The sequence below is a fragment of the Saimiri boliviensis genome, chromosome 11 (assembly GCF_048565385.1).
Source record: "Saimiri boliviensis isolate mSaiBol1 chromosome 11, mSaiBol1.pri, whole genome shotgun sequence".
Taxonomy (NCBI): Eukaryota; Metazoa; Chordata; class Mammalia; order Primates; family Cebidae; genus Saimiri; species Saimiri boliviensis.
This window is the reverse complement of record NC_133459.1, coordinates 51,102,811-51,174,430: the sequence shown is the minus strand read 5'-3', so window position 1 is coordinate 51,174,430 and position 71,620 is coordinate 51,102,811. Positions and strand designations below refer to the sequence as shown.

The window sequence follows — 71,620 nt, the reverse complement described above, 5'->3', positions numbered from 1 at the left end:
AGTGGCACGATCTCGGCTTACCGCAACCTCTGCCTCCTGGGTTCAAGCAATTCTTCTGCCTCAGCCTCCTGAGTAGCTGGGATTACAGGCACGTGCCACCATGCCCAGCTAATTTTTTTGTATTTTTAGTAGAGATGGGGTTTCACCATGTTGACCAGGATGGTCTCGATCTCTTGACCTCGTGATCCACCCGCCTCAGCCTCCCAAAGTGCTAGGATTACAGGCTTGAGCCACCGCGCCTGGCTTATTTATTTATTTTTAATAGAGACAGGGTTTCACCATGTTGGCCAGGTTGGTCTCGATCTCTTGACCTTGTGACTCACCTGCCTTGGCCTCCGAAAGTGCTGGGATTACAGGTGTGAGCCACCGCACCGGGCAACATTTATTTATTTCTTTGATACAGGTTCTCACTCTGTTGCCCAGGCTGGAGTACAATGGCAGTCTTGGCTCGCTGCAGCCTCAATGTTCTGGGCTGATCTTTCTCAGCTCCCCTAGTAGCTGGAACTATACATGTGTGCCACCACATTTAGCTAATTTTTGTGTTTTGGTAGGTATGGGATTTTGCCATGTTGCCCAGGCTGGTCTCAAACTCCTGGGCTCAAGTGATGCTCCTGCCTCAGCTTTTCAAAGTGCTGAGAATACAGGCATAAGCCACTATGCTCACATGCAAACAAATCTTTATCTCTGGTCAAGACCATTCATGAAATTCTTAATTGTTTTCTTATCCCCCTATTTTATTACGCACCCACCCCCCTCCCCCATGTTTTCCATCTTAGCAAATGATATCTCTTTCTACCTAATAGCTCATGGCCAGCTTATTTCCAAAATGCATCTTGAATTTATCCCATCTCTCCCTCTTTACTGCCACCATTCTATCTAAGCTATTCTCCCTTCCTGTTTGGATTACAGTTACAAGATTAATATAGGTCTCCAATCTTCTTTCCATAAGGTACCTAAAATGAACTTTCATGAATATAAACCACAGATTGGATAAAATACATGAAGCAAATGTTTTCAGACATTGGACACAAAGAGGTGGAAGTGAAGGAGAGCATGTTAGTCTTGCTGAACTGAGGAGGCAGAGATGAGAGTGTCTGGTTACTGAGGGAGCTGGAGTTCGTGTGACAGAATACTGGAGAAGAAGGAGCTATACAGAAATCCACACAGGAGTGCTCTTTAGTCCAGTGTTAAGCTTCACATACATAGAGTGAGGCTCTGAGAGTCCTTGCAGTGAAAAGCTACTGGGAGCTATGAACTGAAAATTCCAGAGGTTTTATAGTACTGGGAATGACTTGAATTCCAGCCAGCCAGAGTGGAGCAATCTGCTTTAATTCAGCAATCTGAATTACTGAATTAATTTCTGTAATTCAGAAATTATAGACATTTTTGAAATGCCAGAAAGGCCTGCCTTAATAGCAAAACAATTCTAGATCTGCTGTAACAAAACTACACGTCTCCAAAGGATCAGGCTGATGCACCAGTACATTAGCTACCTTCCAAAGCAAACTCAACAGTCTTGAAAGGAATACAACAAAATCCTGGCTAAGCAAAGTATCATCTACAATGTCCAGCATAATTACTAACTGGAAAAGCACTCAATAAAAACATACTTAAATATGACAGAGATGTTGGAATTAACAGATAAGTATTTTAAAATGGGTATAATAAATATGTTTAAGGGTTTAAATGAAAGATGGACATAATGAGTGAACAGATGGGGGAAATCTCAGTAGAGAAATTGAAGCTATTAAAAAGAAACAAATGAAATTCTAAATTTGAAAGCATAGTATTTGGAAAGAAAGAAAGAGAGAAAAAGGAAGGAAGGAAGGGAAGGAAGGAAAGAAAAAAGAAAAAAGAAAGAGGAGAAAGAAAGAAAACAGTATTTGAAATAAGAAGTTCACTGGACAGACTTACAGCAAATGAGACACTTGACAAGAAAATAAATCAGTGAACTTGAAGGTTCAATTAACTTGAAGACAGGACTATAGGTATTATCTAAACCAAAGCACTGCGAGAGTCTGCTGTGTCACCCAGACTGGAGTACAGTGGTATGATCTCGGCTCACTGCAGCCTTTGCCTCCCAGGTTCAAGTGATTCTTCTGCCTCGGCCTCCCAAGTAACTGGGATTACAGGTACATGCCACCATGCCTGGCTAATTTTTGTACTTTTAGTAGAGATAGGATTTCACCATGTTGGCCAAGTTGGTCTCAAACTCTTGACTTTAAGTGATCTGCCTGTCTTGGCCTCCCAAAGTACTGGGATTACAGGCGAGAGCCTGGCCAAGCAGAATCCATTGAAAATGAATATTGGGCTAATTAGGATTACTGAGCAGAAAATGTGATATTTTATGGCATAAAAACATAACTAATATTTACAGCACTTATTACTTACCAGGCTCTTTTAAAGAATATATATAAGCTTCTAACATATGCAGTAGATACTATTGTTCTTCTTTTACAGATGAGAAAACTGAGGCTCAGAGAATTTAAGATAGCTTCCCTGAGGTCACCCAGCTAATAAGAAATGAGACCAGGACCATAACCCAGATTTTCTGGCTGCAGAGCCCAGACTTCATTAACCACTGTGCTGTGCTGTCTCCCTATGTTGAAGTAGTGTGACTGAGAAAGCAGGAGGTAGCAGAGGAGAGATGGAAGGACGAGGTGTCAATCCCCACAGAATACCTTGGTTGCGAAACGGTATTCTGTTTAAAATTGAGTTTATGGTTTTTGTTTTTGTTTTTTTGAGACAGTCTCACTCTGTTGCCCAGGCTGAAGTATAGTGGCTCAGTCTTGGCTTACTGCAGCCTCTGCCTTCTGGGTTTAAGCGATTCTCCCACTTCAGCCTCCTAGTAGGTGGGATTCCTGATGTGTGCCACCATGCCTGGCTAATTTTTATATTTTTAGTAGAGACAGGGTCTCTCCATGTTGGCCAGACTGATCTTGAACTCCTGGCTTCATGTGTTCTGGCCTCCTTGACCTCCCAAAGTGCTGTGTGATGATAGGCATGAGCCACTGTGCCTGGGCCATTTTAATTTTTTAAACTAAATTTTAGGCCAGTTGCAGTGGCTCACTTGAGCCCAGGAGGCAGAGGTTGCAGTGAGCCAAGATTGCACCACTACACTCCAGCCTGAACAGAGCGACACTCTGTCAAATGAATAAATAAATGAATGAATGACTGAATGATTCGGCCCAGAGCCGTGGCTCACGCCTGTAATCCCAACACTTAGGGAAGCTGAGGTGGGCAGATCACAAGTTCAGGAGTTCCAGACCAGACTGACCAACATGATGAAACCCCATTTCTACTAAAAATACAAAAATTAGCCTGGTGTGGTGGTGGGTGCCTGTAATCCCAGCTACTCAGGAGGCTGAGGCAGGAGAATCGCTTGAACCTGGGAGGTAGAGGTTGCAGTGAGCCGAGATCATGCCGTTGCACTCCAGCCTGGGTAACAAAGTGAGACTCCATCTCAAAAAAATAAATAAATAAAAAGAAAATAAAAATGAATCTAACCTTTTAATATTTTTTCTAAACTCTTCACAACCCTATTGGCTCATTTAGGAAATTTCTCTGTGGGGAAGAAATACTAATTTGTAGGTTAGCAGTTTCCTTAGTTTTGCTTCTGTTTGTTTTTCTTGTGATAAATTCAAGTAAAGTCAAAGTTAAATTTTTTACTTACAAGTAGCATCTGTGATCCAATTTTTCACAAAATACTTCTATCTAGTGTCCATTCAGCCAGCCAGCATTTAATCTGAACACATGCTACAGAGATGACTGGAATGGTGTTCACTTAATGATAATGATGGTTGTTTCTAGGTGGTGGATTTGGAATGGTTACTTAAAAGAATGTTAAAATGTTTATATTTTCAAGATTGAGTAATGGTACATGGGAATTTGAAGTTTTATACACATACACACATATATACACACAAACAACTAAAAAAGTGAGCCTTGCCAACCACCTCTAGTTACAATTATTTGATAGTCATTTCCCATTGTTTTTAAGATTAAATTCAGGGGTCCTTAACATGACTCTGCATTATCTGGTCCCTGCCTGCCTGCCTTTTCCTGTACTTTTCTTCCATGTTCTTTTCACAGTTAAAATCATCCTCTTTTTTCTTTTTTGAGACAGGGTCTCACTCTGTTGCCAAGGCTGAGTGCAGTGGCTCTGTCATAGCTCACAGCAGCCTTGACCTTCTGGGCTCAAGCGATCTTCCCACCTCAGCCTCCCGAGTAGCTGAGCTATTTTTGATTTCTTTGATGGGGTCTGGCTACGTTACCCAGGCTAGTCTCAAACTCCTGGATGCAAGTGATCCTCCTGCCTTGGCCTCCCAAAATGCTGGGATTACATGCCTGAGCCACCGTGCCCAGTGAAAATCATACATTTATTTGTATTGTATTTATTTATTTAGAGGTAGGGTCTTGCACTGTTGCCCAGACTAGAGTGCAGTGGCACAAAACTTCCAGGCTTAAGCAGTCCTCCTGCCTCAGCCTCTCCAGTAGCTGGGACTATAGACCAGTGCCCCTATGCCTGGCTAATTTTAATTTTTTTATAGAGACAGTCTCACTATGTTGCCCAGGCTGATCTTAAACTCCTGGCCTCCTGAGATCCTCCTGCCTGGGCCTCTCAAAGTGCTGGGACTGCTGGCCACCATGCCTAGCCTGTATAGTTATTTAAAGTCTGTCTCATTAGCCCATAAGACAGGTCTCATTAGGCCACAAGAACAGGACAGTGTCGTTTGTTCTCCAGGATCCAGCACAGCAATTGGCAACTATTCGGTATACAGTTGTCCCTCATTATCTGTGGGAAATTGGTTCCAGGACCCTCACTTCATTCTGCCACAGATTAGGAAGTCTGATGATGCTCAAGCCCCTTATATAAAATGGCATGGTATTTGCATATAACCCTACCCATATCCTCCTGTGTATTTTATTTTATTTTTTGTTTGTTTATTTTTTTGTTTTGAGGCAGGGTCTTGCTCAGTCACCCAGGCGAGTGCAATGGTGCAATCTTGGCTCACTACAACCTCCGCCTCTTGGGTTCAAGCGATTCTCCTGCCTCAACTTCCCAAGTAGCTGGGATGACAGGTACCTACCATCATGCCCAGATTAGTTTTGTATTTTTGTAGAGATGGTGTTTCACCATGTTGGCCAGGCTGGTCTTGAACTCCTGATCTCAGGTGATCCGCCACCTTGGCCTCCCAAAGTGCTGGGATTACAGGTGTGAGCCACCAACACCCAGCCTCCTATGTATTTTAAAATTAATTGCTTAGAACAAGGGTGTTCAATCTTTTTGCTTCCCTGGGCCACACTGGAAGAAGAACTGTGTTGGGCTTTACATAAGATACACTAATGATAGCTGATGAGCTAAAAAAGAATCACAAAACAAATTTCATACAGATTTGTTTTGTGTGATGGCTCACGCCTGTAATCCCAGCACTTTGGGAGGCTGAGGCAGGTAGATCACTTGAGGTCGGGAGTTCGAGACCAGCTTGACCAACATGGAGAAACCCCGTCTCTACTAAAAATACAAAAAATTAGCCAAGTGTGGTGGTACACGCCTATAATCCCAGCTACTCTGGAGGCTGAGGCAAGAGAATTGCTTGAACCCAGGAGGCAGAGGTTGCAATGAGCTGAGATCGCACCATTGCATTCCAGCCTGGGTGACAAGAGTGCAACTCCATCTCAAAAAAAAAATAAAAATAAAAATCCGTAATGTGTGTGTTTTTTTTTTTTTTTTTTTTTTTTTTGAGACAGAGTTTCACTCTTGTTACCCAGGCTGGAGTGCAATGGCGCGATCTCGGCTCACCGCAACCTCCGCCTCCTGGGTTCAGGCAATTCTCCTGCCTCAGCCTCCTGAGTAGCTGGGATTACAGGCACGTGCCACCATGCCCAGCTAATTTTTGTATTTTTAGTAGAGACAGGGTTTCACCATGTTGACCAGGATGGTCTTGATCTCTTGACCTTGTGATCCACCCGCCTCGGCCTCCCAAAGTACTGGGATTACAGGCTTGAGCCACCGCGTCCGGCAAAAATCCGTAATGTTTTAAGAAAGTTTACAGCCGGGCGCGGTGGCTCAAGCCTGTAATCCCAGCACTTTGGGAGGCCGAGGCGGGTGGATCACGAGGTCGAGAGATCGAGACCATCCCGGTCAACATAGTGAAACCCCGTCTCTACTAAAAATACAAAAAATTAGCTGGGCATGGTGGCACGTGCCTGTAATCCCAGCTACTCGGGAGGCTGAGGCAGGAGAATTGCCTGAACCCAGGAGGCGGAGGTTGCGGTGAGCCGAGATCGCGCCATTGCACTCCAGCCTGGGTAACAAGAGCGAAACTCTGTCTCAAAAAAAAAAAAAAGAAAAAGAAAGTTTACAAATTTGTGTAAAGCTGCATTCAAAGCCATCCCACATTCAAAGCCATCCCTTGGCTTAGACTATCTAATAACAATGTAAATACTGAGTAAATAATTGTTATATTTTAAATATTTTGTATTTTTAAATTGTATCGTTATTTTTTCCCTAATACTTTTGATGTGTGGTTGGTTGAACCTGTGGATATGGAGGGCCCACTGTATGTTTAAATTAATGAACAATTAAGTGCTTGTAATATGCCATGTTCTCACTGTAACCCCGTGAGGTTGATATTATCATTCCCAGTTTTCACCTCCTTTACCTGTTAGAGTTTCCTGATAAGATATAGTAAGATATCATTTGAACAAACAATTCCGTGACTGAGAAAGCTGGAAGGTCTGTGCACTATGTCAGGCTACCTTGCATGCTGCCTGAGCTCATAGTATGTACATTTTTTTTTTCATTTTGAGATAAGGTCTTGATCTGTCGCCCGGGCTGGTCTTGAATTCCTGGCCTCAAGCAATCATCCTACTCAAAGTGCTAGAATTCCAGATGCGAGCCACTGTGCCCAGCCTTAAACTTTATTGAGGAATTGTTGCTGGCCGGGTGTGTTGGCTCATGCCTGTAATTCCAGCACTTTGGAAGGCCAAGGTAGGAGGGTCACTTGAGTCCCAGCGTTTAAGACCAGCCTAGACAACATAATGAGATCCTGTCTCTACAAAGAAATTTAAAAATTAGCTGGGCATGGTGGTGTGTACCTATAGTCCCAGCTACTTGGGGAGGCTGAGATGGGAGGATCGCTTTAGCCTGAGAGGTTGAGGCTGCAGTGAGCTGTGATCATGCCACTGCACTCCAGCCTGGACAACAGAGCAAGACTCTTCCTCCAAAAAAAAAAAAAAAGATTGTTCGTTGACTTTGAGCTGAGATATTTAGGTTCTGCCCTCGCTTGGGTTTATTTTTTCCTGCTTTCCTTCCTCTCAGGTGGTCTGACCCAGGACCTGAAAGCTGCTGCCAGTTGCTTTTTGATAGCATGTGAAAAGCCTGGAAAGAAGTCTTTAGCAGCGTGTCACAACGTTGCTCGCCTGGCACATGATGGACGGGTTAATGAGGATGGCCAGCCTGACCTGGGGAAGGCCAGGGACTACTACACAAGGGCCTGTGATGCTGGTTATGCTTCCAGCTGCTTCAACCTCAGTGCCATGTTCCTGCAGGGTGCCCCTGGCATTCCCAAGGACATGGACCTGGCATGTAAATACTCCATGAAAGCCTGTGACCTGGGTCATTTCTGGGCCTGTGCCAATGCCAGTCGCATGTACAAGCTGGGGGATGGCGTCGAAAAGGATGAGGCCAAGGCTGAGGTGCTAAAAAATCGAGCCGAGCAGCTACACAAAGAACAGCAGAGAAGTGTCCAATCCTTAACATTTGGGTAAAGTGGCCCACCCTCCCTCCCAGCCAACAAACATCTTGAGGCTGGCAGCTCCTATTTCTGAAGACTGATGCAGCCCTTGAAGGTCAACCTGCTGGAGCAGCAAAACTTGGGACTTGGATTTGTAGCTCCACTCACATATATCCATTGCCCCAGCTGCTGGGGTGTAGCCTATAATATTTATTTCAGTCAGTACTCCTTTATCTGGGTGTTCTGTGAAGACAGCCATGTTTATGGGGGTCTTAGTTTTCAAACTCTGGAAACTCTGAAAAATAGGAGCAAAGTAGATAGCCCTAGAGATTGGTGCTAGGGAGGGGAGGATAGCAGGAATTTGGAAAAATTAGCAGCCCCAGGGCCTAAAGGAATCAGCCATCTTCATTATTATTATTTTGGTTAGGAGGGCTTGAAAATCAGAATGTATCTTGGTTTACATAATTGAGGTCTTAAAGAACTAAGAACAGTTAAATAGTCACGACTGCCACCCTCTGAGTTACATAATCATTGGTGTGGGCTTCATTTTGCCTTGAGAGTCACATCTTTCAGTAAATTCACAGAGATCAGGAAGGACATGCAACATACAGCTTAAAGGCTGTTATGATTCAGGGTTGCTGAGGAAGGTGAAACATCAGCCTGCCATTGGCTACAAGAGACATTGGAGTTAAAAATTAGCACCTCCAGTGTAGTCACATGGCACTGCCCATCATGCTGAGGGAGTAGATTTTTCCCAAGGCAGCTTCAGTTAGGAGTTTGTAAGCAAGGACTTTGTGACACAGTTGTCCCCTGGAACTGAACCTTTTTAACTGTCCCTGTGAATAAACAATTTTGAGTGACCTACAATTTGCGTTAATTAGTGTTCTTTCCAGATTCCAGGTACCGTAGAGTATGCTGTAGTGGTTGTGCCTTTTAGTGAACGTTTGCTTTTTCTGTTATCGCCCCAGCTTGTCACCAGGGGGCGAGCTTGTCATTTCTCTGCTGATAACAATACCATTCCATCTGTCATGTTTTAGGCTTCCGTTTTGCAGCCGTCCTGGAAGGCTTGCTGTGTGAATGAAGGTTTGTGAGCACAGCAGCCAGCTTCCCAAGTTGATAAAGGAGAGGGACTTTCCCAAGTGCAGAGAGGAGGTTTCAAAAGACATCAAGTTCATTTTTTAAAAATGTAAAGTAGCTGTTGGTGTTCTTAAACTAGGTCAGGCCAGGCGTGGTGGCTCATGTCTGTAATTCCTGCATTTTGGGAGGCTGAAGCAGGCGGATCACTTGAGATCAGGAGTTCAAGATCAGCCTGGCCAACATGGCAAAACCCCTGTCTCTACTAAAAATACAAAAATTAGGCATGGTGGCAGGTACCTGTAATCCCAGCTACTTGGGAGGCTGAGGCAGGAGAATCGCTTGAACCTGGGAGGCAGAGGTTGCAGTAAGCTGAGATTATACCACTATACTTCAGCCTGGGTGACAGATCAAGAGTCTGTCTCAAAAACAAAACAACAAACAAAAAAATTGTAGCTTAACAAACATGAAGAAATGTTCAACATCACTAATCAGGGAAATGCAAAGCAAAACCACAATGAACTCTTAAAATTCAACAGTAAAAAAAATAACCTGATTGAAAAAAAAAAAAACAAAAACAGGCCAAAACCCTTAACATATCTCAGCAAAAAAGATATACAGGTGGCAAATAAGCATATGAAAAGCCGTTCCGTATAACGTCATCAGGAAAATGCAAGTTAGAACAACAGCAAGACCAAAATACAACTATTAGAATGGCCAGAATCCAAAACACTAACAGCATGAAATTCTGGGAAAGATGGAGCACCCAGAACTCTCATTCCTTGCTTGTGGGAATGCAAGATGGCATGGCCACTTTGGAAAACAGTTAAGCAGTTTCTTGCAAAAACTAAGCAAACTCTTACCATGCAATCCAGCAGTCTTGCTCCTTGGTATTTACTTGAAGGAATTGAAAACATGTCCTCAGAAAAACCAGCACACAGATGTTTACAGCATCTTTATTTATAATTGCCAAAACTCAAACCAAAATGTCTTACATAGGTAAATGGGTAAATTGTCGTGCATCTAGACATTATTCAATGCTTAAATCAAGCTATGAAAAGTCACAAGTTACCAAGCTATGAAAAGTAACAGAGGAATCTTAAATGAACGCTACTAAGTGAAGCCAGTCTGAAAAGGCTTCATATTAAATGATTCCAACTGTATGACACTGAGATGTATTCTGGAAAAGGCAAAATTATGGAGACAGTAAAAACCAGTGGGTGGGGAGAGGAGAGAGGAATAATTGGAGCACAGAAGATTTTTAGGGCAGTGAAACTACTCTGTATGATATTGTAATGATAGATACCTGTCATTGTATGTATGTCTGATCCTCTAAGATGTATAACACCAAGAGTGAACCCTAATGTAAACCGTGGACTTTGGGTGATAATGATGTGTCTGTGTAGGTTCATCAGTTACTACAAATGTACCGCTTTGGTGGGAGGTGTTGATAATGGGGGGGACTATGCGTATGTGCAGTCAGCAGCTCTATGGGAAATCTCTGTGCCTTCTCAATTTTGCCATAAACCTAAAATTGCTCTAAAATATAAAGTCAACTAAACAAAACCACAGTGACATCGCCTCATATCCCATTAGGATGGCTACTGTTACTATTATTTTTTTGAGACAGGGTCTCATTCTGTCTCCCAGGCTGGAGTGCAGTGGTGCAATCTTGGCTCACTGCAACCTGCGCCTCCTGGGTTAAAGTGATTCTTCTGCCTCAGCCTCCCCAGTAGCTGGGATTACAGGTGCGTGCCACCAGGTTGGTCTCAAACTCTTTTTTTTTTTTTTTTTTGAGACAGAGTTTCGCTCTTGTTGCCCAGGCGAGAGTGCAATGGTGCGGTCTTGGCTTGATACAACCTCCACCTCCCAGGCTCAAGCAATTCTCCTGCCTCAGCCTCCCTAATAGCTGGGATTACAGGCATGCACCACCATGCTCAGCTAAGTTTATATTTTTAATAGAGACAGGGTTTCTCCATGTTGGTCAGGCTGGTCTCGAACTCCCGACTTTAGGTCTTCTGCCTGCCTCTGCCTCCCAAAGTTCTGGGATTACAGATGTGAGCCACTGCCTCTGGCAGGATGGCTACTATTTTTTTTTTTTTGAGATGGAGTTTTGCTCTTGTTACCCAGGCTGGAGTGCAATGGCGCGATCTCGGCTCACCGCAACCTCCACCTCCTGGGTTCAGGCAATTCTCCTGCCTCAGCCTCCTGAGTAGCTGGGATTACAGGCACGCGCCACCATGCCCAGCTAATTTTTTGTATTTTTAGTAGAGACGGGGTTTCACCATGTTGACCAGGATGGTCTCGATCTCTTGACCTCGTGATCCACCCGCCTCGGCCTCCCAAAGTGCTGGGATTACAGGCTTGAGCCACCGCGCCCAGCCAGGATGGCTACTATTAAACACAAAAACAAAATAAGTGTTGTCAAGGATGCAGAGAAATTAGAACCCTGGGCACTGTTGGTGGGAATGTAAAATGATGTAACTGCTATGGAAATCAGTACAGCAGCTCCCCAAAAAATGTAAAACAGAATTGCCATTTGATACAACCATTTCACTTCTGGGTACATATCTGTGTTACACCATTCTTGTATTGCTATGAAGAAATACCTGAGACGGGGTATTTTATAAAGAAAAGTTTCATTGGCTCTCGGCTCTGCTGGCTGTACAGGAAGCATGGTGCTGTGCTTCCTATTGGCTTTTGGTGAGGTCTCGGGAAGGTGACAATCATGGTGGAAGGCACGGGGGGAGCTGGTGTATCTCATGGTGAGAAGGCAAGAGCAGGAGCAAGAGAGGGAGCAAGGGGAGATGCCACACAGATCTCGCGAGGACAGCACCAAGGGGAGGGTCCTAAACCATTCATGAGAAATCCCCCACCATGATCCAATCATCTCCCACCAGGCCCCACCTCCGACATTGGGGATTACATTTCAACATGAGATTTTGGGGGGGGACAAATATACAATATATCAGTATCCAAAAGATTTGAAAGCAGAGTCTCCAAGAGGTATCTATACCCATATTCTTAGCAGCACTATTCACAGCCAAAGGTTAGAAGGAACCCAAATGCCCATCAGCAGGTGAATGAATACACAAAAGGTGGTATGTACATGCAATGGAATATCATTCAGCCTTAAAAAGGAAGGAAATTCTGACACATGCTATACAACATGGCTGAACACCATGCTAAGAGAAATAAGCCGGTGGACTGGGCATGGTGGCTCACGCCTGTAATCCCAGCACTTTGGAAGGCCAAGGCGGGTGGATCATAAAGTCAGGAAATTGAGACCAACCTGGCTAACCCCATCTCTACTAAAAAAAAAAAAAAAATTAGCGGGGCATGATGGCTCGTGCCTGTAGTCCCAGCTACTCAGGAGGCTGGGGCAGAATTGCTTGAACCTGGGAGGCAGAGGCTGCAGTGAGTCAAGATGGCACCACTGCACTCCAGCCTGGGTGACAGAGCAAGACTCCATCTCAAAAAAAAAAAAAAAGGGCCAGGCAAGGTGGCTCACACCTATAATCCCAGCACTTTGGGAGGCCGAGGTGGGTGGATTGTTTGAGGTCAGGAGTTCAAGACCAGCCTGGCCAACATGGTGAAACCCCATCTCTAAAAAAAAAAAAGAGAAATAAGCCAGTCATAAAAAGACACACTGCATATGTGGTATCTAAATTTGTGTATGAGTTGTATATAAACTCAGAAACAGAAAGTAGAATGGTGGTTGCTAGGGGCTAGGGTGAGGGGAAATGAGCTTTTTTGTTTTTGTTTTGAGATAGGCTCTTGCTCTGTTGCCCAGGCTAGAGTGCAGTGGCATTATCATAGCTCACTGTAGCCTCTAACTCCTGGGCTCAGGTGATCCTCTAACTCCTGGGCTCAGGTGATCCTCTCACCGCAGCTTCCTGAGTAGCTGGGACTACAGGTACACACCACCATGCCCAGCTAGTTTTCTTATTTTTTGTAGAGATGAGGTTTTGCTATATTGCCCAGTCTGGTCTTAAACTCCTGAGCTCAAGTAATCCTCCTGCCTCAGCCTCCTAAAGTTTTGGGATTATAAGCGTGAGCCACTGTGCCTGGCCAAATTGACTTGTTTAATATGTAAGGAGTTTGTAAGATGAAAAAATGTGTAAGATGAAAAAATAATGGAGATTGTTACACAACAAATGTGAGAATACTTAACAGTACTGAAATATATGTTTTAAAATGGTTAACCCAGCCTGGCTAACACGGCAAAACCCCGTCTCTACTAGAGATACAAATATTAGCTGGGCATTTTGTCATGCACCTGTGGTCCCAATGACTCGGGGGGCTGAGGCATGAGAATCCCTTGAACCCGGGAGGCAGGGGTTGCAGTGAGCTGAGATTGCACCACTGCACTCCAGCCTGGGTGATGGAGTGATACGCCATCTCAAGAAAAAGAGGTTAAGATGGTAAATTTTATGTTTTATCACAATTTTTTAAAAAAACAATATTGACTTTGAAAATGCAAGGTTTGAAGTTTTTTTATTGTCCCTCACTATCCTTTACCACCTATGGGCATCTTTGTCATAGTAGTGTTCTTGTTGTTTAACCATTATTTGAAGAATCATATCTTTTTTTTTTTTTTTTTTAAGATGGAATCTGACTCTCCTTAGCCAGGCTGGAGTCCAGTGGTGTGATCTCAGCTCACTGCAACCTCCACCTCCCAGGTTCAAGTGATTCTCCTGCCTTCGCCTCCTGAGTATGTGGGACTACAAGCAAGCACCACGATGCCCAGCTAATTTTTATATTTTTAGTAGAGGTGGGATTTCACCATGTTGGTAAGGCTGGTCTTAAACCCCTTACCTGGTCTTAAACCCCTGACCTCAGGTGATCCACCCACCTTAGCCTCCCAAAGTGCTAGAGTTACAGGTACGAGCCACTGCTCCACGATAAGAATGGTATCTTTTCAATAGGCTTTGTAATTTTTTTTTTTTTTTTTTGAGATAGAGTCATTGTCTTTCACCTAAGATGGAGTGCAGTGATGCAATCATGGCTGACTGCAGCCTCCCCCTCCTGGGCTCAGGTGATCCTCCTACCTCAGTCTCCTGAGTAGCTGGGACTACATGTGCGCAACACCACACCCAGTTAGTTTTTGTATTTTTTGTAGATACGGGGTCTCACTGTGTTGCCCAGGCTGGTCTTGAACACCTGGGCTCAAATGATCCTCCTGCCTCAGCCTTCCAAAGTGCTAGGATTACAGACATGAGCCACTGTGCCTAGTCAGGTTTTGTAATTTTGAAGAAACAAATTTATTTTATTTTGGGGTAGAAGATGTACTGGACTTTTTTTTTTTTGGAACAGTTCCTACCTGGGACGTCTGGTACCTGCCTTCCTGAGTCACATACTCAGGGGGGCAGGGAACAATAGAGTGAGCATTAATCATGTCAAAATGTTATATTTCCCAAAAGTTATTAAAATGCAAAGAATAGTAATTTACAGTTCAGAATGGTCCAAGGCCATTTCATAGCCAGGCTGCTGTGGGAAGCAGTAGGTTGGTAAGAACCAGCATGGGTAAGTTTCTTACTCTTATGCACCCTTTGAGGCAAGATTTGAAAATGGCTTTTCAGACTCCGGTCACAGCAAGCAGTATTATTACTGTGTCTTCTAGCCAGTAGGTATGAGATCATCATTAACAACTAGTTCCTACATTTTTCCTCCATGCTAGGCTTGAGCTGGATACAGGACATTTAGAGCTGGCCTGATGGCCTAATGGGGAAGACAGTAGTTGATTAGTGGTTTGTGTTCTCACTAAATTTTTTTTTTTTTTTTTTTTTTTGAGACACAGTCTCACTCTGTCACTCAGGCTTGAGTGCAATGGCTCGATCTTGACTCACTGCAACCTCTACCTCCAGGTTCGAGGGATTCTTCTGCTTCAGGCTCCTGAGTAGCTGGGATTACAGGCGCCCACCACCACACCCAGCTAATTTTTGTATTTTTAGTAGAGGCAGGGTTTCACCATTTCACCATGTTGGCCAGGCTGGTCTCGAACTTCCAACCTCAGATGATCCGCCCTCCTTGGCCTCCCAAAGTGCTGGGATTACAGGCATGAACCGCTCCATCCAGTGAATGCTCTCACTAATATCTGACAGTACAGTGCTCAGCACTATGAGGAAGGAAAGGAAGAGTCCTAGAAGGGAAGACCTGAAGGTACAGAGATTTGGCTTTTATCTTGTGGATAATGCAGAGTCACGAAAGGGTTTTGATCAGATTCGGAAATTAGAAAGATCATTTGCAGAAAATGATCCAGAAGGGGAAAGACTGGAGGCAGGGAGTCCAATGAGGAGATGGCTGCAGAGGTTAAGGTTTGACATGGTGGGGCCTGAACTAAGGCCTGTCAGGCAAAGAAGGGGGCACAGGTAAGAGGTGATACAGCTGAATAAGCAAAATTTAGCCATGTCGGGGTGGGAGGAAGGTGGGGTTGAGCATGAGGTTGAAAAACATAAAACAGGTTTAGCTTGGGTTCTAGGTGGACAGTGGAGCTATTTATATTGACTTGGAGCCTGTGGGGTGGGAATGGGGACAAGAACTCTGAGCTGTTAAGTGATTTTTTAAATTTTGGAAATAAATAGCGGCTGGGCGAGATGGCTCATGCCTGTAATCCCAGCATTTTGGGACCCTGAGTTAGGCGGATCACCTGAGGTGAGGAGTTCGAGATGAGGCTGGCCAAGATGGTGAAACTCTGTCTCTACTAAAAATACAAAAATTGGTTGGGCATGGTGGTGGGCGCCTGTAATCCCGGCTACTCAGGAGGCTGAGGCAGGAGAATCTCTTGAACCTGAGAGGCGGAGGTTGCAGTAGGCTGAGATCTTGCCATTGCACTCCAGCCTGGGCGACAGAGTGAGGCTCCGTCTCAAAAAAAGAAGAAAAAGAAAGAAAGAAGGAAAGAAGGAAGGAAGAAGGAAGGAAGGAAAGAAAGGAAGAAAGGAAGGAAGGAAAAGAAAGGAAAGAAAGAAATAGCATTTTTATTTGTTTTACGAAGTTGCTTGAAAATTTTTATGAAGGGCAGCGTGGCAGAGGGAAAATACCTAGACTTCAGATCCTATAGACGTGGACAATTCTGGATTAGTCAAAGGCATACTAAGCATGTGTGTTTAGGGCACCTAACAAAGAATGAGAAACATATAAATTTAAAAATAGTAATGTTACATTTTTTTTTTTTTTTTTTTTTGAGACGGAGTTTTGCTCTTGTTACCCAGGCTGGAGTGCAATGGCGCGATCTCGGCTCACCGCAACCTCCGCCTCCTGGGTTCAGGCAATTCTCCTGCCTCAGCCTCCTGAGTAGCTGGGATTACAGGCACACGCCACCATGCCCAGCTAATTTTTTGTATTTTTAGTAGAGACGGAGTTTCACCATGTTGACCAGGATGGTCTCGATCTCTCGATCTCGTGATCCACCCGCCTCGGCCTCCCAAAGTGCTGGGATTACAGGCTTGAGCCACTGTGCCCGGCCAATGTTACATTTTTTAAAGCATCAAGTAATCCCTTTGTTGGGGGAATGGAAACCTTTTTGGCTTCTTTATATTCATTTTGCAGTTTAGATCTCTTTTATTGTGAATTCTACATTAGGGTTGGTGGGGGCGGGGTGTACCGACTGTTTTCAGTTCTTAGGTCTAAAGGTCTTAGCCTGGGTTCTGACCTGAGTTTTGCTTTTTATTGGCTATGTGACCTTAGACAAGCTACTCTATCCTTTTTTTGGATTTTGTCAACTCTCAGATGGGGATAACAATGCCTTCTAATAGGATTGTTAGGAGGAGTAAATAGTAATTCTTATGCTTATTTATTTATTTATTTATTTATTTTTCTATCTTTCTTTTTTTTTTTTTTTTTTTTTTTTTTTAAGATGGGATTTCACCGTGATGGCCAGGCTGGTTTTGAACTCCTGGCCTCAGGTGATCCACCCACCTCAGCCTCCCAAAGTGCTAGGATTACAGGTGTGAGCCACCACGCCCAGCCTCTTATGCTTATTTAAAAAGACTTTTGTGGAATGATATCTTACAGTTAGATAATCATCTTCTTTCTGAGTGGTATCGTTACCTTCTGAGGGTGTCTAGCTTTTAAAACAGGCTGCCTTTGCTGCCATTATTTGAATATCCAGGGAGCTGATGGTGAGGCTCTCTAGGGGTATTGATGGCACAAAACAGCTGCAGAGGGCCTGGGACAGAGGAGTGAGGGCTGCCCCTACTTTTTCGATTCTCCACTGCCTGAGCACAGGGAGAGTCACTGAGAAGACTTGCACCTGCTGGGGGCCCAGAGTGGAAACTATTCCCAGCTGGTCCCCCTCACCAGGCTTGAGGAATGGTGATTGTATTACAGTTTATTAATCACGCCTCCCCACTGCCTAAAGGGGAAAGGCCAAATATATTTGCTGAATATGTCTCCCCACTCCCATGATATGATCCCTGCCTCCATATTTAGCCCCATGTTATTCCTAACTCGGCCATCTGTATCAGGGACCCCCTTGTAGTCTGCACCACCCCGCCCCACCCCCAAAATATCCTTATCTCTTCTCACACACAGAGAAACTAAATGGCGACGGATGTGTTCATTAATTTGACTATAGTAATCAGTACATAATATATATCACATCATCACATTGTATACCTTGAATGTATACACTTTTTATTTGTCAATTAAATATTTCAAAAGAAAAAGTAACAACAGTATACCCAGGCTGTTTGTTCCAGCCAAGCTTTTGCTGATGCCTGGGTCCACCTAGACCTACTGAATGAAAATCTGGATTTTAAATAAGAAAACTACAGGAAATTATTATGCACACTAAAATGGGCAGCCCACTCAAGTGTTATAAAGCCCCAGCTCCTTTGCTGGGCACTGCAATCTCTCTGAAGTCTGGTTTCCACACCTTCAGCATTTTACAATTCCTAATAATCCTTTAAAACTTGGCTGGGGGCGGTGGCTCACGCCTGTAATCCCAACACTTTGGGAGGCTAAGGCGGGCGGATCACGAGGTCAGGAGATCGAGACCATCCTGGCTAACATGGTGAAACCCCCGTCTCTACTAAAAATACAAAAAAATTAGCTGAGCATGGTGTCACACACCTGTAGTCCCACCTACTTGGGAGGCTGAAGCAGGAGAATTGCTTGAACCCAGGAGGCAGAGGTTGCAGTGAGCCAAGATCACATCACTGCACTACAGCCTGGACGACAGCAAGACTCCGTCTCAAAGAAAAAAAAAAACAAAAACCTAGTCCACATGTCACCTCCTCCTGAAGTCCTCCTGGACCCTCAAGGTCCACGGTCTTCCGATAGTCCTTGTGCTCCTCTCAGTTTTTTCTTTCCTTTTTTAAAAAATTTAAATTAATTTTTTTTTTGAGACAGAGTCTCACTTTGTTGCCCAGGCTGGAGTGCAATGGCAAGATCTCCGCTCATCCTCTGCCTTTCGGGTTCAAATGATTCTCCTGCCTCAGCCTCCCAAGTAGGTGGGATTACAGGCACCCACCACCATGCCTGGCTAAGTTTTGTATTTTTAGTAGAGATGGGGTTTTGCCATGTTGGCCAATTGGCCAGGCTGATTTTGAACTCCTGGCCTCAAGTGATCAAACTGCCTTGGCCTCCCAAAGTGCTGGGATTACAGGTGTGAGCCACAGTGCCCAGCCTTAATTTGATTTTTTAAAAATAGAGACAAGGTCTCCCTATGCTGCCCAGATTGGTCTCAAATTTCTGAACTCAAGCAATCCATCTGCCTCAGCCTCCCAAAGTCCTGGCATTACTGCGTCCAGCCTGTCTCCATTCTTTTCACATGGTTTGGGATAGGCTGTTAAGTGCTTCGAGAGCATAGATTATGTCTCATTTCTGTTCCCTGTGCCTAGCTCAGGATCTGGTATAGATGAGATACATAAATCTTTTTTTTTTTTTTTTTTTTTGAGATGGAGTTTCGCTCTTGTTACCCAGGCTGGAGTGCAATGGCGCAATCTCGGCTCACTGCAACCTCCGCCTCCTGGGTTCAAGCAATTCTCCTGCCTCAGCCTCCTGACTAGCTGGGATTACAGGCACGTGCCACCATGCCCAGCTAATTTTTTGTATTTTTAGTAGAGACGGGGTTTCACCATGTTGACCAGGATGGTCTCGATCTCTCGACCTCGTGATCCACCCGCCTCGGCCTCCCAAAGTGCTGGGATTACAGGCTTGAGCCACCGCGCCCGGCCGAGATACATAAATCTTTATTGAAGGAAAGGGAAGGTTGGGGAAACTCTCAGAGACAAATGCGTCTTCCAGTAGATCAACTGAGCATTGGAAAGGTAGCGTTTTGGAAAAGAATCTGGATTTAAATCATTTCTCTGCCACATGTAAGTGTGTCATGTTTCCTCTATGAGCCTCATTTTCCTCATCTCTGGAGTAAGTATAATGTTTACATTTCAGCGTTAGTGTAAGAGTTAAAGGGTTTAATGAGAAAAAGTAAGTTCGGTGCCTGGCTCGATGCCTGGCACATTCTAATTGTGTAATAAATCACTGGAGGGCTTATCTTTTGGAAGCAGAACTAGGCTTGTTCTGTACAGCTCCAGAGAGCAGAACTAGGCCCAATGGATGGAATCTGCTAGGAGACAGAACTCAGGTCATCGATGTCTGAGTGGAAGGAAGAATTTTCTACTTGGCAGAATGAGAAACTCTGGGAAGAGGTGAACTTCCTATCACAGGGATATGGAAGCAGAGGGTAGATGCTCACCTGTCAGGGCTGATGCAGAGGGCACTGATTCTGCGTGAGATTTGGGTGGAGTGAGTATGGAAAATCTGAAAGATGGGAGCCAGATAAGGCATTTCCATTCAGCGCCTCCCATAATTCATTATTCATGTGGCCAACACTGGGGGCTTCCTCTAGGCTGGGTGGCCCTAGGCTGGGCGCTGGGGACACAAGTCTGGATCTGACAGAATCTTTTAGGAGATTACAGTCTAAATTGTGATCATTTATTGAGCAAGTACTTTGTACCAGATGCTCTAATCATCTCAGGAAGCTTTCATTCTCACCATTCTCACTGTTTTTCTTTTTTTTTTTTTTTTTTTTTTTTTTTTTTTTTTGAGACAGAGTCTTGCTCTGTTGCCCAGGCTGGGAGTGCAGTGGTGCAATCTCAGCTCACTGCAACCTCCACTTCCCAGGTTCAAGCAATTCTGCCTCAGCCTCCCAAGTAACTGGGATTACAGGCACCCACCACCACGCCTGACTACCTTTTTTTAAATTTTATTTTTAGTAGAGATGGGGTTTCACCATCTTGGCCAGGCTGGTCTTGAACTCCTGACCTCATGATCTACCCACCTCAGCCTCCCAAAGTGCCGGAATTATAGGCATAAGCCACTGTGCCAGGCCCATTCTTACTGTTTTTCAAAGAAACTGAGGCTCAGCCAGACAAGGGGACTTACAGAAAGACCACAGACCAATGAGTATTGCAGCTGGGATTAGAATTTACTCCTGCTTGTCTCTTAAACCCTCTTTGTATGACTCAAGGCTGCCTCACATCCTGATATTGGAAACACTTTGCAATTTCAGGGAGATCCTCAAACAGCACCCAAGGGCCTTTTGGGTACCAAGTAGATGCTGATGAACAGGAACTAAAAGGCTGAGGTCAGCTGCAGGAGGACGTGGACTCCCTGTAGCATGCTCTGTGCCCGAGTTCCCTCCAGCTGGGGCCATGAGGAGAGTCCAGGAGAACATGCTGAGATCAGTCCTCACTGCTCGCATGACCAGCCAAGCTGCCTGGGCCAGAGCTCCCTGAGGGAACTTGAAACCCGGCTGGGTTCCGTCGGCTCCAAGAATAGCATCTGACCCTACTCTCCCTGAGGTGATGGCCTCCGATCAGGTTCCCGGAGGCCCCAGTGGACTCTAGACATCAGTGGCAGCAAGCTTTGACCTTGAAGCTTCTCTGGGGTGGTGTAATAACAGCAACATTCATTAACTGCCCACTGTGTGCAGGGCACCTCCTGAAGTAGGGGACATTATGTGAGGGAGGTCTAAGAAGTATGGAGCCCATTTTACAGATGAGGAAATTGGGGCTCCGAGATACTGAGAACTTGCCCAAAGTCACAGTGAATGTGTGGTAGAGCTGGATTGGAGCCTGAACTCCCTCTGCCAGTGACCCTGCTTCTGTGAGGAGAGAAGAGCACTCTCAAGACCTCAGAAGACTCCTGGGCAGAGAAGACAAATTCCATCAGCTTCTAAAGGAATGAAGGCAAGGTGTGGTGGCTCACATCTGCAATCCCAGCACTTTGGAAGTCTGAGGTAGAGGATTGCTTGAGCCTGGGAGTTCAAGACCAGTCTGAGCAATGTAGTGAGACTTCATCTTTACCAAACAACAACAAAAAATGAAATTAGCCAGGCATGGTGGTGTGCACCTGTAGTCCTAGCTACTTGAGAGGCTAAGGCAGGAGGATCATTAGAATCTAGGAGTTCAAGGCTACAGTGAGCCGAGATTGTGTCAGTGCACTCCAGCCCAGGTGACAGAGTGAGACCCTGTCTCTAATAAATAAATGAATAAAAATAATGTGGGCCTGGGACAGTGGCTCACCCCTGTAATCCCAGTACTTTGGGAGGCCGAGGTGGGTGGATCACCTGAAGTCAGGAATTTGAGACCAGCCTGGGCAACGTGGTGAAACCCTGTCTCTATTAAAAATACAAAAATTAGCTGGGTGTGGTGGCAGGTGCCTGTAATCCCAGCTACTCAGGAGAATTACTTGAACCCAGGAGGCAGAGGTTGCAGTGAGCCAAGATCGCACCATTGCACTCCAGCCTGGGTGACAAGAACAAAACTCCATCTCAAGATTTGAGAGCAACAAATCTTGTGTTTCTAAGAGACACACAAGAGCGTTTTCAGGAAGGCAGTGGAAGATTCCCAACTCTTAGTCTGGTGTTTGTACCACTAATCCACCAAACCCAAAGGGCTGCCTTTGACTAAGGGAGCCCAAGAGTGGGTGGGCAGCCTGAATCTTACAGCCAGTCAGGTTCAAGGCAGACTTATAACGAACCGATGGACTCCAGAGCACATGTGAGCTGTAATCCTCTTGGTACTAAATGCTTTCTGTGTTTCTCTGGTGTACCAGGAACTTCCCAGGCTTAGCCTCCACATGAGCCCATGGTGGGATTGGATGATGGCAGGTGAGGTGATGAACTGAAGATACAGGATGCTGCTAAGGCTGATTCATGGATGTGAGTCCTGTGCATTTGCAAGGGCCCATGCCTGGTTTAAGCCTCTTCTATCACTGTCTTGAAATTCTTAACAATGTTGAACAAGGGGCCCTGCATTTTCACTTTGCACGGGACCCTGTAAATTATGTAGTTTATTTATGTGGCTTATTTATGTAGCTGTTGTGCTTTGGGGTGGGAGGCAGCAGCCCCCGACCTGCAGTGCTTCTGGGACTTGTCAGAGGCTTGTCAATCCATCAACCAGTGGCTGAGTCACCAACAGACAGGAAGGAAGCCAGACTAAGCCCCACCAGATAGGTTTGGCCTGTAACTGCAAATTCCTAAGAGATTATAACAGGGCAAGGGAGAAGATAGGCTCTAAGGAGAGTCTGGGGATAGAATTAGAACCCATGGAGGAGGGGCATGGTCTGAGGAGGATTTTCTTTTTTTGTTGTTGTTGTTTTTTTTTTTTTTGAGACGGAGTTTCGCTCTTGTTACCCAGGCTGGAGTGCAATGGTTCGATCTCGGCTCACCGCAACCTCCGCCTCCTGGGTTCAGGCAATTCTCCTGCCTCAGCCTCCTGAGTAGCTGGGATTACAGGCATGTGCCACCATGCCCAGCTAATTTTTTGTATTTTTAGTAGAGACGGGGTTTCACCATGTTGACCAGGATGGTCTCGCTCTCTTGACCTCGTGATCCGCCCGCCTCAGCCTCCCAAAGTGCTGGGATTACAGGCTTGAGCCACCGTGCCCGGCTCTGAGGAGGATTTTAACTTGGTATCAGAAAGATTTTCCTAACAGTCAAAATGTAATCATAATTCACAAAATATGCCTCAATAAAGCTGTTGAAAATATAATCATCTTACTGGCAGCTGACATTGAGTGCTTACTGTGTACAAGGAGCTGTGGCAGACACTTCATTGAAAATATGGAGGATAGGCCAGGCATGGTGGCTCATGCCTGTAATCCCAGCACTTTTGGGAGGCCAAGGTGGGCAGATCATCTGAGGTCAGGAATTTGAGACCAGCCTGACAAATGTGGTGAAACCCCATCTCTACCAAAAATACAAAAATTTAGCTGGGTGTGGTAGCACACGCCTGTAATCTCAGCTACTTGAGAGGTTGAGGTGGGAGGATTGCTTGAACCCAGAGCAGAGGTTGCAGTGAGCCAAAATCGTGCCACTGTACTTTATTTAGCCTGGGCAACAGAAAGAGACTCCATCTCAAAAGAAAGAAAGAAAGAAAACAAGGAAAATATGGGGAGTGGTCAAGAATATAGTCTCTGGAGCCATATTGCTCCACCGCTTATTAGCTGTGTGACCTGGGGCAAGTTACTTGGCCTCTCTGTGTCTTCGTTTCATCTGGAAAATTAGGATAAGAATAATACATCTCTCAGCCAGGCGCGGTGGCTTAAGCCTGTAATCCCAGCACTTTGGAAGGCCGAGGTGGGTGGATCACGAGGTCAAGAGATCGAGACCATCCTGGTCAACATGGTGAAACCCTGTCTCTAGTAAAAATACAAAAAATTAGCTGGGCATGGTGGTGTGTGCCTGTAATCCCAGCTACTCAGGAGGCTGAGGCAGGAGAATTGCCTGAACCCAGGTTCAGTGAGGTTGTGGTGAGCCGAGATCGCGCCATTGTACTCCAGCCTGGGTAACAAGAGTGAAACTCCATCTCAAAAAAAAAAAGAGGATAATACATCTCTCTCACAGGATTACATTATTGTGAAGAATGGCCAGGCACGGTGGCTCACACCTGTAATCCCAGCACTTTGGGAAGCCTAGGCAGGTGGATCACTTGACGTCAGAAGTTCAAGACCAGCATGGGCAACATGGAGAAATCCCATCTCTACAAAAAATACAAAAACTGGCCAGGCATGGTGGTACATGCCTGTAGTCCCAGCTACTTGAGAGGCTAAGATGGGAGGACTGCTTAAGCCCAGAAGGTTGAGGCTGTATTGAGCCAAGATCGTGCCACTGCACTCCATTCATGAGTGACAGAGTGAGATCCCATCTCAAAAAAAAAATATTGTGAGGATTTAATGAATTTACATATGTAAACACCTAGAACAGTGTCTGACATATACTTAGTATGATATTTAAGTTAGTTATTATTTAATCCTCAGAACAATCCTATGACGGAGGTGTTTGGTAGAAAAACCCACAGTCCTCCATTTTGTCCCTCACTTCCTGGAGTCCGCCTGCAGACCCTATTCTGCCTGGTAGCGCAGGGCGACCAATCACTGCTCAGCCTTAACCCGCCAAACCTAAAGCCAACCCCCATCCCCCACCCCTTGGCAGTTGCAGTAGTCTGCCTAGAAACAAGACAGCCAATAAAATTCAAACCTAAGCCCGCCAAGAGGTGACCAATCCCTTTCTGGCACGCAGAAAACCCTCCTCTGCTCTCCCTTCCACCAATCACTCCGCAACACCTCGCCTAAACAGGCCGCCGCCCCTATAAAAACCCTCCCCGGCAGCTGCTGGGTGCAGCTCAGCTCCCCTCCCGCCTGGGTTGCCCGCAAACCCCAATAAACCTGGACTCAGCTTAACAACTCCTCGCTCTCATTTGCTTTGGGAAGGGTCTCTGCGGGTCGCACAGGAGGTATTGTTATTTCTACTATTACTATTTTACATTATTCCCATTTAACAGACAGGTAAACTGAGCCTTAGAAGAGGTAGGTGACTTGCTCATCACAGAGCTATTGGTTGGTGGAGCAGGAGATTCCACTATGGGATTTAGGTCAGACTTTATGATCATCATGCCCAGTGCTTACACTAGAGCAGGCATCTGGTGAGTTTTTGTTAAGTTAATCAATTAATTATTGCTTCTTTCAGCTCTGAGATTCTAAACCTGTAAGAAATGTGTGTTCTGGCCGGAGGAATATGCAGGGACCTAGACATCTTAGATTTCTTGCCAATTGCTGGCCGCAGCATAATCAAATGTCAAGTATGTTCCACTCCAGGCCTTCTGAGTTAATTGCCTGTTTGCTCCCTCTCCATCCCTGCAGGCACTGCCCGAGTTCTAGTCTCATTGTCTCTGGACTCTGAACTCAGCACCACTGCCTCCTAACTCGCGGATCTCACTTCTGCATAGCACTTCACAGTGTAAAAGTGGTTTCAATGGTTTGTTGTTTGGTCTGCGTGGTACACTTTGCGGCACACAGCTCAGTACTCACGCCAGGCCTCCAGACAGATCCCAGCCAGCAAGGGCTTCCTGCCTCAAGAGGCCAGAGCAGACTGCATGGGAACAGGGTGTGCAGTCTAGACATGTGGGGGTGCTTGCTGAGTTGTTGTTCTCTGGGTGGAGTTTGGGGATCTTCTAAGCCAAAGCATAGAGTGAAAGGGGCCAGGACCTCACAAGGGAATGTTCACTGCCATGCCTCACACTTACTCTCTCAGATTCAAGACCCCTGCTGAGGAGAAGTGGCTGAAGACAGGCAACCCTCAGCTCCTCTACAAGTTTAAAGAATATCCCAGCCTGAGGCCAGGTGTGGTGGCTCATCCCTGTAATCCCAGCACTTTGGGAGGCTGATGCGGGTGGATCACAAGGTCAGGAGATTAAGACTATCCTGGCTAATGCAGTGAAACCCCATCTCTACTAAAAATGCAAAAAATTAGCCAGATATGGTGGCATGCGCCTGTAGTCCCAACTGCTTGGGAGACTGAAACAGGAGAATCGCTTGAACCCAGGAGGCGGAGGTAGCAGAGAGCCGAGATCGAGTCACTGCACTCTAGCCTGGGCAACAGAGTAAGACTCCCATCTCAAAAAGAAAAGAAAATATGGCCGGGCGCGGTGGCTCAAGCCTGTAATCCCAGCACTTTGGGAGGCCGAGACGGGTGGATCACGAGGTCAAGAGATCGAGACCATCCTAGTCAACATGGTGAAACCCCGTCTCTACTAAAAAATACTAAAAATTAGCTGGGCATGGTGGCGTGTGCCTGTGATCCCAGCTACTCAGGAGGCTGAGGCAGGAGAATTGCCTGAACCCAGGAGGCGGAGGTTGCGGTGAGCCGAGATCGTGCCATTGCACTCCAGCCTGGGCAACAAGAGCGAAACTCCGTCTCAAAAAAAAAAAAAAAAAAAAAAAAAAGAAAAGAAAATATAATGGAGTGCCACCATATCTATCTCAGCACCTTGGGAGGCCGAGGCAGGCAGATCACCTGAAGTCAGGGGTTCAAGACCAGCCCGGCCAACATGGTGAAACCCTGTCTCTACTAAAATATAAAAATTAGCCGGGCATGGTGGTGGGTGCCTGTGGTCCCAGCTATTTGGGAGACTGAGGCAGGAGAATTGCTTGAACTCAGGAGGTGGAGGTTGCAGTGAGCTGAGATCATGCCACTGCACACCAGCCTGAGCAAGAGAATGAGACTCTGTCACAAACAAACAAAAACTAGCTCTTTTAATTCTCATAACCCTGAGATAGGTACTATTTCTATTTAATTTACAAAAACTAAATTATGTTTGCTGTGGAAAAATTAGAGATGGAAAGAGAAAGAGTAATAGTATATTAAACATTATTTTACTCACATAGCACAGGCCCCAGGTGTGTTGTGAAAGAGGTAAATCTGCTGTTCCCCCCATTGGGCTCAGTTTGCAGGTGCCTCATAAAATCTTCAGTGTGTGTGCATGTCGCCATACTAAGTATGGGTCTAGTGTGCAAGGATGTGTCTTGCCCCCAAGCAAGCCAATCTCTTTATCAGTTATCCATCAAAGAAACAGTGTCTGTCCCATCGCTAGAGGAAAACTTGGCTATGCTACTGGGAGATGGTTGTATACTTTAGGAGTGATAAAAAGGGTTTCCAAGACGGGCGCGGTGGCTCAAGCCTGTAATCCCAGCACTTTGGGAGGCCGAGGCGGGTGGATCACAAGGTCAAGAGATCGAGACCAACCTGGTCAACAAGGTGAAACCCCGTCTCTACTAAAAATACAAAAAATTAGCTGGGCATGGTGGCACGTGCCTGTAATCCCAGCTACTCAGGAGGCTGAGGCAGGAGAATTGCCTGAACCCAGGAGGCGGAGGTTGCGGTGAGCCGAGATTGCGCCATTACACTCCAGCCTGGGTAACAAGAGTGAAACTCCGTCTCAAAAAAAAAAAAAAAAAAAAAAGGGTTTCCAAGGATAATTCTGATAATACATTTTTTGTTTGTTAGTTTGTTTTTTGTTTTTTTGAGACAGAGTTTCACTCTTGTTGCCCAGGCTGGAGTGCAATGGTGTGATTTTGGCTCATCGGAACCTCCATCTCCCAGGTTCAAGTGATTCTCCTGCCTCAGCCTCCTAAGTAGCTGGGATTACAGGCAGGCATGCGCCACCATGCCCAGCTAATTTTGTATTTTTAGTAGAGAGGGGGTTTCTCCATGCTGGTCAGGCTAGTCTCAAACTCCCAACCTCAGGTGATCCACCTGCTTTAGACTCTCAAAGTGCTGGGATTACAGGCGTGAGACACCATGGCCGCCCTATACATGATTTTTTAGAGCCTTACCCTGGGTATGTTGTTGTTGTTGTTGCTGTTGTTTTGTGATGGAGTTTTGCTCTTGTTGTCGGGGGTGGAGTCCAATGGCACAATCTTGGCTCACTGCAACCTCCATCTTCTGGGTTCAAGTGATTCTCCTGCCTCAGCCTCCCGAGTAGCTGGGATTACAAGCGCCTGCCACTAAGCCTGGCTAATTTTTTCGTATTTTTAGTGGAGATGGGTTTTTGCCATGTTGGCCAGGATGTTCTCGAACACCTGGCCTCAGGTTGATCTGCCCGCTTTGGCCTCCCAAAGTGCTGAGATTACAGGCGTGAGCCACCATGCTCGGCCCTTAGGTAAGTTTTGACTGAACTGTAACTCATAGATAAGGTGACCAACCTTCTCAATTTGCCTGTGACTAAAGGGTTTCCTGGGATTGCAACTTCAGGGTTAAAACCAAGAAAGTCCTAGGCAAACCAGGACAAGTGGGTCACTCTACCACAAAATACATCTCTGTATCTATTGTGAGGGCTCTGTTGATGCCATGGTCTATTATATCATTCTTTATGAGGCTCTCAGGAGAAATTCTTGTCTGGTCTACATACCAAGAATAGTTGTATATCCTCTAAGGAGTAAGTGGTTTGTTTTTATCCTGTGAACACTGTGAACCGTGTGAGTGAGCAGATTTCCCTTTTTGCCTTGGCTGCTGGAAGTCATAGAATTAAGTATGTGTGACACAAATTTAGCTGCGCAGGTCACTATGTTCTGTACTTTTTGTATCATTCCAGGCTCTACTTTTTCCCTACCTTGTTTTGTTTTTTTTTTTTTTTTCAATCTTACCTTGCCCTGTCTTAAATGTAATGATCTTGTTTTATTTTATTTATTTTATTTTATTTTTGAGATGAAGTCTAGCTCTATCACCCAGGCTGGAGTGCAGTGGCACAATCTCGGCTCACTGCAACCTCCACTCCCAAGTTCAAGCGATTCTCCCACCTCAGCCTCCCAAGTGGCTGGGATTTCAGACACCTGCCACCGCACCCGGCTACATTTTTGTTGTTGTTGTATTTTCAGTAGACATGGGGTTTCACCATGTTGGCCATGCTGGTCTCAAACTCATGACCTTGAGTGATCCACTCACCTTGGCCTCCAAAAGTGCTGGGATTACAGGCATGAGCCACCGAGCCCAGCTGATTTTATTTTATTTTATTTTAAATGTGTTTCTGGATCAAGGCAGGGTAAAATTAAACAGTTCTTGGAGTCTATGGACTCTGCCATGAGTCACTGAATATATGGAATGAAATGTAAAATTAATGTGTATAAACATGTTTTCCGAGGGAGAAGGAGCCACAGATTTTAATAATTTCTTAAAGAAGTCTGCATTCCTCCCCAAATATTAAGAGCCTCTGGTATAGGTGAACCAAGAAACAAATCAATGCTTTTAGTTGGAAGGTTGAAAGTTTCACTTGCAGTGCTGATATTTTAAAACGTTGCAACGGTGGCATGGAGGAATGTTGGTGGGTGGAACACTGGAATGGCAGAGAGGAATGTTGGTGGGATGGAATGCCCCCCGGAATGGAATGGCAACATGACAGAATGTGGTGTGCTGGAACATTAGTGTGTGAGAATACTAGGCTATTCTAGAATGTTGATGTAACTGGGCCTACACAAACATAGCTGTGTAGGTCACTATGTTCTGCACTTTTTCTATCATTCTAAGCTTCACTTTGTCCCTACCTTGTTTTTTTTTTTTTTTAAATAGAATATCACCTTCCAGATGTCCTTGCATCCTCTTGCTTTTTTTTTTTTTTTATTTTTTTTATTTTTTAAGACAGGGTCCTGCTTGTCACTGGGCTGGAGTGCAGTGGCATGATCATAGCTCACTGCAACCTCTGCCTCCTGGGTTCAAGCGGTTCTCATGCCTCAGCCTCTCAAGTAGCTAGGATTACAGGCATGTGCCACCACGCCCAGCTAATTTTTGTATTTTTAGTAGAGGTGAGGTTTCACCATGTTGGCCAGGCTGTTCTCGAACTTCTGGCCTCATGTGATCCACCCACCTCAGCCTCCCAAAGTGCTGGGATTATAGGCGTGAGCCACCACGCCCAGTAGCATCCTCTTGCTTGTAGCTCAATTGTATCTCAGGGTTGGGCTACCATCTGATTCGGCCTCTGAATCTCTAACATTCCCTAGCTTAGTGCCCTGTAAGGGTCCAGTAAAGATCAAACTGGTGGTTCAAGCCTATAATCCCAGCACTTTGGGAGGCCAAGATGGGAGGATTGCTTGAGCTCAGGAGTTCAAGACCACCTGGGCCATATAGTGAGGCCCCATCTTAAAAAAAAAAAAGATCCAATTGGCTGCTGGTACATGGGCTGTGTCCGTTTTACACTGAGCCACTTTTTCCTTTCTGACTGTGCCCACTCTCCTTCGAGATCTGTCTCAACTACCTCGCAGGCTCAGGACTCAAGTAGACTACCTTGTCCACTCCTGCATCGTCAGTGCCGGTTCAGAGGCTGCCAGAGGGCATGCCAACCCTGTGGCTACTCTAGGGTAGCCTGGCTAAGCTTCTGGCCAGAGGCCTGTTTGCAGCTGGGGCTCACAGGGCTGGAGTTCAGCTTCTGGAGCTGTTAGGCTGAAGGAGACTCAGCATCCATGAGGTTAGTCAGGAGCAGGGGAGGCCAGATCAGAGTTAGTTGAGGGAAAGGTGAGTCTTCATTGCCAGAAGAACCTGATCCAAAGGCCAAATCCAAGAGTTGGGGTATGGCAGAGACTGGAGTTCAGAGCAGGAGCGAATGGGGAGGAGCTGGGGTAAGGGCTGGACTCCTGGTCGTTTGGTCCTCCTTTGCTTCACACACTCATTCGTGTGGCTGACATCTGCTGAGGACTCCTCTGTGGCGGCTTGTCCCTGCCCTGGAATTAACCAACCATAATAGGGAGATGGACACATAGACAATCACAACCCAGTGTGGTTGGGGATATGACACAGAGAAGCTGCAGGAGACCAGAGGAGATCCCAACTCAGCTTGGGAGTCAAAAACAATTTCCTAGAGGAATACTGTCTAAGCTGACTCTGGAAGGAGTCAGGGAGGGCTGGGGGGCATTTTGAGATGGGAAGGCTGCCTCAAAAGCCCAAGTGCATGGAAATTTCCCAGTACCTACCTGTGGGCCTCAGATTAAGGTGCTAATGATCACAGACTGTTTTGTTCTTTGGGCCACACATTTGTACTATCCAGGTCTAATTACCTTCAGATTTTCCCCAGCTACTCCAATAACCCACAAATTGAAGTCTGTTGCAATCAGTTCCAACCAGGAGAGGATAACTGCCTCTTAACATGTGGGGACATTTCCTGATTTTGAGAGAACAGAATTTTCTGGAAGTGCAAAGCCTGCTGCCTCCCAGCCAGCCTGCTGCCATGGCCTTTCTTCCGGGCCCACACATTAGCTCTAGGTCCTCATCCCAATAACTGGGTGGGCCATTTATTCCCCAGGTGACCATCTCAGTTACTTCAACTTTAAAATGAGCTCCACAATGGTGTGGGGAACGGTTGCTACAGTGGGTGGCAAGAGAACTGTATTCAAACCACGGAGGCTTCACCGATGGCGCTGTGTGAGGTTGGGCAGGGCATTTCTCTCCAGAACTCAGCTTTCTTAGCAGTGAGAAAGCAGAAAGGATGCAAAGATGGCTAGGATCTCTTCCTGCCTTGATGATCTGTGTCTACGGCAAATGCTGGATGTCCTGCTTCTCTGAAATAGAGGCCATGTGATAGAGTGGATTCTGGAGACTGAATATTTAGATACATGATTCTGGCTCTGACTTGCCGTGTAATTCTGGGACAACCATGAAACCCTCTGTGAGCCCCAGTTTTCTCATTTGGTAAACTGAGGTAACACCTACCTCACAGGGTTTTATGAGGCTCCAGTGAACTAAAAGCAACATGATGGTGACGATGACAATGATGATGGTGATGGTGGTGGTGGTGATCTGTCTCCACAGCAGTCAATCTCTTGGAATGAATTACAATTGTGGTTGTTGTCAGGAAGTTAGGAGCCAGCTAACTCATAGAGAATGTGAACAAATCTCTGAAAGCCTTCCCCGTGGCAGAGCAAACATTCCCAGCAAGAGCTATTACTGAGGGGAAAGAGGAATGAACTCATGCTGACTATGCCCATTTATTTCTTCCATTCCTGCAAGGTAGGTGTTCGTGTACCCATTTACCAGCTGGGTGACCAGTATATAAACCTTTCAGAACCTCAGTTTCTTCACCTGTAAAATGTAATTACCAGACTCAGGCTTGGTGAAAGCTATAGTGGACATTGATTGATCTGGGCTGCCCAGCATCCAAACACTCCCTATTTGAAGGAATTCCAAGCTATGTGGGGGCTGAAGGAGGCAGCAACTCCTCCTGACTCTTGTGGGCTTGGGATTGGCCAAGTTGATGTCCTATATGGGCTCTGAGTCTGGTGGCAGTTAGCAGAGGGGCAAGGACAGTCCGAGATTACTTCAGGTGGCTGCAGTGGGCCAAGAACCCAGCAGTGCCATGGTAATGAAAAAGTATCTGTGTGGCTAGAGGCTGAGTCTGTCCTTAATAGGTAGTTCCCATGGCAGGACTTTGGCTGTGCCCAGCTGCCTTTGATTCTTGTCTAGCTTTCCGGTCTCCCTGTCATTTCAGTAAGACATTCAATAGCCTTCCAGTAAGGCCTCTTTTTGCTTAATTTTGCCAGAGATGGTTTCTGTTGTTTACAACCGAGAATCCTGACTGATACAGAGTAAACCTGGTAACATGCCAGGAACAATGTCCAGCATAAGCACTAAAAAAACTACACACACACACACACCCGCCACACACACAGGCACAGAAACTAAGGTTCAGAGAAATAAAATGATCTGCCTGTGGTCACACAGCAGGTGGTGCTATGGGGGCTGAACACGGGCATCATGGTAGTACACTGCGTTAATTTAATTTTATTTATTTATGTATTTATTTATTTGAGACAGGATCTCACTCTGTCACCCAGGCTGGAGTGCACTGGCACGATCTCGACTCACTGCAACCTCCGCCTCCTGGGTTCAAGTGATTCTCCTGCCTCGGCCTCCTGAGTAGCTGGAACTACAGGCGCCCTCTACCATACCCAGCTAATTTTTGTATTTTTAGTAGAGATGGGGTTTCACCATGTTGTCCAGGCTGGTCTTGAACTCCTGACCTCAAGTGATCCACCCACCTTGGCCCCCCAAAGTGCTGGGATTGTAGATGTGAGCCACCATGCCCAGCTGGTACACTGCATTTAGATATCACTTTATTTCACAACACATTGTAGTGCAATGTATTACTAACACATTCATTCATAAGTCTCCAAACAACTTGGTGAGGCCAGCAGGGCTGGAATAGTCTCTTGAGACAGAGAAGAAGGCACTAGCTCAAGGTAACTCTGTAAATAGTGGCAGCCTAGAATCCAGGTCTCAACTCCACAGCCCAGGGCTGGTGCTCTGGTGGTGTTCACACATGTGAGCTCACACATGCACACGGTGCTGCATTGTATGGCTACCTGGTGCATTCGCAACCTGGGGTGAGTCAGCAGCTGCCTATGGTGTCATCAGGGAGGGAACACCATGTACCGGAACTTGCAGAAAGGAGTGCTTCTGCAGCTACCATGTGATCTGGGGTACAGGAGAGTGGGGGTTGGTGCTGGAGAAGCGGGATGGGAGGGAGGAGGGGACAGGTAGAGCTGTCCTAAATTAGGGCCTCCTCTAGTGCTCTTATTGGGCCCACATTTATCGAGGGAGGTTTTGGTTCCAGCAGTGTTGGCAAAGTGGCTTAATTGAACTTAATGGAAGAAAAATATGTAATGCATATGGATAATGCATAAAATGAGGCCCCAGGGAAAACTGGATGGAGGAAGGGTGATGAGCTGATGATGAGTCTGAATGATAATCAGATTGCAGCTTCAAGGGTGAGCCCAAGTAGAAAACATCAGGGACAACTCTTCCTCCCTAGGGACCTAGGATCCTCCTGCTGACCTCTGTACCCAGCCTGCCCTGGCCTTCAGACCTTGACCTCTCACTTGGATAGAGTCAGAGAATGTCAGATATACAGGATTCTGGAATTAGAATCAGCCTCAGGATTCTAGAATCACAGACCTTCAGCACCACATATGTTAACAATAGAAAATTTCAGAATTGGGCTGGGCGCTGTGGCTCATGCCCATAATCCCAACACTTTGGGAGGCTGAGGTGGGCAGATCACCTGAGGTCAGGAGTTCGAGACCAGCCTGACCAACATGGAGAAACCTCGTCTCTACTAAGAATACAAAATTAGCCGGGCGTGGTGGCGCATGCCTGTAATCCCAGCTACTCGAGAGGCTGAGGCAGGAGAATCCGGGAGGCAGAGGTTGTAGTGAGCCAGGATTGCACCATTGCACTCCAGGCTGAGCAACAAGAGTGAAACTCCATCTCAAAAAAAGAAAAGAAAATTTTGAAATTGAACAATCTGACAACTGGAGCCCCTTGGAAAGAAATTTAGGAGATCTTTCCCCAACTTACATTTAATAACAATAAATAACATCTGTTGAGCACATCATAACTTCCAAAGTCCTTTCACATCTACACAGACATTGCATAAGAGTGGGTGGTATTATATCTTCAGGTTAAGTATTGTGCAGAAGATCAAAATGGGCTGGTTGGTGGATTGCTTGAGCCTGGGAGTTTGAGAGCAGTCTGGGCAACTTGGCAAAACCTCGTCTCTACTAAAAATACAAAAATTAGCCAGGTGTGGTGGTATATGCCTGTAGTCCCAGCTACTTGGGAGGCTGAGGCAGGAGGATCACTTATGCTGGGGTGGTCAAGTCTGCAGTGAGCCATGATTGCACCACTGCATGCCAGACTGGGCACAGAGGAAGAGCCTGTCTTAGAATAAAAATTAAAAATAAAATAAACAAAATGGGCTTGTTGGGTGTTGGAAACAGATGCTCAGTGCCACAAAGAAAAATTAGCGCTGAGACAAAGGATTTTTCAGCAACACGATTTTTACTTCCTGGACTGCAGGAAGGGTACGCTTGCTGGCCATCTTGCTATGAGAGTACAATGAACAAAGGAAAACATATTTATCCCTTATGCATTTGGGGTTGTCCTTACTGCTGCTTCTGATCTCCATTGGCTGGAGCCAGACCTCACAGTCTAAACTAAAATCTGATTGGCTAACAACTTAAAACTTTTCTAAACAGGTGAAAGCAATGGAGAGCTGGGACATGTCTGTGAGCACGTCCAGCACAGATATCTTGGTTAAAGTACAAGGACATAGAATGTACTACCTGCCTATAAGCATGGTATGTCTAACAGCTACATAGGGTAGGGCTTAACAAAGAGTTATTAGCACACTTATGATTTATTCTTTAACAAGAAACGAACTTTAAAGAGGGACTTTTTTACTTCCCACATTGGGATTGGAACCCAGCCTTGCAGGACAAATTCTATTTTCCATATGCCAAGGTTTTGATAGCCTTGTTTTTCATAATTATATAAACACTTCTATTTGGCATAATGTGCTCAAATTCTCTGTTGCGCGGTCACGTATGGTTTTTCGGAATGCATTTTGGCATATTGCAATGCTAAAAAATATGACTATCATTGTTGCATGAGCATAATCAGGGTTGGTATATTCTGTGATAGCTTTTTGGCTGGTTTTCTCATCCAGCACTATTTTCAGTTCACAAAGGACTTAAACAACATATCCAAGGATAGATTTAAAGTCACTAATGTAAAGACTGAACTTCAAGTTACTTCAAGGTTTAGTCAGCACATGTTCTGATTTTCTTAGAATAAAAAGTTAAACTACCAAAGATAAGGAAAGAAGACAAAAGGAAACACAAGCTCCGGTCGACAGGATCGCATAATGACCGCTACACAGAGGGGTGGTTGCCGGGGAAGCGGAGGTGATGCTTGGAGGGAACCTGTGCTTGGGATTCTGCCAGTAAGGGCTGCCCGGGGCCTGGGGCAAATCCCTCAAGCCTCTGGGTCTCAGTTTTTCTCAATTTCAAATGGGGATAATAATTCCCACTCTGGGGAAAGTTCGGGAGTTGATCAGCCCTGGAGGACATCTGCAGCCACAGGACAAAGAGCTAAGAGAGATGGTGAAGGGGGAGGGGTGTGGAACCGCAGGGAGCTGCGAGGGGCTTATGGCTTCCATGGTAACGCACCACAGCCAGGAGAGAAGGCGGGGTCTGGGAACCCAGAGCTGGAGGTTTCGAAGATGAAGGTTTCACAAAGAAGCTCCCTCCTTCGCGGAGAAAGGCCTCCTTGGAAATAAAGCTGGCTGCAGGACGGCAGCCCTCTGTGATGGACAGGCAGTGACTTCGCCCTATGCTTGAACAAACAAGCCATATCACTTTCCACACTGTATTTAACTGTCTATTTAACCTAGCAGTCTTCCTCCAGTAGGCTGAGAATTCCCTGAGGACAGGAATTACGACTGATTCATTTCTTTGTTCCTAGAGCCCAGGACAAGACCTGGCACACAAAAGATACTGTCTGTAGGTTAGTGGACTATGGCTGAAGGTGGGGCTAGAGAGATCTACTTGTCCAGAGACCCTGGAGCCCTAAGGGGTACTCTCTCTAAAATAGAAAGTCAGCTGGGAGTAGCGGCTCATGCCTGTAATCCCAGCACTTTGGGAGGCCCAGGCGGGCGGATCACCTGAGGTCAGGAGTTCAGGACCAGCCTGGCCAACATGGTAAAACCCTGTCTCTAAACAAATATAAAAGAAAAAAAACAGCCAGGCATGATGGCCGGTGCCTCTAATCCCAGCTACTTGGGAGGCTGAGGCGGGAGAATCACTTGAACCCAGAAGGTGGAGGTTGCAGTGAGTCGAGATTGCACCATTGCACTCCAGCCTGGGTGACACAGCAAGACTCCATCTCAAAAACAAATAAATAATATAAAATAAAATAAACTAGAAAGTCAACATGTTATAATGCTTCCTCCATGTGAGGACCCTTCATGTATTGCTATGGTTCATCAAGGTCAAGTTCAACCCCCATTTCCTCCATGAAGGCTTCCAGACTATTTCTTTTCTCCTGTCTTAGAATCTTTGCAACTCTAATGGTCCTTACCCCACATCTTGGCATTTGTTTGGGATCTCTCTCTGACTGCTCTGTAGGGGTTTCATGGGTCAAACCTACTCTTTGTCTCTAGTAAGTAAGGCCTGAAAGGCAAAGTTGCAGGATTTATTTTTTTTTTTGAGACAGAGTTTCGCTCTTGTTACCCAGGCTGGAGTGCAATGGCGCGATCTTGGCTCACTGCAACCTCCGCCTCCTGGGATCGGGCAATTCTCCTGCCTCAGCCTCCTGAGTAGCTGGGATTACAGGCATGTGCCACCATGCCCAGCTAATTTTTTGTATTTTTAGTAGAGACGGGGTTTCACCATGTTGACCAGGATGGTCTCGATCTCTCGACCTCGTGATCCACCTGCCTCGGCCTCCCAAAGTGCTGGGATTACAGGCTTGAGCCACCGCGCCCGGCCAGGACTTGGCTCTTCTATGCTTCCAGCTTCATCTCTCACCATTCCCACCTTGAATCTAGTGTGTACCCAAACTGATGTTACTTGAAAGAACCATATGCTGTCTCTTAGCTGTGGGTCTTTGAATACACTGTTCCTTGTGCCTTGAATGCTGTTCCTCATCATGTACCACAGATCTACTTTCATCTGTCAGTGGGTCCTTTAAACTTAATAAATCAACGCTTACTCCAGGAGGCCTTCCCAGAGTGTTTGGCTGGATTAGGGACCTTCTGTAAATGCCTGTAGCCATGAGCTCCTTGAAGATAGGGATCGGGACCTCATTTAGCCAAGATTCTGGCAGGAAATCATTGTCAATCAATGTTGAATGGACAAACAAATGTGAATGTCTGAGAAAAAACACCTAGCAGGAGAGCTGTGAAGGGGAGTGGGATGTGCTAACATTTCCGAGTTCCAAGATTCAACATTCTCTAACTCTGGGCTAAAGATTCACACTAAGGCTCCCCTCCATCCAGAGCCCACTCTCCAGCTAGCTTCTCCACCCTGTGCCCTCTGAGTGTTTGTTCTCAGGCAGGCACACACACATGTTCTGAACATAACCGGGAAAGCAATTTACAAGAAATAATTGCTGGTCGATGTGTGCTTGGGAGCAGCGGTGAGCTCAGACTATTTCTGTCTGCGCATCAGCCCACCCAGCTTCCTCCCACTGCAGCTGCCCTGGGGGAGGGGCTCCTGTCACACAGGGTGGGCAGTTTGTTTCTAACGCAGGACCCAGACTAGCCAACCTCAGGGACAGCCAGCTCTGATCCTTCATTGAATTCAAAGGAGAGGAGCTGTTGCGGGGCAGAGAGGAGCGTTATGAGGCCTGGGATGTGTAGGTCAGTGAAAGCAGTGCGCACATTCCCTTTCTCTACCTGTTGGGGAAAGTCGACCGGGTCTGCAGGGCCGCGCTCAGTGTGCGGTCTCCCCCAGACCTCTCAGGCTCAGAGTCCTCAAAGCTTGTCTTTGTTCTTGTATAGCCTGTTGTGCTCAAAGGGTGGTCTCAGACCGGCATCATCAACATCACCTGGAACTTGTTAGAAATGCAAATTCTGGGGACTTACTCCTGACCTATGAGTCAGACACTGGGGGTGAGGGGCCGGCTCTGTGTTTTAACAAGCCCTCTACTCAGCTGATTCTGATGCGGCTTGGAGTTTGAGAACCACTGCCTTAGGCTGCAGATGACCACTTGAGTGTTTGGAATGTACACAGCATCTCCCCCTTCCGACTGCGAGCAGCCTAAAGGCAAGGGCATTAGCAAATTCTACCCCGAAACCTCCCTGTCTCCCTAGTAATAAAGCCCAGCACATAAAGTGTTTAGAGAAAAATTGGCTTTTTCTGATGAGGATGTCAAGTACAGAGAAGGGATTTATCCTGTGAAAGGTCGCACAGAGTGTCAGGACTAAACCTTCCAATATCACCCACCCCGACCACATGTATACACAAGTACCCTAAGCTCTTTCAATAACAAATAACTTGCAGTTCCTGGGACGCGGTAGGCTCTCTCTCATTGTTATGAACAAGCTGTATTCTGACCATAATGTTTTCCGTTCCTGTCTCACCTGGAAACTTTGAGTCATTTCTGATGATTCATCTCAGACATCATTTCTTCCTCCCTAAGGACTCATGAAGGGCCACCATTGGGCCTCCTGTCCATTTGTGTGCCTGCTTTGCCCTCCATATGAGCCCCCTGAGGGCAAGAGTTGTCTAATTCCTCTTGTTTCTGCCTGCACAGGTCCTAGAATAGAATGGACACCACTAAGTGTACTACAGTAAGTGGACAAGGGTACTGGGTTTCAAGTGCTGAAAATAGGCTGGGCACAGTGACTTACAACTGTAATCCCAACATGTTCGAGACCAGCCTAGGCAACACAGCAACCATCTGCCTCTATAAAAATTTTTTAAAAAAATTAGCTGGACACAGTGGCACACACCTGTAGTCACAGCTGCTTGGGAGGCTGAGGCAAAAGGATTGCTTGTGTCAGGAGTCTGAGGCTGCAGTGAGCTATGATCTCCACAGCACTCTAGCCGGGCTGATAGAATGAGACTGTCTCAAAAAAAAAAAAAAAAAAGTGCTGAAATAAAAGAACACACACACACCACCACCACCACCACCACCACCACCAACAACAACAACAAGAACCACAAATGAAGCAAGACCAGAACCCAAATCTCTTGACTTCCAGCCTGGAATATTTCTGTGGGTGACTTGCCCTGTCTTGCCACTCCACTGTGTACCCTTTGGCTGGCTCAGGCACAGGTATCTAAGAGAGACTCTTTCGCTGTTGCCAAATCCAGCAGCAGGTCATGTCACTGTCTGAAATGTCAAGAGCTGCTTTTGGTGGTTACTGAGCTGTGTCTCCACAGTCCTTGTCTTGCATTCCCAAGGCAAAGCCTAAAAGCCATTGCCAAAGTTAGAAGAGCAGCTGAGAGAGGGCTGGCAGTCAGCATCTTGCCCTAAGATTCCTTTGTGATCCGATTAGTAATAAAAAAGTTAAAAAAAAAAAAAAAGCGAACACGTAGTGCTTTCCATTTGCCAACACTATTCTATGTACTTACACGAACTCAGTGATTTAATCGTTCCCCAAGTTCTATGAGGAAGGTACTACTATGATTCCAGCTTATATAGATGAGAGGACGGAGGCATAGAGGTTACCTAGCAAGTAAGTGACAGGGACAGGATTTTAACCAGGCATTTGGCTCCAGAGATTTTCAGTATAACATAGTTTACTGTTATCATCCATTTGTAATTTTCAAACTCTTTTAGCAGGCCGGGTGTGGTGGCTCACATCTATAATCTCAGCACTTTGGGAGGCCGGAGGCGGGTGGATCACTTGAGGTCAGGAGTTCAAGACCAGCCTGGCTAACATGGTGAAATCCCATCTCTACTCAAAATTAAAAAATTAGCTTGGCATGGTGGCGTACACCTGTACTCCCAGCTACTTGGGAGGCTGAGGTGGGAGGATCCCTTGAACCTGGGAGGCGGAGGTTCTATTGAGCTGAGATTGTACCACTGCACTCTAGCCTGGGTGACAAAGTGAGACTCCACCTTAAAAACAAACAAACAAAAAGTCTTTTAGCACTTTAATGTGTATGAAGTGAGTTAAAATCCATCACATCATTGAACACTTGAAATAACCCAGCAAGGGGACTGAGGCTCAGGAAGATAGGGACTTTATCAAGGCCACACAGTGGCAGAGCCCACCCTCTGGAGTCTGTATTCAGTCTGATAACCATTCATTCATTCATTGTTCTTCTTTTTTTGTGATGAGTTCTTGCCTAGGCTGGAGTGCAGTGGTGTGATCATAGCTCACTGCAGCCCTGACCTCCAGGGCTCAAGTGATTCTTCTGCTTCAGCCACTCAAGTAGCTGCAACTACAGGTATAAGCCACGACATGTGGCTAATGTTTAAATTTTGTAGAGATGGGGTCTATGTTGCCCAAGATGGTCTTGAACATGTGGGCTCAAGTGATCCATCCACCTTGTCCTCCCAAAGTGCTAGGACTACAGGCGTGAACTGCTGCGCCCAGCCCCTATTCATTCTCTCACTTACTTAGCATTCACTCCTTCATCTACCTGAGAAATAGAATGACGGCTGAGCCCTGTGCACACCATATTCTCTCTCTATCTGTCCCTCTGAAAGGGGTTTCCTATAGGATGGCTCACTCCAGAGTGGGGCAGAGTTGCTGGAGAGGCAGAGATTGTCCCCCTCTGAGGGCTAACCATCTTCCCAGGGGCTCATAAATATACCTACTGTGGGGCAGGAAAATCATGTCAGAGTTCTATGACTTCCCAGTTGGGTGAGGGGCTCCTCTGTGCCTTCACAGGCCCCAGGCTTCCACCTGATTGCATGGAGTTGTTACTGACCATTTTTCCTAGGAGTGATGTCAACCTTCCTTGGCCCACAATAGGCCAGGCAGAGCAGTATAGCAGGGTCCACAGCAGGGCTGGGTAGCTTTGCTGGGGAAAACCTTCATTTATCCTGCTAGGCTCCAAAGTCCCTTCCCACTCCCACCTTTCACTGAAGACACTCCAGAAGGGGATGGTGTGGAGACATTTATTGAATGTTTATGGGACTGGTCCACGTGGGTCAGGGTTGGGTACAGGGGCCTCTTCAGGGCTGCCTGGAATGTCACTGGTGGTCACTGTGGCCATGAAGCAATGGTGGAGGAGGCGTTTGGAGTTCACAGCCTGCCCCTCATTGCTCTCCAGCTGTGGGTTCAAGCAGGGATAACTCCGCTGGAGAGGGCTCACTCCTGGCACTTCTGCCGCCATGCCTGTGTTCACACCTTGGCAGTCAGGAGACAATCCCTCAGGGCCTGGAAAACAGCAGGCTGAGGGTGTGGGGCTCTCTTCTTTCCCATCAGGATCACACCCCCCAGCTGTCTTCTCTGGTGCTTACCTTGGGCAGTGCATTGTTATTTATTAACAATATACCACCTCATGCACTAAGAGCTGTCAGTGTTGCTCATGAACTTGTAGTTTGGTGGAGGAGACAGACAGGAAACGATTGTTAAGAGATATGAAGACTTGACTTTCACCATAACCCCATAAGGTAGGTATTATTAGAAATCCATTTTATAGATGAGAACACAGGATTACCACACAGCTAGTATGGAGAAGAGTGCTGGACATTTTTTGAACATAGATTGTTCTCTGCTTTGAGAATAGATTCCATGATTCTTTTTATGGAGTGACTTATCTTCTCTCTTCCTCTTAAAGACTGAAAGGATATTTATTTGGCCTTATTATTCTCTACCTTCCCTTTATGACTTGTTCTGCTGCAACTTACTTGGTTCTGCCCCCACTATACCTTAAAAGTGTTTGTCACTAAACCCATGGTCACTTCTTTTTTTTGAGGTGGAGTCTTGCTCTGTCGCCCAGGCTAGAGTACAGTGGCGTAATCTCAGCTCACTGCAACCTCTGCCTCCTGGGTTCAAGCAATTCTCCTGCCTTAGCCTCCCAAGTAGCTGGAACTACAGGCGTGCACCACCACACCCAGCTAATGTTTGTATTTTTGGTAGAGATGGGGTCTCACCATGTTGGCCAGGGTGGTCTTGATCTCTTGACCTCATGATCTGCCTGCCTTTGCCTCCCAAAGTGCTGGGATTACAGGCATGAGCCACTGTGCCCGGCCACCCATGGTCACTTTTAAATCCTCATCTCCCTTGACTTATCAGGAATATTTAACATTATCGTCTTATTTTAAAATTTACTTTACCAATCATAGGACTCTGATTTTTTTTTTTTCTTTTTCTTTAAATCAGGAACATTTGACACAATTGAACATTTCTGCCTTTCTGGATAAAAAGCGTATCAAGTGTTTAAGCCAAAAATTTGAGTAATCTCTCACACCTATCTCGGCCCTTTCACAAAGCCAGTCCCTGCTGGTTCCGCCTAATAGCCATCTGCTGCATCCACCCATTTCTCTCCATCCTCAAGGCCACTACCTTAGGTCAAGCTTTCATCTTCATCTCCAGTACGTCCTCCATGCTGTAGCCAGAGAGATCCAAGACCTTTCTAAGATCAAGTGAGTCTATGTACTGTTCTTTCTCAAAGCTTTCAATCTCTTTCCATTTACTTGTGTTCCTGAAATGGCATCTCACTGTGGCTTTAATCTGCATTTCCTTAATGACTATGAAGTTGAACATATTTTCGTGTGCCACTTGTAACCTATATGTCCTCTTTTAATCTTTTTTCTTTTACTGTGAGATGGGGTCTTGCTGTTTTGCCCAGACTGAAGTGCAGTGGCTTGAACATGGCTCACCACAGCCTTGACCTCCTGGGCTCAAGTGATCTTCCCACCTCAGCCTCCTGAGTAGCTGGGACTAAGGTGTGCACCACCCACGTTGACTTTTTGCCCACGTCTTGCTGTATTGCCCAGGCTGGTCTTGAACTCTTGGGGCTCAAGCTATCCTCCCGTCTTGGGTTCCCAAGGTACTGGGGTCACAGGCCCAAGCCGCCATGCCCGGACATTTTATTTAAAACATAGGTTGTTCTCTGTTCCTCTTTAGTAAAGTGTCTGTTCAAGTCTTCTGCTCATTTTCTAATGGGATTGCTTGTTTTCTTAATGTTGAGTTTAGGGTGTTCTTTATATATTTTGTTTCATTTATTTATTCATTCATTCATTTATTGAGACATATCACTCTGTTGCTCAGGATAGAGTGCAGTGGTGTGATCTCAGCTCACTGCCACCTCTACTTCCTGGGTTCAAGCAATTCTCCTGCTTCAGCCTCGCGAGTAGCTGGGATTACAGGCTTGTGGCATGACACCTGGCTAATTCTTTTTGTGTTTTTAGTAGGGACGGGGTTTCACCATGTTGGCCAGGCTGGTCTCAAACTCCTGACCTCAAGTAATCTGCCCACCTGGGCCTCCCAAAGTGCTGGGATTACAGGGGTTACAGGCATAAACCACCATGCCCGACCAATCCTTACATATTTTGGATAACAGTCCTTTGTCAAATATGTGAATGTATTCTCCAGCCTGAGGCTTGCCTTTTCATCCTCTTAACAGGCTCTTTCACAGCATTAAAATTTTGAACTTTGATGAATACTGGTTTGTCTTTTTTTTAAATGTATTGTGCTTTTGATGTCTTGTCTAAGAATTCTTTGCATAACCACAGGTCATGAAGATTTTTCCCTGTTTTCTTCTAAAAGTGTTAGAGGTTTTTGGTTTACATTTAGATCTTTTTTGAGATAATTTTTGTACAAGGTGTGAGATCTAGGTAAAGGCTTATTTTTTACTTATAGAAGTCTAGTTGTTTTAACACTGTTTATTGAAAAGACTATTCTTCCCCAGTTGAATTGATTTTGCACCTTTGTCAAAAATCTGTTGGGCAACCTTATGATGTGGGTCTACTTCTGGACCATATTGTGATCTATGCATGTGTCTTTCCCTCCTCCAATACCACACTATCCTCATTACTGTTTGTTATTGTTGCTATACAATAAGTCTTAAAATTGAGTAGTGTGATTTCTTCCAACTTCATTATTTTTTTCTATTACTTTAGCTATTCTAGTTCCTTTGTCTTTCTATATATAAATTTTAGAATTAGCTTATCTATACTAAAAAAAAAAAAAAAGCTGCCATGTTGGGCAGGCGCAGTGGCTCACACCTGTAATCCCAGCACTTTGAAAGGCCAAGAAGGGAGGATTGTTTGAGCCCTGGAGTTAAAGACCAGCCTGGGCAACATAGCAAGAACCCATCTCTACAAATCTAAAAAATTGGCCGGGCGCGGTGGCTCACGCCTGTAATCCAAGCACTTTGGGAGGCCGAGGCGGGTGGATCACGAGGTCAACAGATCGAGACCATCCTGGTCAACATGGTGAAACCCCGTCTCTACTAAAAATACAAAAAATTAGCTGGGCATGGTGGCGTGTGCCTGTAATCCCAGCTACTCAGGAGGCTGAGGCAGGAGAATTGCCTGAACCCGGGAGGCGGAGGTTGCGGTGAGCCGAGATCGCGCCATTGCACTCCAGCCTGGGTAACAAGAGCGAAACTCCGTCTCAAAAACAAACAAACAAACAACAACAACAACAACAAAAAAACCTAAAAAATTAACAGGGAGTGGTGGTCCCTCTCCAGCTGTGGGGTTCTCAGCAGCTGCTATCCAAGACTCTGGGGAATCCCGGGGGCTTCCAGAAGTTACAAGACCTTGGCTCAAGTCCTCATTCCAGTATCAAATGTTGTGCTACTTTATGCCAAACCCTTCTCTTCTCTGGATCTCAGTTACTGCTTCATAAAATGGGATAGAAAATACAACTGGCCTAATTTTCTGTTTATTTTCCTGTGAATTCTTTTCCACTGAGTTCCTTGGGAGGCTGAGGTGGGAGGGTCACTTGAGCCCGGGAAGTTGAGGCTAGATTGTGCCACTGTACTCCAGCCTGGGTAACAGAGCAAGATCCTGTCTCAAAATAAAGAGGGGGAGAGTTGCAATTTTTATGTTTACTATGTTGAGTTTTCCAATTTGTGAACATAGTGTATCTCTCCATTTTAGGTCTTTGATTTCCTTCATCAGCATTTTGTAGTTTTTTTTTTTGTTTGGTTGGTTATTTTTAGAGACAGGGGTCTCCCTTGGTTGCCCAGGTTGGAGTACAGTGGCAAGACCATAGCTTACAAGTGAGCTTTGAACTCTTGGGCTCAAGGGATCCTCCCACCTCAGCCACATGCCATCATGCCCAACTAAGTATTTTGTAGTTTTCTTTTCTTTTCTTTTCTTTTTTTTTTTTTTTTTTTTTTTTTTTTTTGAGACGGAGTTTCACTCTTGTTACCCAGGCTGGAGTGCAATGGCGCGATCTCGGCTCACCGCAACCTCCGCCTCCTGGGTTCAGGCAATTCTCCTGCCTCAGCCTCCTGAGTAGCTGGGATTACAGGCACGCACCACCATGCCCAGCTAATTTTTTGTATTTGTAGTAGAGACGGGGTTTCACTATGTTGACCGGGATGGTCTCGATCTCTTGACCTCGTGATCCACCCGTCTTGGCCTCCCAAAGTGCTGGGATTACAGGCTTGAGCCACCGTGCCCGGCTTTTCTTTTTTTTTTTGAGACAGATTCTTGCTCTGTCACCCAGGCTGGAGTGCAGTGGTGTGATCTTGGCTCACTGCAACCTCTGCCTCCTGGGCTCAAGCAATCCTCCCATCTCAGCCTCCCAAGTAGCCAGGACTACAGACACACACCACCATGCCTTGCTAATTTTTGTTTTTTGTTTTTTGTTTAATTTTTAGAGATAGGAGTCTTGTCATGTTGCCCAGAATGGTCTTGAATTCCTGGGCTCAAGGGATCCTCCAGTCTTGGCCTCCCAAAGTGCTGGGATTTTGTAGTTTTTAATATACAGACCCTGTACATGTTTTGTTAAATTTTACTTAAGTATTTCATTTATTTTGTATTATTGTGTTTTATTTTTGGTTTCTAATCTTTGGTTTCTAGCATATATAAATACAACTGATGTTTGGTTTTGACCTTACTGTGACCTTGCTAAACACATTTAGTTCTAACATGTTATTTCGTGCATGTTTTACAGATTCCTTTGGATTCTTTGCTATTTAAACTTTCATTTTAAGGCGTTCCAACTGGTACTGCGATTTCCACTTCAACCTTCTCTTCAAGAATCCCCTTAGCGGAATCCCATATTTAGCCTTTTCCTGATTACCTTCCACGGATAGAGGTGCTTTTTTAAAAAACACATCAAAGCAAAAAAAAAAAAAAAAAAAAAAAAACCGCAAGGATTACAAATTTGTGAGTGAAATATGGCCCAGAGTGATGAAGCTGCTTTTTGCAAGAGTATTTCAGGTATGCTCTAAATAAGTTCTACCTTTATTAACTCCACATCCGTCTCCCTGTGGCTTTCCTCACTGATCTCAGCTCTGTTCTCTCAATCCTCATAAAAATGTCTGATCTTCCTGTCCCAGAACAACCTTGCAGAGATCTGAGGCCCTAGGCTGTGAGCCCAGAGTCTCTTCTGTTCAAGGCCAACTATCTCCAGCTCTTTACCTAATCCTCACATGACCTGGTTCCCAGACCTGAGGTAGTCACCTCCCTCTGATCACCTTCTGATTGGTCAAAGTCCATCTCAAACTGTGGGGCTCCGAGCAGCTGCCAGCCAGGGCTGTGGGGAATCCCCGGGGCTTCCAGAGTTACAAGACCTTGGCTTAAGTCCTCATTCTGGTATTAAATCATTGTGCTACTTTGTGCCAAACCCTTCACCTCTCTGGATCTGTTACTACTTCATAAAATGGTGTAGAAAATACAACTGGCTTAATTTTTATATTTCTTTCCCTTTGAACTCCAACTTCTGAAGGATTCTATCTACATAATAGACTTCATTTATTAAGTACTAATTTTTTCCATTCTGTATTAATCAAAGAGCTCTGATCAGCAGGAGAGCACCTATGTTAATTACCTTCCTGGAACTGATATAATTCTAGCTCAAAGAGAAGAAACTTGGTCCCAGTAAAACCTTTGCAATATTGGAGATTGCTCAAGAATCCCCACTGCTATGTTTAGGGACCCTCAGGAAATTGGAAACCAAAGTTGGGAAACTGCAGAGTAGATAATAAAAAGTTATTTATGAGATGTGACAGCTGGTGAGTTCTATCCAACTGAAAGTAAATATAGATCATCACGGCTGGGCACGGTGGCTTAAGCCTGTAATCCCAGCACTTTGGGAGGCCGAGGCGGGTGGATCACGAGGTCAAGAGATCGAGACCATCCTGGTCAACATGGTGAAACCCCGCCTCTACTAAAAATACAAAACATTAGCTGGGCGTGGTGGCGCGTGCCTGTAATCCCAGCTACTCAGGAGGCTGAGGCAGGAGAATTGCCTGAACCCAGGAGGCGGAGGTTGTGGTGAGCCGAGATCGCGCCATTGCACTCCAGCCTGGGTAACAAGAGCGAAACTCTGTCTCAAAAAAAAAAAAAAAAAAAAAAAAAATTATATATATATATATATATATATATATATATATGTATATGTATATAGATCATCACTCCTTTGCTTTCAGACCTTATACTCTGTTAATGTGACCTGAGATTCCATTTACTTTTTTTTTTTTTTTTTTTTTTTTTTTAGCAACCACATCACATTTCTGGCTTAAGCAGGAAGCTGTTTTAAAAAAATGCTTAGGCTGGGCATGGTGGCTCACGCCTGTAATTCCAGCACTTTGGGAGGCCAGGGCAGGTGGATCACCTGGGGTCAGTAGTTCCAGACCATCCCAGCCAACATGGTGAAACCCTGTCTCTACTAAAAATACAAAAATTAGCCAGCTGTGGTGGCAGGCACCTGTAATCTCAGCTACACGAGAGGCTGAGGCAAGAGAATTGCTTATACCTGGGAGGTGAAAATTGCAGTGACCCAAGACTGTGCCACTGCACTCTAGCCTGGGTGACAGAGGGAGACTCTGTCTCACAAAAAATGTTAAAAAAAAAGAAAATAGTATGTTTGAAATGACCAACATATAAAACTGGAAGTGCCTAATGATAATTAAAATGAGAGCTACTAATTGTTAAGAGTCTACTATGTGTTTGAGACTAATTAAATAAGAGTAAGCATCATTTCTAGTTTTTGCAACACTTTCTTAGTAGGTATGATTGTACACGTTTTAGAGTACATTGAGGCCGGGCGCGGTGGCTCAAGCCTGTAATCCCAGCACTTTGGGAGGCCGAGGCGGGTGGATCACGAGGTCAAGAGATCGAGACCATCCTGGTCAACATGGTGAAACCCCATCTCTACTAAAAATACAAACAAAATTAGCTGGGCATCGTGGCGCGTGCCTGTAATCCCAGCTACTCAGGAGGCTGAGGCAGGAGAATTGCCTGAACCCAGGAGGCGGAGGTTGCGGTGAGCCAAGATTGTGCCATTGCACTCCAGCCTGGGTAACAAGAGCGAAACTCCGTCTCAAAAAAAAAAAAAATAGAGTACACTGAGGCCAAGAGAAAAATGACTTGCATAAGGCCACACGCTGAGAGCAGCAAGGCCAAGATTAGAGCTGAGTTATTATTCTGGCATCCCTGCCCGGCACTGTGCCTTCCCTCCTTTCTCCAAGGACCTCTGCGGCCAGTCCCCCATTACCTGGAGTCCTCAACCCTAACATGGGACGCAGACATTTAAGTGAGCCAGAGGTTGCAGTGAGCCCAGATTGCACCACTGCACTCCAGCCTGGGCAACAGAGTAGACTCTGTCTCAAAAAACAAACAAACAAACAAACAAACAAAAAACCCCAAATTGGACTCTTTAATTTTCCCCCCAATTTTTTAGTATCTTATTACATGTACCTAGATTGGAATATCAGCTCTACACTCACCTCTCTGACCTCATCTATAAAATGGGAATTGATAATAATAATGATGCTTACTGGTATTTAATTATTATTAGGCACTACTGTTTTTTTTTTTTTTTTTAAGATGGAGTCTCCCTCCGTTACCCAGGCTGGAGTGCAAAATGAGAGTTGACAATAATCAATAATAACGGGTAGTTGAGCAGGTTAAAGGGGACGATGTGTTTGAAGTCGTTAGCACAGTGCCCAGCTCAACAGTATGAACTCAGTCACCCTTCTGATCCAGCCAGTTCCTCACAAAGTGCCAGAATAAGAAAGTTATGGTCTTCATTGCCATTCGAAGTTCAGTGGATGAGATGGGTGTGAGAGTGATGGAACAGAGTACAGAATGCCTGGGCAGGGGAAGAAGCCTGTTTCAGAAACTGCTTTTCCATTTATACTCTGCTCTTGCCAGGGCACTTCCCACCCCACCCGTGCCTCCATACTCAGAGAGAAGGACCCCAGGGGACAGTCAATGATCATAGGCTTTAGAGTTGGGGAGATCTGGGTTGACATCACAGTGACACATGCTCACTGGCTGTGTGGACTTAGTTCATTTCCCTTAGCCGAGTCTTGGTTTCCTTTGCTATAAAATGGGGGTAAAGATCTCTCTCCATGTCCTATTGAAGAACAAGAGAGCAAACAAAGAGAGAAATGAAAGCCTATCAACAGTAAAGCTCTGGTGAATGTATGATAGTGGGTCTGTAACTGTCTCAGATGCAGGAGGCTCCTGGGTTGATGCTTTGGGTACACAGGGAAGGAGAGGACAACACTTAATGAAGAAGAAAGGGAGGAAATAAGAGCTGATTCTGAGCAAAACGCAGAGAGAGCCTAAAGCTGTTATTTAGTAAAAGGTCAGGCAATGCACTTTTCATCTTAAAAATAAGCAAAAAGCAAGAGGACATGCTGTCTCAAATCCTCGTGACTGAATAATCCCGCTGGTGGCTGAGCAGTGAAAAGTGGGAGGATGGTTTCCATTAACAGGGCCGAGGGATGAACTGTATTCCCCTTGAACCAGAAAAGTAGGTTCTGGGGGATCAGTAGGGTGGAGCGAGACTAGCAGTACAGAGCACAAACTAAAACATCCCACAGTCCTGCTCTAGGAGGATGGAAAGAGCAGAACTTTGGAGGCAGAAAGACACATGTTTGATTTCCAGCTCCACAATTTACAAGCGGTGACCTCTTGGGCAAGTCATCTAAGCTCTCTGAGACCTGATGTTTGCATCTGTAAAATGGGTTATGAGACTTACCTCACTGAGATAACTGGAGAGCTTAGAGGAGATGGTGCATGTGAAATTTCAAACAGTGTCTGGGACATTATAGGGATGCCCTTTTCATAGCAACAGGGCTAAGGAGAGGAAGGAGGTTAAAGGGGAGAGTTGGCTCTGTCACTCATTCAGTGACTTTGAGTCCCAGTTTCCTCATCTGTAAAATGAAAGTAATAACATGATCTATACTCTGCCCAATTATCATAAAATGCAAATAATACGGTACACTTAGAGCTAGTTCATTCATTTTACCTGTGGTATCAATATTTCATTATTCTATTATACCACAGTTTATTATCTATTCCCCTATCTGTGGACATTTAGTTTCCAATATGACAGGTTCTCATGATGTCTGCCTTTATGAGTCCTCTCCCAATGCAACTATTTCTCTAAAGCAGCTAATTAGAAGGAGAATTACTGAGTTACAGGGTATATCTATATCTATAGATATTGCCAAAATTCTACAAAGTGGTTGGGCCAATTTATACTCTTACCAGCAGTATATGAGAGTATGAGAGTATCTGCTTCCCCCACCGCAGGTTTCCAACCTTCTCACTATTAATATGATACATTTTTAGGCTTTTGCCAATGTAATCTTTTTTTTTTGAGATGGAGTTTAGCTCTTGTCACCCAGGCTGGAGTGCAATGGCACGATCTCGGCTCACCGCAACCTCCGCCTCCTGGGTTCAAGCAATTCTCCTGCCTCAGCCTCTCGAGTAGCTGGGACTACAGGTATGCGCCACCACACCCAGCTAATTTTTGTATTTTTAGTAGAGATGGGGTTTCACCATGTTGACCAGGATGGTTTCGATCTCTTGACCTTGTGATCCACCCGCCTCGGCCTCCCAAAGTGCTGGGATTATAGGCGTGAGCCACCGCGCCCGGCCTGTAATTGTTTTTTTAAAATAAAGATGTATCTTTTTTTTTTTTTTTAGATAGGTGATGTTGGCTCACTGCAACCTCCACCTCCTGGGCTTAAATGATCCTCCCACTTCCGCTACTCAAGTAGCTGGGACTACAGGTGCCGGCCACTAGGTCTGGCTAATTTTTGTATTTTTTGTATATGTTGACCAGGCTGATCTTGAACTTCTGACCTCAAGTGACTCGCCTGCCTCCACCTTCCAAAGTGTTGAGATTATAGGTGTGAGCCACGGTGCCTGGCCAGCATGTACCATTTTTTAATTGCATTCTCCTGATTATTAGTAATGTTGAGCATCTTTTCATGTGCATTGGGCATTTGTATTTCTTTTTAAACAAATTACATTTTCTCATCTTTTAAGGTGTAGTTATATCAATCCTGCCTTGTTTTACATACAGTTGATTCTCATTATTCACAGTAGTTATGTTCTATAAAGTCACAGCAAACACTGAATGAGCAAATAATAAATTTTGCTCCTAGAGGAAATACAAGGTTAGGTTCCTGTGAGCCTATGGTCACATTTTTGTCAACTGATCAGTATGTAACTTTGTTTTTTCTATATGTGTTTCTGTATAAAGAGACCTTATTTAATATGTTATTGCTTTATTAACTGAACTCAAGGCCAACAGCACTATAACCTAAAACTCATGTCTCTAAAACAAACAAAAACAGGCTGTGTGTGGTGGTGGTGGCTTACACCTGTAATCCCAGCCAAGGGATTACCTGGGAGGCCAAGGCGGACACATCACCTGAGGTCATCAGGAGTTCAAGACCAGCCTGGCCAAATAGTGAAACTCTGCCTCTACTAAAAACACACACACACACACACAAATTCACTGGGCATGGTGGTGGGCACCTGTAGTCCCAGCTACTTGGGAGGCTGAGGCAGGAGAATCACTTGAACCTGGGAGATGGAAGTGTGATCTCAGTGAGCTGAGATCATCATACCACTGCACTCCAGCCTCAGTGACAGAGCAAGACTCCATCTCAAAAAATAAAAATAAACAAAACAGTGAAATCACCAATAAAAAATCACAAAAATGCAAAAATCGTGGCACTAAATAGACTGAGAAAAAGATACTTGCTTATACTATGAGAGCTGCAAAGAGAAAGCAGAGCATGCCTTGTTCAATATCACCTAGGATACATGTGCAAATCAAATTTTTTGCTACTCTGTGTGTGCCCACATCTACAAGTGACCTCAGAATTGCCTTGAGTATTCATGTTGACGTTACAAGCACATTTTAGCAAACAAGTAAATTTGCAAATACATAATTGAAGAATAATGAGGACTGATTTTGTGTGTGTGTGTGTGTGTGTGTGTGTGTGTGTGTGTGTGTAAATATTTAATGTAATATATCTTTGCAGCTCATCACTTGTTTTTTAACTTCACATAGAGTGTCTTATATTATTTGAACTTGATGTAGGGAAATTTACCAATCTTTTTCTTTACTTTTAAAAAAATTAGACATTTTATACAAATGCCTATATTTTAATTAGTCTGTTTCTGGACTCTTTCTAGTCTTAGGTTTTTCAACTTCAGTACTCTATTCTCTATTCTAGGGTTTCTCAACTGGTACTGTTGACATTTTGGGCCAGATAATTCTTTGTTGTGGGGTGCTGTCTTCTTTACTGTAGGCTGTTAAATAGCATCCCTGGCTTCTACCAATGGATATCAATAGTATCCCTTCCCTGATTGTGACAAGCAAAAATGTTTACAGACAATTGTCCGGGGGAGCAAATTTGTACTCAGCTTAAAACTACTACATTGCCCAATTCTATTTGTCAGTTTCTGTGCCAATATCACAAAACTTATATATTTTTTTTTTTTTTTTTTTTTTTTTTTTTTTTTTTTTTGAGACGGAGTTTCGCTCTTGTTACCCAGGCTGGAGTGCAATGGCGCGATCTCGGCTCACCGCAACCTCCGCCTCCTGGATTCAGGCAATTCTCCTGCCTCAGCCTCCTGAGCAGCTGGGACTACAGGCACGCGCCACCATGCCCAGCTAATTTTTTGTATTTTTAGTAGAGACGGGGTTTCACCATGTCGACCAGGATGGTCTCGAACTCTCGACCTCGTGATCCACCAGCCTCGGCCTCCCAAAGTGCTGGGATTACAGGCTTGAGCCACTGCGCCCGGCAAAACTTATATTTTTAAATGAAAATCCTACATTTAAAAAAATGTCCTGCTTGCTGATAGAGCAAGTCCCTCCTTTTCTTTGTTTTCCAAAATTGTGTTGTTCATTCTTGCACCTGTATGTCTCTAGATTAACTTTGAATTAATTTGATAAATTCCGTGGAACATTTTTATTTATAGGATAATTTAGGAAGAATTGGTATTTCTGTGATATTGAGCCTTTCTATCCACATATATTCCATATCTCCCATATAGTCAGGTTCTTTTATGTCTTTCATTAACCTTTATAATTATTCTCTATAAAGTTGAACCAGCCGGGGTGGTGGCTCACACCTGTAATCCCAGCACTTTGGGAGGCCAAGGGAGGTGGATTGCTTGAGCCTAGGAGTTCGAGACCAGCCTGAGCAGGATGGCGAAACCCCATCTCTACTAAAAATACAAAAGTTAGCCAGGTGTGGTGCTGCACACCTGTAGTCCTGCTATTCAGGAGGATGAGGTGGGAAAATCACCTGAGCCCAGGAGTGCAAGGCTGCAGTGAGCCATGACTGTGCCACCGCATTCCAACTTGGGCTACTGGAGTGAGTGCAAGGCTGCAGTGAGCCATGACTGTGCCACCGCATTCCAACTTGGGTGACTGGAGTGAGACCTTGTCTCAAACAAAACAAAACATTGAAGCTTCAGCTGTCTCTGATCTTCACCAGGTTGGTCTATGTTCAGACATTTTTCTATTCCCCTGCCACTGCCTCTCAGGTTTTTCTCTCTCCAAGGGGAGCCAGCTGAATCCTTCCACTCTCAAAAGTGACCCCTCCTGCTTTTCCTGTGAAGCAGGATTATTCACAGTCATCAGGATCTGAGACGGGTTCTTGTGCTGTTGCTCGTTGCATTTTTATTATTAACTTGGAAAACTCGTGTTTATAAATGATGGCATTCATCCCTCTCTTTCTCTGAGACTTAGCTACTACCCACCTTGCTCCTTCTACCTCCCCGATGCCTCCTGTCACCCTTACTTCTTCTGCTTAGCTTGAATTTCTCCCCCAGCCTGCCTGGCCTTATTCCGTGTGGTGCCCCAGTATGACCCTGTCACTACAGAGGGCTCACTCAGTCCTGCTCATGCACATGTACCCATTACTTACCCTATCCTGGGACAGCCTTTCACCTTTATTTTGCTTAAGCAACTTCTTCACTAACTCAACACTAACTCCGGTATCCTTCCCTTTTTGAAATCCTCCCTACACTTCCTATCAAACAATTTTGTGCTTAGTTATATACTTGCACAGACCCAGTGTGGTGACTCGAGGCAGACAGATGTGAGCTGTATTTCACCCCACCAATTATTAGTTATGACACCTTGAGCAAGTCATCAAAACTCTCTGTCTTGCTTTTCTCATCTGTAAAATGGATTTAATAATACCTATTTTGTGCATTGTCTACCAAACTAAACTGAAAGATCTTTTGGCAATAGAGACTCGTACCTTTCAAAATATCTTTCAGGAAGTTGTCAAAATGTATGCAAAAAAAGTTGGTGAAAAAACAACACTTTTTTTTGGCCCCTTATAGGCTCTTGATAGCTTATACTAATGAAGAAATGGGTAGTCCAGAACATCAGATTATTTTTAAAAAACACGTACACAAATAAAAGCGCCTGTATTCAGTTTCTAATACATTATCCGTTTGGAAGCAGCGAATTTTAAAAATTCATTCTATTTTATTTGGGGTAATACTAAAATCAGTTTGCATTCCCCAAGGCTAGAATTAAACCATCATCTTAGAAAATGCACAACATGGATTGATCCTTATGTGACAAATGGAGTGTTGTCTAACATAAAATTCTTTTGATAAACACTGAGAACATGAAGAATTTGGGATGGAAATGTTTAGATCATGAATCTCCTGAGAAACATGCTGCTGCTTCGGCTTATTCCAGGAACACTCAGGAGGCAAATGTTCCAAACATTATTTCTACATTTCCCCCTCCGAAAAGATGCTAGTCTACCAAATACAAGGACATCACCTGGCATCTTCCTTACCTGCTGTCTGTAAGCTCAAGCCTGGGTCTAACTTTGTGTGGGGCTTTGAGCTGATGAACAGGTAGCAGAGCACACAGGCGGTGACAATGAAGGCCAGAAGGACCACTGCTGCTACGGACAGGCCCACGAGAGTGCCAATGCTGGGGAGAGACCACATGAAAGCTGAGTTTCAGGAAGGGATTTGGGAGGCAGATGTTACAAAAGTCTTGTAGCTAGGCTAGAATGAGTCTGCTGGGAAGAAAACATACAGAATAAAAATATTTAAAAAAAAATATAGGCCAGGCACAGTGGTTCATGCCTGTAATCCCAGCACTTTGGGAGGCTGAGGTGGGCAGATCACTTGAGGTCAGGAGTTCAAGATCAGCATGGTCTCTACTAAAAATACAAAACTTAGCCAGACATGGTGGTGGTCTCCTGTAATCTGTAATCTCACCTACTCAGGAGGCTGAGACACGAGAATCACTTGAACCCGGGAGGCAGAGTTTGCAGTGAGCTGAGATCATGCCACTGCACTCCCGCCTGGGTAACAGTGAGACTCTGTCTCAAAGAAAAACAAAAAAAAAGGGAAGAAAAATTAGTATTGTGTTGTAGGAATCAGCTTTGCCTTTTGTTTTGTCCCTACTTGTCTTAAACAAGCTTTCTATGCTTCAGCATGGGAAAGAAAGTGCACCAACTACCTGCCAAGGACTCACCACTACCTGACCCCGCTCAGCAACACCATCTTCTTCCCTTCCTACTTTCCTCACCTGCTCACACTCCAGGGAGCTGGAGATGGTCTTAGGAACTCCCCAGACTGCTTTTTCTTAAGAATCAAGACACATATAGTAGGCCTTAGTAAAAAGCCAGCTCTTCTTCCAGCCTTAGGTAATTTCTTTTCTTTTTGTTTTCTTTTTAAGACAAGGTCTCACTCTGTCACCCAGATTGAATTACAGTGTTGCCATCTTGGCTCACTGAATCCTCAGTGAGGCTCAAGCAATCCTCCCACTTCAGCCACCCGAATGTCTGGGACCACAGGCATGTGCCACCATTCCCAGCTTATTATTATTCTGTATGTTTTGAAGAGATGGGGTTTTCCTATGTTGCCCAGGCTGATCTTGAACTCTTGAGCTCAAGCAATCTACCCCTTTGGCCTCCCAAAGTGCTGGGATTACAGGCATGAGCCACCATGCCTGGTGCCACCCCTTACCCCATGCCTTTTTTTTAAAGAAAATAGAGACCAAGTTTTGCTATGTTGTCCAGGCTGGTCTCAAACTTCTGACCTCAAGCAATCCTCTCACCTCGACCTCCCAAAATGTTAAGATGACAGTCATGAGCCAACTGTGCCCAGCCAAGCCTCAGGTGACTTCTGACCCAACCTTCATGGTCCTGCTGACCATGTCAGTGTCAACTCCACGTCTCAAATACCTCTCTACTCCCTCACTCTCCAACCTCACTGCCTCTGTCCCAAGTCAGGCCTTGGTCACCTGGCCTGAAGGAAGAAACAGCTTCCTTTTTTCCTCCCACAATATGCAACACTTCTGACACCATATGTATGTATGGGGGTTTCCCCCCACACATCAAGCAATTCTCCAGCAGACGCCAGCTGGGTGTCCTATAATTTGATTCAATTCTGGCACCACCTCTAGGCAAATAGTGTCAGTTCCCACAGGTTACAGGCTCAGTCCCTCAATACTCCCTCCTGCCCTCCCATGCCAATTGCAAGTAGTAGGTTGTCACCTGTACTTCTGAGCTACCAGCTACAAATCGGTGTGCCCATGACCCCTTCCTTGGGTTTGATTAATTTGCTAGGATAGCTCACTGAACTCCGAGAAACACTTATGTTTACTGTTGATTAAAAAGGATATAACAAAGGATATAGATGAATGGCCAGATGGAAGAGATACAGGGTAGGGTAAGGTATACAGGAGGGGCATGGAGCTTCCATGTGCTCTCGAAGCACACAACCCTCCAGGGACCTCCACGTGTTTGGCAATCCAGAATTTCTCTGAACACTGTCTTTGGGATTTTATGGAGGCTTCATTACATAGGCATGATTGATTACCACTGGTGATCAACTCAACCTCTGGGGCCTCTCCTCTCCCTGGAGGTTGGGATGGGGCTATAAGTTCTAGCCCTCTAATCACATGGTTTGTTTCCCTGGCAACCAGTCCCCATCCTGAGGCTCCCTAGGAGCCCACCACGAGTCATCTCATTAGAACAAAAGATGCTCCTATCACCCAGGAAATTACAAGGAATTTAGGAGCTCTGTGTCAGGAACTGAGGGTTCAGAGACCAAATTTTAGAGCAAATGATGCTCCTAGCATCTCTATCTACAAGGGTTTTAGGAGCTTCAACTCAGGAACCAGGGGCAGAGACCAAATATGTATTTCTTTTTTCTTTTTTGAGACGGAGTCTTGCTCTGTCACCCAGGCTGGAGGGCAGTGGTTTGACCTCAGTTCACTGCAACCTCACCTCCCAGGTTCAAGTGATTCTCCTACCTCAGCCTCCCAGGTAGGTAGAATTATAGACCTCAAGAGATTCCCCCACCGCAACCTCCCAAAGTGCTGGGATTATAGGCATGAGCCACCATGCTGAGCCAAGACCATGTTTAATCAGCCTTATCCTCCCATTGTCTAGGCCCTGGCATGTTGGTAAATATCATTCGGTACCTACTATGTGTCAGCCATTATGGAACATTCTCCCAATGAGAAGGCATAGGTGGCATCAGGCTTTGTCCTTGCCTACCCTTCCTTCTTCAGTTCTCCTTCTTCAAGTGAGGCAGAATTGCTTGAACCCAGGACGTGAGGTTGCAATGAGCTGAGATCATGTCACTGCCCTCCAGCCTGGGTGACAGAGCAAGACTCTGTCTCAAAAAGAAAAAAGAAATACATATTTGGTCGCTGCCCCTGGTTCCTGAGTTGAAGCTCCTAAATCCCAGGTAGATAGAGACGCTAGGAGCATCATTTGTTCTAAAATTTGGTCTCTGACTCTGGCCCCAGACTTCGGCCCCAGACTCCTGCCCTTGCCACTTCTGCAGGATTTCGCTCCTTGTTAGTTAATGGCTAATTTCCACTCAACCAAAACACCTGAGAGCTTTGAAAAGTCTGCCTTCTCATGGCTAAATAAATTATTAGACATCTCTGCAACGGAATAGTATAGCATATAAAGAGATTTTGTTAATGATATAAATGTTTTCAGGCAGGGCGCTGTGGCTCAATCCCAGCACTTTTGGAGGTCAAGGCGGGTGAATCACTTGAGCCCAGGAGTTCAAGACCAGACCAAGCAACATAGTGAAACCCCATCTCTACAAATAAAAAAAAAAAAAAATACAAAAATTAGCCTGTTGTGGTGACCACATGCCTGTAGTCCCAGTTACTCAGGAGGCTGAGGCGAAAGGGTCGCTGGAGCCCAGGAGGTGGAGGCTGCAGTAAGCTGTGATGGTGCCACTGTATTCCAGCCTAGGTGACAGAGCAAGACTCTGTCTCAAAATAACAAGGTTTTTGGATCTTTTAGATCTTTTTTTTTTTTTTTTTTTTTTTTTTTTGAGGCGGAGTTTCGCTCTCGTTACCCAGGCTGCAGGCTGGAGTGCAATGGCGCGATCTCGGCTCACCGCAACCTCCGCCTCCTGGGTTCAGGCAATTCTCCTGCCTCAGCCTCCGGAGTAGCTGGGACTACAGGCACGCGCCACCATGCCCAGCTCATTTTTTGTATTTTTAGTAGAGACGGGGTTTCACCATGTTGACCAGGATGGTCTCGATCTCTTGACCTTGTGATCCACCCGCCTCAGCCTCCCAAAGTGCTGGGATTACAGGCTTGAGCCACCGCGCCCGGCTCTTAGATCTTAATATCTAAGAAAATGGATACATTTTTATGACTTTATTGGTAATATTAATTGAAGAGAGCAGGACACAGTACTAATTGTTAAAATGCACGCTCTGAATGAAGAGACTCCCATCCCCCACCCCAAACAGGCTTCGTGTGAGGAATATGGTTATTCACCCAGGTGCCGGCAGGCTGAGTCTGAAAACAAAGTCAGTTGAGGGCAGTGGGATGGGAGTTGGTTTTTTTTTTTTTTTTTTTTTGAGACGGAGTTTCGCTCTTGTTGCCCAGGCTGGAGTGCAATGGCGCGATCTCAGCTCACCGCAACCTCCGCCTCCTGGGTTCAGGCAATTCTCCTGCCTCGGCCTCCTGAGTAGCTGGGATTACAGGCACAAGCCACCATGCCCAGCTAATTTTTTGTATTTTTAGTAGAGACGGGGTTTCACCATGTTGACCAGGATGGTCTTGATCTCTTGACCTCGTGATCCACCCGCCTCGGCCTCCCAAAGTGCTGGGATTACAGGCTTGAGCCACCGCGCCTGGCTGGGAGTTGGTTTTATAGGTTTGGGGTAGGCAATGGAAAGTTGCAGAAGTTACTGTTTAGGATGGTTTTTGCAAGCTGGGAGTGAGTCGTAGTCTGCAGTCAGAGGTTTACCAAGATCAGTTACAAAGTCCAACTGCCTTGTCAGTTGAGGCAGGAATAAGGAACAATAGAAGAATGTCTCAAGTTAATTAGGGGTTGATCATTTCTTCTCCTTTTGTGGTTTTCTAGTTACTTCAGACTTTCCAGTTCCAGGAACTCATCTGGAGTGTCCGTGCAGGTCACAGAGGTTACCATGCTATCCACAGTGCGGTCAGTAGGCCTAAAAGACCTTACACTAAGTACATGGCATAACCCCAATTTAACTAAATATATACATAACTATACACATGCAAGGTTGATGGAAATATACCAACTAACAGACTGTCCCTGGTAGTTCAGGATGTGGATGTGCTGTCCAGGGCCCGTTGGATCTTATCATTGCGGAATATTCTGATATTCTGGCCAACGTTTCCTTCTTTCTTTCTTCTTTTTTTCTGAGTCAGGATCTCACTCTGTCACCCAGGCTGGAGTACAGTGGCACCATCATGGCTCACTGCAACCTCAACCTTCAGGGCTAAAGTGATCCTCCTGCCTCAGCCTGTCAAGTAGCTGGGACTACAGGCATGTGCTACCACACCAAGCTAATTTTGATATTTCTTTGTGGAGACTGGATTTCATCATGTTACCTAAGGTTGTCTCCAGCTCCTAGGCTCAAGCAATCTGCCTGCCTTGGCATTGCTGGCCAAAGTTTCTATTGCCAACAGCTGTTATCTCTTTGTCTTAAGGGCTTCTTGGGTCCAGAACAGGCTCTGTGGACACACTGGCAAGTCAATGGTGCAGGATAATCAATGCCTTCCTTACCCCACCACCCCACCAATGACTGACAGAAATTGTTAGCTAAATATCCAGCTTCCTGGCCATCGGGTGAAATAACTCTGAGGTGTACATTCTACACTGGCTGGCAGAGTTTAAGCTCCAGTTACCGCTGGAGTGATTTGCTTGGTAATACACCCATTGTTGGCTTCTCCACTCCCTGTCTCACTTCCTCATCCTCTACCGGTGATTTCTGGGATCACTTGCCACAGAAGCTACTTGCCATCAAATCCTCATCTCAGAGTCTTCTGATGAATCCAAGCTTAGACACTGGATGACTCATGATTTCTTTCTTTTGTTTCTCTTGTCTCTCTTTTCACATTTTCTACATTGAGTATGTAGGGCTTTCTAGTTCTTTAGTTACTTCAATTAAACATTGTTTTCTCGTTTGAGATACGCTTACTGTTCATAGGGCTGTTATCTGGGAGACTTGTGCTTCACTTGGGACCCGTGTGGGGAACAACTCTGGGTACCTGGATGGAAAGGGGCCTCTAAGAGAGGCCCTTTGAGGAGTGAGGGGGAGAGTTTTGTTTGTCCCTGTCTACCATTTTTTCTCCAGCTTTCGGGTCCATTCTCTTCCTCGACTCTGGGGTGATATGTCCCAGATCAGAGGTCAGTCAAGGGGGAGGCACTGTCTCTGCTGATCTGTCCTGAGGGCAGAGGAACCAAACCCCAAGGACAGAGTTGGGAACAACAGGGTAGGCTCCAGAGAAGGAAAATCTGTGCTCGGCATGAGATGAACTTCAAATCATCAGAGTTGTCCCGTGTGAATGTACTGCCTCAAGCGGGGATGAGTCCCTGTCACAGGAGAAACAGGACACATGAATGAGTTATATCTTTCAATGAAGTTAGAGATTCCTACCTTGAGTAGGAAATTGGATTAGAGAGTTCCGAGCCTTCGAGGATTTCACCGTTCTGACTGAAAGATAAAAACCTACTGTGACTCCTAAGAAAGAATCAGAGACACAGACTAACTAACAACTAAGGGCTTTGGAGTCAGGTAGTTATTTTTGTTTTTGTTTTTGTTTTTTTTTGGGGATGCAGTCTCGCTTTGTTGCACAGGCTGGAGTGCAATGGCATGATCTTGGCTCACTGCAAACTCACTGCAATTCTCCTGTCTCAGCTTCCCAAGTAGCTGGGATTATAGGCACCTGCCATCACGCCTGGCTAATTTTTGTATTTTTAGTTTCGTCATGCTGCCCAGGCTGATTCGAACTCCCAATCTCAGGTGATCTGCCTGCCTCGGACTCCCAAAGTGCTGGGATTACAGGTGTGAGCCACCGCTCACGGCCTGGAATTTCTAAGTTCAGATCCTGGTTCTGCCACATTTAAGCTGAAAAACCACTTTACCACTCTGACCTTCATTTTCTTCATTTATAAAGGTTTCTATCTCACCAGGTGGTGGGAAGGATGAAATGAGGTGCTGTAGACATGGCCTGACCACAAACTCTGCCTTCCAGCAGCAAGGCTGCTGTCTTCTGGCTCACACCCTGGTGAAAAACAGAACTAGTGATGGAGGAGGGTGTTTGTCAAGTGAACCAGACGGTGTGACAGCACCAACTGCTTCTCCACAGGGTGTCTTCACTTCCTGAGGCACAATTTCAAAGATGGCAATTCTCCTTGAGCACTGTCTCTCCCAGGAAACAGTGCTTACCTGGAGATTTTTATGTTTTTTAAGGATCGGTTTTCATGAAAAGGGCCAAATGAAATTTACAGCAAAACAAGGTCTTCACCCCGCAATATCCGGGCTCCATTAGGAGCATGCTGGAAGAGATATTTCAAGGTTCAGAGCACGCTGATGCCCTAGACATCCTGAGGACTTTCAGTTCCTCTCCTGCACTTTGCAATTGTCTGTGGTATTTATGAATCACATTATGTCCGAGTCCAGGAAGAGTCACCCTAGGGCATTTTAGCCACCCTTGAGGTCACAGAATGGGAACACACTGACAGAGGATGCAGCCTCAGAGATCACCCCACCCAACCCCGGATGAAAGCATTGTCTGAGCCACTGAAGCACACCACGTCAGAGAGTTTCCAGGGCAACAGAAGGGACCACAAGACACAAGAGCTGTGTAGGGAAGGGGCTATTGGAGGAGGGAAGGGGTCCTGGCTGGGTGCTGAGAGGATTACTCATATCTGTGTCCCCAGGGGCCAGCACAGTGCCCAGAAGACACTAGAGGGTCAGTGAATAGTTTTCAAATGATCTGAGTGGATCAGTAGTAGACAGGACAAGCCAGGGTTTGAGATGAGAAAGACCTGAGTTTTCAACCCAGCTCTGCCACTTCCTCTCACTGGGACACTCCTAGATAGTAACTTAACCTCTCTCAAGATTTTTCATCTGTAAAATAAGGAGAAGTGCCAGGGTTGTGAAAGTGTGAAAGCATCTAACCCTTAGATAGTCTTAGGTAATGTTCTTTAAATCTCAGTCTGCTATGATATTGCTAGGAAATCTAGACAATTCACTTCCACACTGAGTTTCACTTCCCACATCTATGAACCAAGGAAAGGGAGCTCTCTTGTTGAGCACCTACTATATGCCCTGGTCACTTTAACATGTATTATTTCACTTAGTTCTTACAACAATTCCATCACACAAATATCTCTATGACCATTTTAAAGTTGAGAGAAAATACCAGGCAGTTTAATAACTTTTCCAATCCACATAGATAATAAGTAACAGATTCTGATCAGCCCCAAAGCTCCACACTGTCTCTGTACTTACAAGGGAAGTCAGTACCATCTTATTTCAGCACCTAGCTCAGTGCTAACTACAGAGTGGGCCTTCAACAAAACTTCACAGTTTCACTTTAGGTGTATGTTGTGAAACTGCCCTAGTGAAAATTACCACAGTGAGAGAAATCTGATACAGAAAAGTTATGACAGTGAGAGAAATCTGCCATAGCTGACTCCATCTTGCTTCTAACTTTATGAGCTGTCTTTGCTCATTCCTGGGCACAGGTCAAGTTAACTATAGGAGGAATTTATAGTTTAACTTTAAAACAAAGATGATAACAGCCCCTTCCTAAAACTAACACCTTCCTTGCTCAGGGACTGCAACTGCCTTTATTAAACTAACAAATTAACCACAAGGTTAGAATTATGGTTCAGAAGTCATGCAGCTGGAGGTCACGAGATTTGTAATTTCCTCAACTCCTCCTATAGATAATCTCACTATTGTAAAACCTAAAACTAGTGTTTGAGGTATCTTTCAGACCTTGCATTTTGATGGACCAGCTGATGCCAACTGGTCTTGTAACCAACTCCCCACCACCCAGCAACTGACTCAGTGCAACTGATAGCTTTGATCCCCTACGATTTTATCCCCAACCCAACCAATTGGCATTCCCCATTCCCTAGCTCCCTGTCTGCCACCAATCCTTGAAAAACCATAGTCTCCAAATTCTCTGGTGTGGGGTGGGTAGGGATTGAGGATGTAAACTTGAGAATTATGTTCTATTTTGCCACCTGGTTGGCCCTGTGATTATTACTATTATTATTTTGAGACAGAGTCTGGCTTTGTTGCCCAGGCTAGAGTGCAGTAGTGCGATCTCGGCTCACTGCAACCTCCACCTCCCGGGTTCAAGTGATTCTCCTGCCTCAGCCTCCCAAGTAGCTGGGATTACAGGCACCGGCCACCATGCCCAGCTAATTTTCGTGTTTTTAGTAGAGATGGGGTTCCACTGTGTTGGCCACACTGTTCTTGAACTCCTAACCTCGTGATCCACCACCTTGGCCTCCCAAAGTGCTGGGATTACAAGCATGAGCCACCGTGCCCGGCCAGCCCTGTGATTATTAAACTCTTTGCTGCAAAACCTGTTCTTATGCATTGTTTTTCTGGGCAGCAAGCAAAATGAACTTGTCAAGAGATTACAGTAGTATCTCTAAATAAACTGTGAGTTCCTCAGGGGCAGAGAATAATTGATTTTTGTGCCTCCAATGCCTTGTAAAGTATCTGGCACAAAGTAAAGCCTAGAATGAATGAATGAATGATGAATGAATATATGGATGAACAGAAAATGCATTAATATTATTCCCTGTGTTATAGATAGCAGAAGTGTGTAGGATCTAATAACCTGGTCATCTGAAAATCATTTAGAATTGTAGATTTAATCACCTACAAAAAGCTATAATATTTCTAATTGTCATTGGCCTATGTCAAGTTGATGTCATCTCTGTTATATCATTTGATCCTTACCACTGCCTTAGTCAGAAATCAGGGCAATGATTGATCATCCTGCCCATTTGATAGATGCAAAGACAGAGACTTGAGAAGTTTTGGTGGCATAGGATGCTGTCCTTTCCCACCCAGAGGGCAACAGTCTCTGTTCATATACCTCCAGGGATGGAAAAATCACTGCTGAGATGGCCCATTCCATTTTTGCTGATGCCTGTTTTCCAAAGCAGGCTGAGGATGAAGTTCCATTCTCCAGGTGAGGCCTTTAGAGGCTCAGAGGCATTGAGACCTATTACCCTCTCAACCCAACACTTAGGTTCCAGGAATGCAGCCCCTTCCCTGAACAAACCGGGAATCTGAGATCCTATGGGTGGAGCTTCAACATTTCTACGAATATGACCTGAGCTAGCTTCTGCACTCTGCCACTGTCTCATGATGAACTTGGAGGCAGCTCTGACTACTTCCAAGTCTTCTGCCTTAGCTGAAAATGGGGTACATCCCCAGCACTCACTACAGGGCTTCACACACACTAAGTGCTCACGAAAGAGTGCCCGAAAGAATGACTAAATACAAAAGGGAACCAAGGGCTGCCTCCTGGCTGAGGCTGGGGTTGGGGTGTAGCACCAGGCAAGGGTTGAGTTGAGGCTGGAGGCTGAGGTTTGGATGTAGATCTAGATATTAATAATATTTGGAGTCAGGATGTGGGAGAAGAGCTGAGGTGGGATTACAGGCAGGACAGAGAGGAGCTTGGGGCTGGTGATAGAATAAAGTCTGGGGTCAGTACTGGGGAGTATGGAAAGTCAGGGATGAGGCTGGTGTTGATATTAGGAAGGGGACCTTGGTGGAATGATGATTGGGATGAAGTTAGGGCTGCCAGTAAACGTTTGAAGATGGCAGTTGCTGTTAGGAGGAGGCTTGATATGTGATTTGGGGTCGGGATGAGGGTGGTGATGGAATGAAGTTTAGAGTGGGGATAGAGTGAGGGTTGTTTCGGGTTAGAGGAGGGGGAGGTCCGAACATGGATCTAAATAATGGTTGGGGCCAGGATGAGGAAATCGGGCTGAGATGGGGTTTCAGAGGGCGGTAGGGTTGACGATGTGGGTGTGAGGACGGTAAGGGCTGGATGGAGATCGCTGCTGATTTTCAGGTGGGCACTCGGATGAGGGCTGAGGCTGGGGTGAAGGGGACTGAGGCTGGAGTGGGGTTCAAGGTAGGGTGAGGGCCAGGGTCGGTACCTGAGCCACCACATGTAGCTGTGCTCGTAGGGGAAGAAGCTGTGCGGGTCGTCGCAGCAGTACTTGTGGTCGCGGAAGCCGCAGCAGAAGACGGCGGCCGCCTCGCCCCCTGGCCGCGGGCAGCTGAAGCCGCGCACCACCTCCCGCTCTGCGCTCACGTAGCTCGTGCAGGCGCCGCTCATCGCGCCCCGCCGCCCCTTCGGGCCACCAGACGGCCGGCGAGAGCCCGGCGGGGAAGCAAGGGAGCGGGCGAGACGGAGCTGAGCCTGAGGACGGCTGAGACAGACAGACAGAGGGGCCGAGAGAAGCAGAGAAGGAGACGCAGCGCGGGGCGCCGAGGCGCAGCGGCGGAGACCCGCGGCCCCGAAGACCGAGCGGAGGCCAGGTGCGCTGCCAGCGCGGCGGGGAGGCGCGGGCGGGGCGGGAGGCGGCGGCGGCGGGAACGCAGCGGGAGCCGGAGCGGACGCGGGGAGCCGGCCCGGGAGCCTCGTGCTGGTCGGGCTCTGCCTGCGCTTCCTGCCCCCACCCCACTGCCGGCACGAGGGCGCTGGGTGCGCAGCGACAGCACGACGCGGCCGGGGTGGCGGGGCGGGAATTCGAGGCCCGGGCGCGGGCGCCTCACCTGCACGTAGCCCCTGCCGGGAGTCTCGGGGCATTCGGGGCTAGGGCAGACAGACAAGGCGCCAGCCTGCGACCGCACGGCGGGGTCAGTGGGGAGGGGGAGCACAGCTTCACCCAACCTCCGCTGCAACCCAGGGGCCCAGGGATGTTGGCATCCGTTTTATAGGTGAGAGCTGAGGGCCAGAGAAAAGCCATTTCCCAGGGTCGCCAAGCCCATGAGATTTTAGCCAGGGTCGGCCTAGTAGGAAGCCCTTGCTCTTTTCTGCGGCTTTCATGATGCCTCTTTTCCAGCGGGCTTTTAGATGTCCTTATCTTCTGGAGTCCCTGCTAGTCTCTGCCTTTCGCTGAGAGCTAGCTCGTGCGCGGACAATGTCCACACTCTCCTATTCATACTGCCTGCCACTGACCTGGAACAAGGGGCCCAATGTGGGTGTGGATTGGCCCAGATGGTAACCACACTGACCAGCAAAGCCAGGAGACCTGTCCATTTTGAGAAATTATTTCCAGAGAACAAGGGCAGTGTTCTCACTAGCATCCAGGAACCACAGTCCGAAGGGGCTCTCGGCGCCTTGGCTTCCCTCGTGTACCCTGTCGCCTTAGGCCATCTCTAAGGGCTTCATACAGCACTTTCCATGCCTCAGCTTTACCTTTTTCACAGCAGTGGGTAGAGTAGGAAATGGTTACTGTGATGCCTTGAGCACCCCGGATTCCTTCACCCTTTGCTTTGGACGTGTAGGGAATGGGCCGTTGAGTATCAGGGGATCTGGTCTCCAGTTCAGCTCCGCCCCTTCCCTGCTGTTTCCCTCTGAGCTTTAGGCTCCTTGTCCTCACCCAGGTCAGCTCCTTAGATACTAATTGTGCTGCTCCCCTGACCTGGCCCTAGGGCCCCTGAGAGGGATCAGATCTGGGCCTGCCATTGTCCACTGCCACACAGCAATCAATGGCCCAGGCAGGGCTGGTACCCATGTCTGTCTTACATGTCCCCCTTAACAGTCTAATGAAGTCTATGAACCCCTATTCAGAATAATGTGTCGTTTTTTGTTTTTGAGATGGAATCTCACTTTGTCACCCAGGCTGGAGTGCAGTGGCAAAATCTTGGCTCACTGCAGCTTCCGCCTCCTGGATTCAAGTGATTCTCCTGTCTCAGCCTCCCAAGTAGCTGGGATTACAGGCACATGTCACCATGCCTGGATAATTTTTGTATTTTTAGTAGATACAGGGTTTCACCATGTTGCCTAGGCTGGTCTCAAACTCCTGACCTCAAGTGATCCACCCACCTCAGCCTCCCAAAGTGCTGGGATTACAGGTGTGAGCCACCGTGCCAGGCCGTGAATAATGTTTTTAACTTAAAAAAATAAATTATTTAGGGTTACAAAGGATACCAATTATATCGAATCATGATTTTGTCCAACTTTTTAAAAAGTGTCAAGAAAAATCTAGAGATGAGTCTATTAATTACTATAATATTGAGGTGGTGAATGAAAGTAGTATTTCAACATGTTTCTATTGTAATACAATATGAACATATCTGTAATTTTTATTGGTGACAAAGTCATAAGTACCACTAATACAATTGTGGGTTTTCTTGCCAATATGCATGATGAAAGAAAATACTGAATTTCAGTTAGAGGTAACGCATAACAAGGATGTGATTTTTCTCATCTAAGTTCGTAAATCCTTTGCACTCTATCTAAAGAGGCTCCTTGAGCTCTGTGGACTCTATGTGAACATCCTCTTGTTTCTCTGGTCTAGCTCCTACTTTAATACTTTTTCCTTCATTATGTGCATTGTGTTCCTTCATTCTGTTCTTCTGCAGAAATTTATTACAAATTTCTTGCTATTGCCAGGTCGTACCCATCCTGTATGTCATATAGTCCTTGAAAACTTCCTTTGAGGCAGGTGTCAGTCTTCCCATTTTGCAGACGAGGTAACTGAGAGAGAAGTTAAATAATTTACCCAAAATTATGTAGCCAGTAACTGATCAGAGTCCTGTACCGACTCCTCCTCCCTTCCCAAATGAGGCCTGGGGCTAGAGTCCCCAATTCCAGAAGGGAAAAAAAGTATAGGAAGGAAGCATGGGCAGGGAGAAGTATTTATGGAGAACACACTGTGAACCAGAAACTGTGCTCTGCACTTTTCATGATCTCTTTGACTCTTTATACCAACTGTGTGTAGTATTACTCTCTCCATTAAGAAAAATTAAAAATAGGCCAGGTACAGCAGTTCATGCCTGTAACCAGCACTTTGGGAGGCTGAGGCAGGAAGATTGCTTGAGCCCAGGAGTTTAAAATCAGCCTGGTCAACATAGCAAGACCTCATCTCCATAAAAATTTTTTTAAAAATTAACTGGGCATGATGGCATGAACCTGTAGTCCTAGCTACTTGGGAAGCTGAGACAGGAGGATCACCTGAGCCCAGGAGTCTGAGGCAGCAGTGAGCTACGATGGTGCCATTGCACTCCAGCTTGGGTGACAGAGTGAGATGACACCCAGTCTCTAAAAAAGAAAGAAAAAGAAAAATAACAAAATGCATATTCATTATAAAACAGCAAATTAGAAAATACAGATTAGCCAAAAGGAAAAATAAAAATCACCCATAATTTCACCACACAGAAATATCTATCAAACACCCTCATCCCCTCATCCCCATGCACACAATTATGCACCCACTTGATGGGTAGGAAAACTGAGGCCCAGAGAGCTTAAGGTTAACTAACTTGCTCAGGGATCTACAAGTCAGAAGTTCCAGTCACCTTCTGTGTGACCTTAGGCTGGCCATAGTCACTTTCCCTCTCTGCATAGAGGGCAGTAGCTAAGATTACTCCAGATGGAGGATCTTAAAGTCTGGTACTAGGCCAGCCTTAATAGGAAGTCCCTTCTGCAGGGTACACAAAACAGTGCCCTCAACACCTTGGCAGGGAGGGTTGGGAAAGAAATGTCCCCTCACTATGATCTGCTGCACAGCCCAGTGACCACAGTCCTGGGGATAACCCCTGGCTGGAATAGCCTGTTCTGCTAGTGTTACATGGCAACCAGTGGCCCAGGCAGAACTAGTACCCTGGCTGTGTGTGTGGTCCGCGGCGGGTCCCTGGCCTCTGGCCCTGGTGGAGCGAGAGCAGCCCCTCCTCTTCCGATCCTGTGCTGGCCTGAGAGCATGGACACGGCCACTGAGCATCCCCTCCACCAGGATCAGGTGCCAGCTTGCAGTTCACTGCAGCTGCAGAAGCAAAGAAAGGATGAGACACGCATCAAGTCCCTCTGAGTGCCTGGTCAGGAAGGATGCTTTCTCTTTTCGTCCAGAATGACGCTCTTGTGTCTTGATCAGAGAGAAGCGACCTACATGGTTGGACAGGAAATCCAGGGACAAACCAGTGGCCCACATACCAGCTAGGCTCTTCCTCACTGTTTGTGGCCTCCCTTTCCTTTTAGGTCTTCATTGGTTTGCTGTCTGTTTCACTAAGCGATCTTTCAGACACACAAAACAACATGAAGAATAATACAGGGACCACCCACATAGTTCACAAAATAAAAAAATTGGCTGACTCTGGGTTCACTGCTTGGGAGTTAGCCCTGCTCTGAAAGGAACAGCTTAAAAAATAAAAAATAAATAAAATGTTAAAATTGATCAATCCAGTTTGAAGTCCCCTGTGTACCCCTGCCTCCTCACCAAGAGTGCTGTACTCCTTAACTTGGTATTTATCATTCTCATATTCTTATTTATGCTTGCATGTGTACGGCTCTTTGAGCAGTGTGTGGAATTGCTTTGCATGTAATTAAATTTTAAATAAATAGCATCATGCTGCATGTTTTCTCCGGGAACCTGCTTTTTCACTCAGCCTTCTGTTTTCGAGCTTTGTCTATACTGATGTGTTCACTCTATCTAGCGTATTCATTGTTGCTACTATATCATTCTCTAGTTACTGAATATGTGGTGATTTATTATCCATTCTGTTGGACATTTTTTATTGCTATTTCAAACACTGGTACTTTTTTGAGTTGTTTTTTTTTTCTTTTAAAATCAACTCACCAGCTGGGTGCGGTGCCGCATGCCTGTAATCCGAACACTTTGAGAGGCTGAGTCGGGTGGATCATCTGAGGTCAGGAGTTCAAGACCAGCCTAGCCAACATGGAGAAACCCCGTCTCTACTAAAAATACAAAAATTAGCTAGGCATGGTGGCTCACACCTATAATCCCAGCTACTTGAGGGACTGAGGCAGGAGAATCACTTGAACCCGGGAGGTGGAGGTTGCAGTGAGCCAAGATTATGCCACTGCACTCCAGCCTGGGCACAGAGTGAGACTCTGTCTCAAAAAAATAAATACAATAAACTTACAAGCCTGGGCAACAAAGTGTGATCCCATCCCTAAAAACAAAAGTAGCTGGGCATGGTGGTATGTGCTCATAGTCCCAGCTACTCGGGCGGCTGATGCGTGAAAATTGCTTGAGCCCAGGAGGTTAAGACTGAAGTGAGCTGTGATTGTGCCACTGCACTCCAGCCTGGGTGACACAGCAACACTCTATCTTGGAAAAAAAAAATCAATTTTATTGAGGTATATTTTACAAACAATAGAATATATTTAAGTGTACAGCTTCGTGAGTTTTGACAAATGTGTATATCCAGGAAACCACCACCACAGGCAAAATACAGCACTTCTCCATCATGCATCACTCACTGCCCACTATGCCCGATTGCAACCAGCTCTTTTATCCTTGAGCCTCGCCTTAACATACCACTGCTCTGCTCTCTGTCCATATAGACTAGTTCTGCCTTTTCTTGACTTGTATACTATTGAAATCAAATTGCACGTCCTCCTTTGGGTCTAACTTCTTTTGCTCATCACAACACCCTTGAGATACACAGAAATTGTTGCATGTACAAGTAGTTCCTTCCTCTTTATTGCTGAGTAATACTGTGTTATATAGAAATACTACAGTTTGTGCACCCTACTGTTAATGGGCATTTGGGTTGTTTCTAGTTTGGGGCTATTATGGATAAAGTTGCTATAAACATTTTTGCAAATATGCTTTGTTTTGGGACATGTGTTTACATTTCTCATAGCTGGATACCTAGAAGTGGAATTTCTGAATTATAGGGTAGATATATGTTTAACTTTATAAGAAGTTGCCAAGCCTGGGCAACACAATGAGACCCTGTCTCTACCCAAAGAATAAAAAAAAATTAGCTAGGCATGGTAGTGCAGGCCTGTAATCCTAACTGTTCAGGAGGCAGAGGCGAGAG

At 45.7% G+C, this 71,620-nt stretch overlaps 2 protein-coding genes across 2 annotated transcripts in view; one reads left to right on the top strand and one right to left on the bottom strand.

Moving 5' to 3' along the window:
• COA7 (cytochrome c oxidase assembly factor 7) overlaps positions 1–8,606 on the top strand; it is a 17,351-nt gene extending 8,745 nt beyond the window's left edge. The window contains exon 3 of the mRNA XM_003921549.3: positions 7,325–8,606. Coding sequence (XP_003921598.1) covers positions 7,325–7,773 — 449 coding nt within the window. The 3' untranslated portion in view covers positions 7,774–8,606. The remainder of the gene's footprint in view (positions 1–7,324) is intronic.
• Positions 8,607–40,981: 32,375 nt separating this feature from the next.
• On the bottom strand, positions 40,982–66,140 carry SHISAL2A (shisa like 2A). The gene is made up of 3 exons (XM_003921550.4): positions 65,761–66,140; positions 55,098–55,237; positions 40,982–41,257 (listed from the first exon to the last, which is right to left on the bottom strand). The coding sequence occupies exons 1-3, from the start codon at positions 65,940–65,942 to the stop codon at positions 41,007–41,009; spliced, it is 573 nt and encodes a 190-aa protein (XP_003921599.2). The 5' UTR covers positions 65,943–66,140; the 3' UTR covers positions 40,982–41,006.
• Positions 66,141–71,620: the final 5,480 nt, after the last annotated feature.

What these genes read in the sequence shown, in the direction of transcription:
- SHISAL2A (XM_003921550.4), bottom strand. Translation starts at nt 65,942, where the DNA reads ATGAGCGGCGCCTGCACGAGCTACGTGAGCGCAGAGCGGGAGGTGGTG. An exon ending in AGCTACATGTGGTGGCTCAG is followed by an intron (nt 55,238 to 65,760) that starts GTACCGACCCTG and finishes GTCTCTCCCCAG; the next exon opens with CATTGGCACTCTCGTGGGCC. An exon ending in CTTGAGCTTACAGACAGCAG is followed by an intron (nt 41,258 to 55,097) that starts GTAAGGAAGATG and finishes GCTGTTTTCCAG; the next exon opens with GCCCTGAGGGATTGTCTCCT.